Below are 57,933 nucleotides of genomic sequence, written 5' to 3' on the forward strand. Positions count from 1 at the left end.
TGTCTCTTTTGCTGTCTCGTACACAGGGTTATTGTTACCATCTTTCTAAATTCCATATATATGCGTTAGTATACTGTACTGGTGTTTTTCTTCTTGGCTTACTTCACTCTGTATAATAGGCTCCAGTTTCATCCACCTCATTAGAACTGATTCAAATGTATTCTTTTTAATTGCTGAGTAATACTCCATTGTGTACATGTACCACCGCTTTCTTATCCATTCATCTGCTGATGGACATCTAGGTTGCTTCCATGTCCTGGCTATTATAAACAGTGCTGCGATGAACATTGGGGTACACGTGTCTCTTTCCCTTCTGGTTTCCTCAGTGTGTATGCCCAGCAGTGGGATTGCTGGATCATAAGGTAGTTTTATTTCCAGTTTTTTAAGGAATCTCCACACTGTTCTCCATAGTAGCTGTACTAGTTTGCATTCCCACCAACAGTGTAAGAGGGTTCCCTTTTCTCTACACCCTCTCCAGCATTTATTGCTTGTAGACTTTTGGATCGCAGCCATTCTAACTGGCATGAAATGGTACCTCATAGTGGTTTTGATTTGCATTTCTCTGATAATGAGTGATGTTGAGCATCTTTTCATGTGTTTGTTAGCCATCTGTATGTCTTCTTTGGAGAAACGTCTGTTTAGTTCTTTGGCCCATTTTTTGATTGGGTCATTTATTTTTCTGGAGTTGAGCTGTAGGAGTTGCTTGTATATTTTTGAGATTAGTTGTTTGTCAGTTGCTTCATTTGCTATTATTTTCTCCCATTTTGAAGGCTGCCTTTTCACCTTGCTAATAGTTTCCTTTGTGTGCAGAAGCTTTTAAGTTTAATTAGGTCCCATTTGTTTATTTTTGCTTTTATTTCCAATATTCTGGGAGGTGGGTCATAGAGGATCCTGCTGTGATGTATGTCGGAGAGTGTTTTGCCTATGTTCTCCTCTAGGAGTTTTACAGTTTCTGGTCTTACGTTTAGATCTTTAATCCATTTTGAGTTTATTTTTGTGTATGGTGTTAGAAAGTGCTCTAGTTTCATTCGTTTACAAGTGGTTGACCAGTTTTCCCAGCACCACTTGTTAAAGAGATTGTCTTTAATCCATTGTATATTCTTGCCTCCTTTATCAAAGATAAGGTGTCCATATGTGTGTGGATTTATTTCTGGGCTTTCTATTTTGTTCCATTGATCTATATTTCTGTCTTTGTGCCAGTACCATACTGTCTTGATAACTGTGGCTTTGTAGTAGAGCCTGAAGTCAGGTAGGTTGATTCCTCCAGTTCCATTCTTCTTTCTCAAGATAGCTTTGGCTATTCAAGGTTTTTTGTATTTCCATACAAATTGTGAAATTATTTTTTCTAGCTCTGTGAAGAATACCACTGGTAGCTTGATAGGGATTGCATTGAATCTATAAATTGCTTTGGGTAGTATACTCATTTTCACTATATTGATTCTTCCAATCCATGAACATGGTATATTTCTCCATCTATTAGTGTCCTCTTTGATTTCTTTCACCGGTGTTTTATAGTTTTCTATATATAGGTCTTTAGTTTCTTTAGGTAGATATATTCCTAAGTATTTTATTCTTTCCATGGCAATGGTGAATGGAATTGTTTCCTTAATTTCTCTTTCTGTTTTCTCATTATTAGTGTATAGGAATGCAAGGGATTTCTGTGTGTTGATTTTATATCCTGCAACTTTACTATAATCATTGATTAGCTCTAGTAATTTTCTGGTGGAGTCTTTAGGGTTTTCTATGTAGAGGATCATGTCATCTGCAAATAGTGAGAGTTTTACTTCTTCTTTTCCAATTTGGATTCTTTTTATTGCTTTCTCTGCTCTGATTGCTGTGGCTAAAACTTCCAAAACTATGTTGAATAGTAATGGTGAAAGTGGGCACCCTTGTCTTGTTCCTGACTTTAGAGGAAATGCTTTCGATTTTTCACCATTGAGGATAATGTTTGCTGTGGGTTTGTCATATATAGCTTTTATTATGTTGAGGTATGTTCCTTCTATTCCTGCTTTCTGGAGAGTTTTTATCATAAATGGGTGTTGAATTTCGTCAAAGGCTTTCTCTGCATCTATTGAGATAATCATATGGTTTTTATTTTTCAATGTGTTAATGTGGTGTATTACATTGATTGATTTGCGGATATTGAAGAATCCTTGCATCCCTGGGATAAAGCCCACTTGGTCATGGTGTATGATCTTTCTAATGTGTTGTTGGATTCTGATTGCTAGAATTTTGTTAAGGATTTTTGCATCTATGTTCATCAGTGATATTGGCCTGTAGTTTTCTTTTTTTGTGGGATCTTTGTCAGGTTTTGGTATTAGGGTGATGGTGGCCTCGTAAAATGAGTTTGGAAGGTTGCCTTCCTCTGCAATTTTCTGGAAGAGTTTGAGCAGGATAGGTGTTAGCTCTTCTCTAAATTTTTAGTAGAATTCAGCTGTGAAGCCATCTGGACCTGGGCTTTTGTTTGCTGGAAGATTTTTGATTACAGTTTCAATTTCCGTGCTTGTGATGGGTCTGTTAAGATTTTCTATTTCTTCCTGGTCCAGTTTTGGAAAGTTGTACTTTTCTAAGAATTTGTCCATTTCTTCCACGTTGTCCATTTTATTGGCATATAATTGTTGATAGTAGTCTCTTATGATCCTTTGTATTTCTGTGTTGTCTGTTGTGATCTCTCCATTTTCATCTCTAATTTTATTGATTTGATTTTTCTCCCTTTGTTTCTTGATGAGTCTGGCTAATGGTTTGTCAATTTTATTTATCCTTTCAAAGAACCAGCTTTTGGCTTTGTTGATTTTTGCTATGGTCTCTTTTGTTTCTTTTGCATTTATTTCTGCCCTAATTTTTAAGATTTCTTTCCTTCTACTAACCCTGGGGTTCTTCATTTCTTCCTTTTCTAGATGCTTTAGGTGTAGAGTTAGGTTATTTATTTGACTTTTTTCTTGTTTCTTGAGGTATGCCTGTATTGCTATGAACTTTCCCCTTAGGACTGCTTTTACAGTGTCCCACAGGTTTTGGGTTGTGTTTTCATTTTCACTCGTTTCTATACAAATTTTGATTTCTTTTTTTATTTCATCTGTGATTTGTTGGTTATTCAGCAGCGTGTTGTTCAGCCTCCATATCTTGGAATTTTTAATAGTTTTTCTCCTGTAGTTGAGATCTAATCTTACTGCATTTTGGTCAGAAAAGATGCTTGGAATGATTTCTATGTTTTTGAATTTACCAAGGCTAGATTTATGGCCCAGGATGTGATCTATCCTGGAGAAGGTTCCATGTGTGCTTGACAAAAAGGTGAAATTCATTGTTTTGGGATGAAATGTCCTATAGATATCAATTAGGTCTAACTGGTCTATTGTATCATTTAAAGTTTGTGTTTCCTTGTTAATTTTCTGTTTAGTTGATCTATCCATAGGTGTGAATGGGGTATTAAAGTCTCCCACTATTATTGTGCTATTGTTAATTTCTCCTTTCATACTTGTTAGCATTTGTCTTACATATTGTGGTGCTCCTGTTTTGGGTGCATATATATTTATAATTGTTATATCTTCTTCTTGGATTGATCCTTTGATCATTATGTAGTGACCGTCTTTGTCTCTTTTCACAGCCTTTGTTTCAAAGTCTATTTTATCTGATATGAGTATTGCTACTCCTGCTTTCTTTTGGTCCCTATTTGCATGGAAAATCTTTTTCTAGCCCTTCACTTTCAGTCTGTATGTGTCCCCTGTTTTGAGGTGGGTCTCTTGTAGACAACATACGTAGGGGTCTTGTTTTTGTATCCATTCAGCCAGTCTTTGTCTTTTGGTTGGGGCATTCAACCCACTTATATTTAAGGTAATTACTGATAAGTATGATCCCGTTGCCATTTACTTTATTGTTTTGGGTTCGAATTTATACACCGTTTTTGTGTTTCCTGTCTAGAGAATATCCTTTAGTATTTGTTGGAGAGCTGGTTTGGTGGTGCTGAATTCTCTCAGCTTTTGCTTATCTGAAAAGCTTTTGATTTCTCCTTCATATTTGAATGAGATCCTTGCTGGGTACAATAATCTGGGCTGTAGGTTATTTTCTTTCATCATTTTAAGTATGTCTTGCCATTCCCTCCTGGCTTGAAGAATTTCTATTGAAAGATCAGCTGTTATCCTTATGGGAATTCCCTTGTGTGTTATTTGTTGTTTTTCCCTTGCTGCTTTTACTATTTGTTCTTTGTGTTTGATCTTTGTTAATTTGATTAATATGTGTCTTGGGGTGTTTTGCCTTGGGTTTATCCTGTTTGGGACTCTCTGGGTTTCTTGGACTTGGGTGATTATTTCCTTCCCCATTTTAGGGAAGTTTTCAACTATTATCTCCTCAAGTATTTTCTCATGGTCTTTCTTTTTGTCTTCTTCTTCTGGTACCCCTATGATTTGAATGTTGTAGCGTTTAATATTGTCCTGGAGGTCTCTGAGATTGTGTGTGTGTCTCATTTCTTTTAATTCGTTTTTCTTTTATCCTCTCTGATTCATTTATTTCTACCATTCTATCTTCTAATTCACTAATCCTATCTTCTGCCTCTGTTATTCTACTATTTGTTGCCTCCAGAGTGTTTTTAATTTCATTTATTGCATTATTCATAATATATTGACTCTTTTTTATTTCTTCTAAAAAAGGTCCTTGTTAAACCTTTCTTGCATCTTCTCAATCCTTGTCTCCAGGCTATTTATCTGTGATTCCATTTTGATTTCAAGATTTTGGATCAATTTCACTATCATTATTCAGAATTCTTTATCAGGTAGATTCCCTATCTCTTCCTCTTTTGTTTGGTTTGGTGGGCATTTATCCTGTTCCTTTATCTGCTGGGTATTCCTCTGTCTCTTCATCTTGTTTAAATTGCTGAGTTTGGGGTGTCCTTTCTGTATTCTGGCAGTTTGTGGAGTTCTCTTTATTGTGGTGTTTCCTCACTGTGTGTGGGTTTGTACAGGTGGCTTGTCAAGGTTTCCTGGTTAGGGAAGCTTGTGTCGGTGTTCTGGTGGGTGGAGCTGTATTTCTTCTCTCTGGAGTGCAATGAAGTGTCCAGTAATGAGTTATGAGATGTCTATGGTTTTGGGGTGACTTTGGGCAGCCTGTATCTTGGAGCTCAGGGCTGTGTTCCTTTGTTGCTGGAGAATTTGCTTGGTATGTCTTGCCCTGGAACTTGTTGGCCCTTGTGTGGTGCTTGGTTTCAGTGTAGGTGTGGAGGCGTTTGATGAGCTCCTGTTCCTTGGAGTCAGGAGTTCCCTGGAGTCAGGGTTTGGACTTAAGCCTCCTGCTTCCAGTTATCGGTCTTATTTTTACAGTAGTTTCAAAACGTCTCCTTCTATACAGCACCATTGATAAAACATCTACGTTAAAGATGAAAAGTTTCTCTCCTTTCTAAGACTTGGGTTGCTTTTCTGGGTGCCTGATGTCCTCTGCCAGCATTCAGAAGTTGTTTTGTGGAATTTACTCGGCGTTTAATGTTCTTTTGATGAATTTGTGGGGGAGAAAGTGTTCTCCCCGTCCTACTCCTCCACCATCTTAGCTCCTCCTCCTCACCTTACTTCTTGAATCTACTCCTTCCTTATGAATTCATGATTCTTGCTTGAGTACACTCTATGTACACTTGATGCATCTTGTTGAAAGAGTCTTTAGTAACATTTACAACCTTCACATTCAGTCTTTGTATACTGAAATGTCTTTTATTTGCCCTCATTCTTAAAAACTCATGCACCTAGGCAGAAGTTCTAAGTTCACAATATTTTCTTGGACTGTAAAGACTTTGCTCTGTTGTCCTCTGTCTTCTTTTATTCCTGATGAAAAGGCTGCAGTAATTATACTGCTGTTCTTTTATTGGTACTCTGGTATCTTTCTGGTTTTGGGGAGGTGGGGTAGATTTTCTCTTTACACATTGCAGTTCCATTACAACATTTCATCTATGTAAAAATATGTTTATTCTATTCTAACTTTTCAACCTATGATTCCTTCACTTCTGGAGATATCTCATCCGTACCATCCTCTCCACAACTTCATACAACTCCAGTTAGCCTATACTGGACCCTCTCATGTTGTCTTTCTTATCTCTTACCTTTTCCATTTTTATCTCATTATTTATCTGTGCTGGTTTCTGAAAGATTTAATCTGTGTTCCATTTCACTGACTCTTCTTATATTTTTGTTTAATGTATCATTTAACCCATCTGACTTTTCTTCTAAGTTTTAATTGAAATATAGTTGATATGCAATATTTCAGGTTTACACCAAAATGATTCAAATATATGTGCATATATATGTTTTCTTGTTCAGATTCTTTTCTGTTAAAGATTATTACAAGGTATTGAATACAGTTCCTTGTGCTATGCAATAGGGCCTTGTTGGTTACCTATTTTACTTATGTATTTATATATTTGTTTATTTATTTATTTATTTATTCATATGTGCTCAGTCATGTCCGACTCTCTGCAACCCCATGGACTGTAGCCCACCAGGCCTGTCTGTCCATGGGATTTCCCAGGCAAGAATACTGGAGAGGGTTGCCATTTCCTTCTCCAGGGCATCTTCCCAACCCAGGGATCGAACCTGGGTCTCCTGTATCTCCTGTATTGGCAGGTGTATTCTTTACCACTAGCACCACCTGGGAATTTATATCTGTTAATCCAAATTCCTGCTTTATCCCTCCCCCTTTGTAATCATAAGCTTGTTCTCTACGTCTATGAGTCTGTTTCTGTTTTGTAGGTAAGTTCACAGATTCCACATATAAGTGATATTGTATAGCATTTAACTTTGATTTGCTTCACTTAGTATAATAATCTCTACATCCATCCATGTTGCTGCAAATGGCATTATTTCATTCTTTTTATGACTGAGTAGTATTCTATTGGGTATCTTCTTAATCCATTCATCTGTCAATGGACACTTAGGTTGCTTTCCTATCTTGGCTGTTGTAAATAGTGCTGCTATGAATATAGGAGTGTATGTGTCCTTTCAAATTAGAGCTTTCTCTGGATATGTGCCCGGGAGTGGGATTGCTGGATCATATGGCAACTCTATTTTCAATTTTTAAGGAAACTTCACACTGTTCTCCATAGTGGCTATACCAGTTTACATCCCCATATAAGTACTGTATGTTAGGTTATTTTTCATATCTACTCGTTCAATTTCACAACCTCTTTTATTCTTATATGACACTCACTAATTTCTCTTTTATCTCTTTGTTTTTAAATATACTTATTTAAGTTTCACTCATATCCTCCTACTATGGCTTCTCCCTTGGACATGCATTCGCTAATTTGGAGCCAGTAGACAGGGGTTACAGACCAATTTTCATGAAACAAACTCTATCAAATACTGTCAGCCTTCTGTTCGACCCCACTTCACATCACAGGTTCTCCATGAGTGTGCTTCCTCTGAGTCTTGGAGCCTTTGCTGGGTAGCAGTTTATTGATGGCTTTTTCCCAAGCCCTATTGTGGGTCTGGTGCTGAATATCTGGGGGAGGGTATCTCTGAATTCCATCACTAGGTGTTCCAGAGGCCTGACAACCTGCTCAGAGATGATTCTGTTTACAGCCATAACTTACCAAGGGTAGTCAGAGAGAAGGGCAGTCTGCCAGTGGGCAGACAGTCCCTACTTAGGGTCGAGCATCAATCTCCCAGGACCTGATTTCCCCTGGGGGCTCAGGTTCTGCTCTCAGCTTAGTATGAACCCTGCATATTTCGTTTTCCAACCCCACACAGTATTAAAAGTCCTGAATCTAGGGCTGTTACCCAGGGCTCAGCTCACCACCAGGGTTTCCACCTTTGAGCCTTTGAACATATTTAAACATATTTCACCCAGAAATTCTTTGTGTTTGGAATAGAAGATTTGCTCTGTTCAACCCATCAACTTGACAGAAAGTCAAAAGCACTTTTTCAAAGGACTATTCTATTTTGTTTTAAATCTCAAAGCATCTCTGCCTTTCCCAACTTGACACTAAGTAAAGTCACGTCCATGAGTGCAGTTAAGCAAAGCTGTCCCAGGCGTCTCTGTTTCCACCAGTTCACACGGGAGTTAAGGAGCCTCCCGGAAAGATGTCAAACCTAATTTGAGAGCTATGATTGGGGCCATAAAAGAAAGCTGAAGTAAACAGTGACAGGAGCATCAGGAACTAAACTAGTATGGACTTCAGGGACACTGATTGGCCCGGCAACTCTGTTGCAAGTAGCACTGAGAAGAAAAATGATGTGCAAATGTAGAGTTATAAATCCCTTGGGCCAAGTCCACCATGCAACAAAGCCCCCCAAAAGGAGGACTTCCAAGGAGGACATGCCATTTTTCTATGAGTAAAAATGAGGTGTGGGGCTTCCCAGGTGGCTCATGAGTAAAGAACCCATGTGCCAATGAAGATGACTGCTCCCAGTGTCGGAATGAACCCCCTGGAGAAGGGAATGACAACGCATTCTAGTATTCTTATGGGCTTCCCAGGTAGCACAACTTGTAAAGAACCTGCCTGCCAATGCAGGAGACAAAAAAGATGCAGGTTTGATCCCTATGTCAGGAAGATCCCCTGGAGAAGGAAATGGCAACCCACTCCAGTGTTCTTGCCTGGAGAATCCCATGGACAGAGGAGCCTGGTGGGCTACAGTGCATGGGGTCACAAAGAGTCAGATAAAACTTAGCAACTAAACAACAACCACATAAAGAAAAAAAAAAAAAAAAAAGGTAAGCCAATGCAGAGAAAGAGGGCAGACAATAAAGCAGGCATTGCACTGGCTGCCCAGGTGTCACAGAAGCAGAGCCCACGAAGCAGTAGATATGCTGCCTGGCACCTGCTGAGCCTCCTAGGGAGAGAGTAACCAAGTTCAGAGAGGAAGGAGCCGTGGTAGGAGAGGGAGGAGCAGAGAGAAGCGGCTGTCCCCACACTGTCCAGGGAGACTTACAATAGGCGGCTGCCCCACTGCTGTGGAAATGGGAACTTCTCAACAGGACAAACTGCATCTCAGACAACAAGGGGGCTCCACTGTACCAGAGACCAGAGGGGGCCTCTTCTCACTTGTATGATGGGTTGATGTTATTGTTCACTCAGTTGTGTCCAACTCTTTGAGACCCCATGGACTGCAGTACAGCAAGCTTCCCTGTCCTCCACTTTCTCCCGGAGTTTGCTCAAACTCATTTCCATTGAGTCGGTGATTCCATCTAACCATTTCATCCTCTATTGGCTCCTTCTCCTCCTGCCTTCAATCTTTCCCAGCATCAAGGTCTTTTCCACTGAGTTGACCCTTCGCATCAAGTGGCCAAAGTATTGGAGCTTCAACTTTGGCACCAATCCTTCCACTGAATATTCAGGGTTGATGGGGGAGCTCAGCAAATGAAAGAAACAGTTGCAGACAGAAGCAAACACAAGGAGAATACTCACAGATGGCCTGAAAATGAGATACTTTCACATCATTCTGTTTCTTTATCTCAGCAGCCATGGAGATATGCTTTGTTTTTATAAACAAGGAGATGGAAACAAAGTGACATCATTAGAGGAAGGTTGCAGATTCAGGAGGAGTCAGGATCTGGATTCATGGCTACTGCAAAACTTGTGCTCCTCTCCATCATTTCCCCCACAGCAGTGACTATGTTACATTCATATGAACATTTGCCATGTATTATGACGGAGTTTAGCTTCTGAAAAATCAGCAAGTTAGGAGTGGATATTAACATCTTGCAAGCACTCCAACTTGCATTTTCAGGATGTGGATGGAAAATAGTCACCAAGATCACCATCTTGCACAGCCAGGGGTCCTCCGGCGATACACTCCGTCGCAGACCCTGGTATCCTGCACGGCAATGAGTTGCTTTACCCTGTACTTCACATTCTTTCTCCAAGGCCCACCTCCCATGACATCTTTGGTGAAGAGGACCATGTCCTAATTCCTGTACTTCCCTGGCGCCTCCCAGAGTATGAACTTGAAAATATCTTATAAATGAATAAATGATCGGGGCAATGATTGTGACATGCAGTGATTAATAAGGGGAGGGAGTTTAGAAAGTGTCTAATTTCTCCCCTAGTTATAACTTCAGTGCTGAACATTACTGAATTCTTCTGCTTATCACATGATTTTTCAAATGCTTTTGTATTTAATACATTTTGTGACTATGCACCTGATGACAAAGATAATAACTCTTCTCTCATTTCACCCTTGAAGGGTCAATTTCAATGTGCTGGGGTCTCTTTAAGTCAGCTGGTCAGTCTAGTCCTTTTCCTGTTGATCAAATCCTGATGTAAAATATTTGAGAATTTAAATGACCCATAGAGACTTGCAGGAATAACAAGACAGAGTGAGGACTAGATTGCTGAACTCCTGGTGTGGGGTTCATTTCATGCCGACAGGCCGTCTCCCAGTTCCCAACCACATGGGACTCCATGCCTCCCCACTGAAAACACATCTCTCCCTTTAACAGAGTGCAAGCATTGACGAGACTCAATTAAATTTCCCAGGCACCCACGCAACAGAAAAACCAAGTTCAGTCAGAGGGGATTTAACCTGCATTTCAGTTGCTAAAATAAGGTCAGTGCGTTTGCATCCATGAGCACCAGCATGCACACAGCAAGACAATATTTAGCTGCTGAAGGTCTGTAATATGGAAACCTTCCAGTAGCTGAGGCCACCTTTTTAAGCAACAAAAGATTGCTTTTCCTGCACTTTCCTGGAAATAGTGACAGCAGGACCAAGCCCAGGGATCATCAATCTGCCTGACAGACCCCCCCAGAGAGCTCTGAATCTTTGTGACAGTTTTCTTGGCATCCTTCCTGCAGTAGAAACCATGCTGGGAGCCGTTCAGCACTCCAGGCATCACGGGAGCCAGACAGCTGTCACCACCTCCATCCCAGTCCCAGGGTGACCCCAGTTATCACCCCATCCCATCCTCACCTGCAGGCTCAGACTCCCTGCTCAAGAGGACAGGATACCTGGCTGCAGGATGAGCCAGTCTCTGGATCTCAGCCTTCAACCCCGCCTGGGGCAATGCCATACCCGGTGAGACCAGGTCTGAGCCGTGGCTGGGACACACTGTCCCTGTGGACACAGGTGCAAGTCAGCTAGTGACCAAAAGCAACCGCTGGAGATGGTGCCACCGTGGAGAGCTTTCTGATGGTTCATCTATTTTTTTGGTCATTCGGCAACTCTTCCCTCTACACAGTTTCATTATAAGTCCACTTTTCACATGGTATTTTAGATAAAATCTTAAGTTTTCACGAAACTCTTATAATAGCATAATGCATTTCCATTCACTCATTTTCTCTATATACATGGTTGCAACTCATTTAGTGTGTTATTAAGTTTGGACAAGATGGTTGGATAGCATTATCGACTCAGTGGACATAAGTTTGAGCAAACTCCAGGAGACAGTGCAGGACAGGGAGACCTGGCATGCTGCAGTCCATGGGGGTCACAAAGAGTCAGACATGACTAAGAGACTGAACAACAACAACAAAGTCTGAACAACCAGAAATATCTGCTTTGCCCTTTTGGATTAATATTTCATAACGTGAAAGCTGAGCGCTGAAAAATTGATGCTTTTGAACTGTGTGCTAGAGAAGACTCTTGAGAGTCCCTTGAACTGCAAGGAGATCAAACCAGTCAATCCTAAAGGAAATGAGTCCTGAATATTCATTGGAAGGACTGATGCTGAAGCCGAAGCTCCAACACTTTGGTCACCTGATGTGAAGAACTGACTCATTTGAAAAGACCCTGATGCTGGGAAAGATTGAGGCAGGAGAAGGGGACAATGGAGGATGAGATGGTTGGATGGCATCACCAACACTGTGAACATGAGTTTGAGCAGGCTCTAGGAGTTGGTGGTAGAGAGGGAAGCCTGGCATGCTGCAGTCCATGGGGTGGAAAAGAGTTGGACACGACTAAGTGACTGAACTGAACTGAACATGACAACCAGAGACCATATCACTCTGTGGGGTCGAGGTCTACAGAAGGAATATTTCCATCAGTGGAAAATTTTCTAATCAGAATGACACACCAGTGTTCCACTCCGCTGCCCAAGCCTCCCCAAATTGATGATGTTTCATTTAAGGACTGGAACATGATTTTAATAGAAGCCACCTTGACTCCCAGTGGGTGCAGCTGAGTGGTGCTCACTCTCTGACTGGAGACCAGGGCATGGGGGCGGCCAGCAGGTGGGAAGAGAGGGGCCTGGTGGGCTCTGCAGGAGGAAAAGTCACAAGTCTGTGTCTCCAGAGAGGAGCAAAGAACAAGTCTCTAGCTTTGTGAGAAGCAGCGACAAGGGTCAAAAGGCCAGGGAAGCACTTTGTGAATTTCCAAACCAAGGTCAGGGTCAATGTGAACAGTGACCCAGATGGGGCATCACCAGGAATAACAATGTATAGACCTGTCCTCTGACTCACTGACATTTGGACGAGTTTGCTGTGTGTGGAGAGAGTGCTGAGGAAGCCCCATGGGGCTTCTGTCCACCAAGAGTACCCACCCCTAGCTTCCATAGACAAGCGGAGCCAGGGCACTGCTGGACAAGGACAGAATACCCACAGAGGGGACGTTGATGCAACACAGCATCTCAACTGGCACAGAACTTGAGCTTAACAAAGCAAGCAGACACACTCTGAGCACCTGTGAGACAGAAGGCTCACAAAGAAGTGGGGGATCAGGAATGAGGATGAGGAAAATGTGTGTTCGAATATGCAGGCAATTCATCTGAGATCTTATTTTTGTAAAATAGACATTAATCTTAAAATGTACCTATAGTCAGGGCTTCCCTGATAGCTCAGGTGGGAAAGAACCTGCCTGCAATGCAGGAGACCACAGTTCGATCCATAGGTCAGGAAGATCCTCTGGAGAAGAGAATGGCAACCTGCTCCAGTATTCTCGCCTGGAAACTCACATGGACAGAGGAGATTGGAGGGCTACAGTCTATGGGGTCGCAAAGAGTCAGACATGACTGAGTGGCTAACACACACATAGTTGGGTAGGTATTAGTAAATGAGCAACAGATCCTCGAGGAAAAAGAGAAGGATACAAACCAGGCAGCCAACATGGCTTCAAGGAGACAAAGGGGCAGGTGGGGAGGAGAGTGGGTGCAACCAGAGAAGCCACTGCTGTGAGAAGCCCGCACACCACAGACAGAGAGCAGCCCCCGGGCCCCGGCTAGAGACAGCCCATGCTGCAGTGAAGACTTCAGTGTAGCCATAAATAGATAAAGTTATTTTTAAAAATTCATATGTTGCCATCGTGTCCCCAGGACCTCAGCATGGACAGAGAGCCTTTAAAGAGGTGATCGAGTTAAAGTGAAGCATTAGGGTGGACCCTAATCCAACCTGATACGTGTCCTAGAAGAAGAGAGAATTTAGATGCACTTCTGAGAGATACCTAGACTGTGTGTACAGAGGAAAGGCCACATGAGGACACAGAAGGTGACCATCCACAGCCAAGGAGAGAGGCCTCAAGAGAAGCCAAACCTGCCAATGCTTGATCCTGGACATCCAGCCTCTGTGAGGACTGAGAGAAATGAGCATCTGGGTTAAGCTGCAGCCTTTAATACTCTCAATAAAACTCTTTCCAGGCTCCTATTTTAAGGAAACGAACTTTAAGGTCTTCTCCAAAATGCTTCTCAAAACTACCATGCTAGCATTATGCTTATAAAATTCTTCTTTGTTCAGTTCAGTTCAGTCGCTCAGTCGTGTCTGACTCTGCGACCCCATGAATCGCAGCATGCCAGGCCTCCCTGTCCATCACCAACTCCCGGAGTTCACCCAGACTCATGTCCATCGAGTCAGTGATGCCATCCAGCCATCTCATCCTCTGTCGTCCCCTTCTCCTCCTGCCCCCAATCCCTCCCCAGCATCAGAGTCTTTTCCAATGAGTCAACTCTTCTCATGAGGTGGCCAAAGGACTGGAGTTTCAGCTTCAACATCAGTCCTTCCAAAGAAATCCCAGGGCTGATCTCCTTCAGAATGGACTGGTTGGATCTCATTGCAGTCCAAGGGACTCTCAAGAGTCTTCTCCAACACCACAGTTCAAAGGCATCAATTCTTCGGCGCTCAGCCTTCTTCACAGTCCAACTCTCACATCCATACCTGACCACAGGAAAAACCATAGCCTTGACTAGACTAACCTTTGTTGGTAAAGTAATGTCTCTGCTTTTGAATATGCTGTCTAGGTTGGTCATAACTTTCCTTCCAAGGAGTAAGTGTCTTTTAATTTCATGGCTGCAGTCACCATCTGCAGTGATTTTGGAGCCCCAAAACATAAAGTCTGAAACTGATTCCACTGTTTCCCCATCTATTTCCCATGAAGTGGTGGGACCAGATGCCATGATCTTCGTTTTCTGAATGTTGAGCTTTAAGCCAACTTTTTCACTCTCCACTTTCACTTTCATCAAGAGGCTTTTTAGTTCCTCTTCACTTTCTGCCGTAAGGGTGGCGTCATCTGCATATCTGAGGTTATTGATATTTCTCCCGGCAATCTTGATTTCAGCTTGTGTTTCTTCCAGTCCAGCGTTTCTCATGATGCACTCTGCATATAAGTTAAATAAGCAGGGTGACAATATACAGCCTTGACGTACTCCTTTTCCTATTTGGAACCAATCTGTTGTTCCATGTCCAGTTCTAACTGTTGCTTCCTGACCTGCATACAAATTTCTCAAGAGGCAGATCAGGCGGTCTGGCATTCCCATTTCTTTCAGAATTTTCCACAGTTTATTGTGATCCATACAGTCAAAGGCTTTGGCATAGTCAATAAAGCAGAAATAGATGTTTTTCTGGAACTCTCTTGCTTTTTCGATGATCCAGCAGATGTTGGCAATTTTATCTCTGGTTCCTCTGCCTTTTCTAAAACCAGCTCGAACATCAGGAAGTTCACGGTTCATATATTGCTGAAGCCTGGCTTGGAGAATTTTGAGCATTACTTTACCAGCATGTGAGATGAGTGCAATTGTGCAGTAGTTTGAGCATTCTTTGGCATTGCCTTTCTTTGGGTTTGGAATGAAAACTGACCTTTTCCAGTCCTGTGGCCACTGCTGAGTTTTCCAAATTTGCTGGCATATTGAGTGCAGCACTTTCACAGCATCATCTTTCAGGATTTGAAAGAGCTCAACTGGAATTCCATCACCTCCACTAGCTTTGTTCGTAGTGATGCTTTCTAAGGCCCACTTAACTTCACATTCCAGGATGTCTGGCTCTAGGTCAGTGATCACACCATCGTGATTATCTGGGTCATGAAGATCTTTTTTGTACAGTTCTTCTGTATATTCTTGCCATCTCTTCTTAATATCTTCTGCTTCTGTTAAGTCCATACCATTTCTGTCCTTTATCAAGCCCATCTTTGCATGAAATGTTCCCTTGGTATCTCTAATTTTCTTGAAGAACATAAAGACATTATTTTTTTATAAATTGAAAACCTAGGTACTAAATTAATACAATGTGTCACCACCAAGACAGCCTTTATGACTACAGCAGAAGCCAAAGGAACCCAGGGGACAATGTGCTGGGACTAAATAAAATAACTTGATTTCTGCTCCCTGAAAAAAAGGACACCACATGGTATAGCTGGTTACTGAGACACTAGTGAAGCTTCTGAGAAAGTGACTTATTTCCCAATGAGAAGGTCCGGACTCATCTGACTTTACCCCTGGACCTTCTCTTTATCCTGCCTGCAGGTGGCACAACCATCTTGCAACCATGACTGCATAAGCCTCATGCAGAGAGCCAAGCAGCGAAACACCAGGCTGCCTGGCAACTCCGGGGTGCTGCTCCATCCAGGGTTGCCCCCTCGTCTGGTGAAGCCTCCATGGTAATGATTCAGCTCCCTGCAGCTGAAAACTATCCTAATTGATATAAAACAACGCCCACAAAAATGAAAAGGTCTGTTTATTTATCCTATGAATGTTTACTTGGTATCTTGGGTTGGACACAGTGTCAGGAGCTGGGCAAAGGCAGAGAACAAGATAAGGAGACGGTGGGATGAATTGAGAGAGTAGCATGGAAACATGTACACTACCGTATGTATGTAGCCAGTGGGAATTTGCTGTATGCCTCAGAGAACTCAAACCGGGGCTCTGTGACAACCTAGAGGGGTGGGATGACCTGGGAAGTGGAAGGGGGGTTCAGGATGGACAAGACATGGATATACCTGTGGCTGATTCTTGTTGATGTATGGCAGAGTCCAACACAATATTCTAAAGCAATTATCCTTCAATTAAAAGTAAATACATTAAAAAAAAAAAAAAACAAACAGGGCCGACCCCTCGAGAATTCACCAGGAGGGCAAGAGAGCCAGGTATCTAGTGATAACCTATCCAGAAGTAATCTCCTGGGGGATTAATTTCTGTATTTTTTCTTTTCCATGGGTCCTGACTATTTTAAACTTCCAGATGTGAACCTTGATCATAAGATAAAGGGCATGATGATCAAAATGACTGAAAATTATCAAAAGGGAAAAGCCTGCAAGGAGCAGAGGCCATAGCCATAAAGTGAAACGTGGCAGAGAGAGAGATGAGAGCTCCTTTCCCAGGAAGACAGGTGGGCGCTGCAGTGGCGGGTTGGGGGAAGGGAGGGTGTGGGGTCAGTGGAGGAAGCTGTCAGGCACTGAGATGGGAGGACAGATCCCGGGGTACTGGGGAGCAGGGATGGGGGTGCAGCACTGAAAGGACACAGAACCCCACCTCTCAGGGAGCAGAAGGAACCCACGATGATCAGCCCCAGCTGTATGCACTCCCCACTCAGATGCAGACTTGTGGGTCCTGCCCATCACAGAGGAGGGAGGCCCTGGGGGCAACATGCCCTGTGGGTCAACCAGCAGGTCACCAGACAGGCTGCCCCGTTTCCCCGAGTGCCATCAGAAGCCCCCCAGCTGAGTTGCTGTGACCTGTGTGTCACAGAATTGCATGGTTTGTGCCTCGAACACCTCCCCTTCGGTGGGCACGACGCCTCCTGTATGTGGGGAGGCCTTCTTGGGAAGACAGCCCCACGCTGATGGCCCAGGACATTAAGTGTCCCCTTCGAAATATGCAGAGGGCAGGGCCTGGCTGACCAGAGAGGAGGAACAGTACGGAAGAAGAAAGCCCTCACTACTGGAAGCAGGTGAGTTTGAACAATAGCGTGGGGAAACCCAGTCTCATATGGTTTATTTAACTTTGAAACAAACAGCCCTGGGGCGACGAGATCACCCATTCTCTGGCCTCTGCACTTCACTGTTGCTTGCGTGGGCATCTGACCTGTCTCTCCAACTGCTTCCTCTCCCAACCCGCTGGGACCCCCTATTCCCGCATGCACCCTGGCAGCCTGTCCCAGGGGAAAATCTGGAGACTCTCAGACAAAGATGCTGGAAGCCTGGCGACACCACAGCCGATCCTGCATGGGCACAGTGGGGAAGATGCTGAGATGGTGGTTTGGGAAATTCATATTCCATACTGGAAATTTACTCGACCCAAGTAAGAGGGCTTATTACTCAAACTCAAGAAGCCTCTGATTCCCACCCTTCCTGAAAGAGAGGTCGTCTGACAGAGAGGTCATCTGAGGAAGGGAACCTGCCCTGCTGTGTCCAGGGACAGCCACAGGGAACATGCCCGCCTATCGGACCCTCCAGGCTCTCCCCTTCTCCTGCTCATGTGTCCTCCATCATTGAATTTCTTGCCTTCCTGCCCAACCTGGTTTCTGCTTTTCATCAAAACCCTGAATTTTTGGTTTTACATCACTTGCCCCAACTCAGACTTTGCAACACCTTCAGGACACTGCTTTTAGAATTTTCATGTTGGGTTCCAAACACTCAACCAGTTATGAATCCAGCCTTACACTCAAGATATTATAGGCAAGGTCTCTGTTTCATGTGACCAAGGGCTGTTTGGGGAATAACATTTTATTATTCTTATCTCCATTATTTAAAGATCTCTTAACTATAAAAATAAATGTAAAAAGATCTCTTAAATAATGGAAATAAGAACAATAAAATGATTTTCCCCAATCCAGTCTCCATCCTGCAGCTAGAGTGACTTTTTAAAAAAAGAAAAAAGAAAAACCAATTATAACATGCTTCCAATTAAAGTAATGCTTCTCACTACTTTACGATAAAGTCCTAGGGCTTCCCTGGTGACTTAGTGGTAAAGAGTCTGCCACTGCAGGAGACATGGGTTTGATCCCTAGGTTGGGAAGATCCCCTGGAGGAGGAAATGGCAACCCACTCCAGTATTCTTGTCTGGGAAATCCCATGGACCGAGGAGCCTGGTGGACTAACAGTCTGTGGGGTCACAGAGTTGGACACAACTTAGCAACTAAGCAACTCCAATCCTAGCAGGACTTGCCCCCACGTCCACTCCCCAACTCTACCTTCTAGCCATACCCCACCTTCTAGCCATACCCCATTCCCCAGCTACACTGGCCCTTTTTTTTTTTTTTTTTAATTTTTTATTTTGTACTGAGGTATAGCCCATTAACAATGTTGTGGCAGTTTCAAGTTGACAGCAAAGGGACTTAGCCATGCATACCCATGGATCCATTCTCCTTCAAAGCCCCCTCCCATCCAGGCTGGCACATGACACTGAGTAGAGTTCTCTGTGCTGTACAGTAGGTGCTTGTTGGTGACCCACTTTGAATACAGCACACACTGGCCCTTCTTGACCTGCTACCCAACCCCTCTCCACCTTCTGCTCCTGGAGACCAGGCTCTTCTCCATCACAGCATGGAGTCTGCTGCAACTCCACGTTGACCGAGGTTATTATCTGAGTCATGGGTGACTTTGCCCTGAGACTAGTGGTTCCATGAAGTCAGCAAGTGCCTGTTTTCACCCACCAGCCTGTGTCCACAGCCTGCAATGTAACACATCCTCTACTGAAAATGCTGGTTTTAAAAAACACGTCTCTCTGGTTCGACATGCAGTAAAACACCAATTATTTCTAACAGGCTCATCAGAATGACAGCTCACATTATGTTAGAGCAATCATGTAACATCAGTAGCACACATTGTTTCATCGTGCAATTTTCTTAGAAAGATTATTGAAGCCTTCTAAAATAGCCTTTAAAAAGCCTTTAAAAGCTATGAGCTTTCATATCTTGTGGACACACTGATAAAAAGAGCAAAGAGGGGCCTTCCCTGGTAGTCCAGTGGTTAAGAATCTACCTTGCAACGCAGGGACATCAGTTCAATCCCTAGTATGGGAAGATCCCACATGCCAGAGGAGGGGGCAAAGGGAGGGAGAGGAGGCAGTTAAGCCCATGTTCCACAACTACTGAGCCTGTGCTCTATAGCTCAGGAGCTTCAACGACTGAGGCCCACCTGCCAAAGTTACTGAAGCCCGTGCACTCTAGAGCCTGTGCTCGGCAACAAGAGAAGTCACTGCAATGAGAAGCCCAAGCACCAAAACTGGAGAGTGCCCCTACTCATTGCAACCAGAGAGAAGTCCACTCACAGCAACAAAGACCCAGCACAGCCAAAAATACATACATAAATAAATACATTGGTGTGACTTAAAAAAATAGAATTGTCAGAAAAAAGAGCAAAGACTAAAAAACTGTATCTTTCCATTACAGGAAATCCTGAAGTGCTTACCTGGGCCCAGATGTCCATGATCACCTCACAGTCTCAACCCACACACTGATGGGTCAGCACCCTCTTCAGGGCGAGGGGTCACCCCTCTTCAGGGCCACAAGTGATACTTGGGCTGCAAAGTTCTTGGTCATGGGGGCTTCTCTGTGCGTTGTGGGTGTTTAGCATCATCCCTGACCTCTATCCACTAGATACCAGCACTGCCCTCCCCTCAAATCAAACAAAAGTGTTTCTAGGCATTGTCACATATCATGTGACGGGGAAGAGGTGAGACTATCTCTAGTTGAGAACTACTGTGATGACCCAGGAACACTGATGCAGACCTGATGTCAGGCACAGGCTAGAGGCTCAGTAAGCACCCCCAGGGGAGCATCTGGCTTCCAGCATAACCATCATCGTCATCCTTACTATCAACATCACCATCATCACCATTATCACCATCAGCAGCATCCACATTACCATCAGCACCATCATCACGACAACTACCGGCACCATCATCATTATCAGTAATCATCACCATCATCCCCTCCTTCACCATCATCTCCATTATCACCATCAGCAGCATTCACATTACCATCAGCACCATCATCACGACAACTACCGTCACCATCATCACTCTCAGTAATCATCACCATCATCCCCTCCATCACCATCATCTCCATTATCACCATCAGCAGCATCCACATTACCATCAGCGCCATCATCACGACAACTACCAGCACCATCATCATTATCAGTAATCATCACCATCATCCCCTCCTTCACCATCATCTCCATTATCACCATCAGCAGCATCCACATTACCATCAGCACCATCATCACGACAACTACCGTCACCATCATCACTCTCAGTAATCATCACCATCATCCCCTCCATCACCATCATCTCCATTATCACCATCAGCAGCATCCACATTACCATCAGCACCATCATCACGACAACTACCGTCACCATCATCACTCTCAGTAATCATCATCATCATCCCCTCCTTCACCATCATCCCCAGTATCATCACCATCATCCTCACCACCACCATCACCATCATGACTTCTCTGTACCTTAGTGACACAGCTCCCTGCCCCTCCTTTCATAACAAAGGATTCCATCTTCCTATCCCAGTTACTTAGGGTGCCTGGGCTTCTCAGCACTTTTGTCACACTGGCAAGAAAGCACCTTCTGAACTCTTTGTGACCCCGTGGACAGTAGCCTGCACCAGGCTCCTCTGTCCATGGGATTTTCTAGGCAAGAGTACTGGAGTGGATTGCCATTTCCTTCTCCAGGGAATCTTCCCGACCCAGGGATCAAACCCAGGTCTCCCACATTGATAGACGCATTACTGTCTGAGCCACCAGGCAAGTCCCTTTTGAACTCAAGGTTTCACTATTTCAAATCATATGCTTTAGAGGGAAAAAAATATCAGTCTATCTGAGAGCAAACAGATTCTTTGCAAACAGGGAGAATCACCTAGAGCATGAAAGGAAAAAAGTATGAGACCGAGAATTTAGAAAAAGTAGAAAGAGTGTGTTTTCTTCTGTATGACAGTGAGAAGACTCACCTCTTTCACAGGCACTGCTTCTAGGAGCCATCAATTATATGTATATATATAGATAGACGTATATATATACATCTATATATACATGTATATATATACATCTATATAGATGTATATATATGTGTGTATATATATACATGTATACATATGTATACATGTGCATATATATACATATATATACACATCTATATAGATGTATACATCTATATATGTACATATACATCTATATATGTATACATTTATATATATACATATATATGTATACATACATCCAAACACATATAAATGAAACAATAGTCTAAACAAAACTTGAAAAATCTAACAAAATTTAAATTCATATATGAAACAAAGTTTCACTTTTTTTAGTCACTTTGATGAATATTGTGTAGCACCATAGATTCTAGCATCCTTTCATCTTTACCTGTTCAATCAAAGTAAATGGAAATGATTTATGCTCACCTAGACTTTACATCTCGGAGAAGGCAATGGCAACCCACTCCAGTACTCTTGCCTGGAAAATCCCATGGATGGAGGGGCCTGGTAGGCTTCAGTCCATGGGGTCACTAGGAGTCGGACACGACTGAGCGACTTCACTTTCACTTTTCACTTTCATGCATTGGAGAAGGAAATGGCAACCCACTCCAGTGTTCTTGCCTGGAGAATCCCAGGGATAGGGGAGCCTGGTGGGCTGCCGTCTATGGGGTCACACAGAGTCGGATACGACTGAAGCGACTTAGCGGCAGCAGACTTTACATCCTGGAGAAGGCAGTGGCACCCCTCTCCAGTACTCTTGCTGGGAAAATCCCATGGACGGAGGAGCCTGGTGAGCTGCAGTTCATGGGGTCGTGAAGAGTCGGACACAACTGAGCGACTTCACTTTCACTTTTCACTTTCATGCATTGGAGAAGGAAACGGCAACCCACTCCAGTGTTCTTGCCTGGAGAATCCCAGGGATAGGGGAGCCTGGTGGGCTGCCGTCTATGGGGTCACACAGAGTTGGACACGACTGAAGTGACTTAGCAGCAGCAACAGCAGACTTTACAACTAAACATTAAATAAGTCTGGGAAATCAAATAAAAACCAAATTTTCACATTTATATTCATATTCTTTCTCTTGGGAATTTCTGAATATCTAAGTCAGAGCAGTTTTAGAAACACTTATTATAGGATTAAGTTGCTTATAGAGTCACATATTGGCACTTCACACACTGGCAGTTTTTATTGGTTTGTTTTGCTCTTTATTTGTGGAGGAGAGATTCACTTGGGTTTTTAAAGGACAAGGACTCATTTTGAATGTAAAACAACTTTTGTATTTGCAATAAGAAATAGGGAAAGATATAAGCATTCATTAAATTAAAATACAGTTGTGATCGTTTTTAGAGTCTGAGTTGGCTTTTGACAGCTATACCTCACTTGCCCAGTCACTCAAGTTAGGTGAACTTATGGTCATTCTTGATCAACCTTTAGGAAAAAAGCAGAACAACGATAGTCACTACTAGGTCCCAAGTGCTGTACTTTACTCTTTTTTAATCCTCATTTACTGAGTTCTCACAGCACTCCTAAGAGATGGGAATTCCCTTTTAGTAGATAAATCTAAATACGGAAGGCCTGGTTCAGTTCAGTTCAGTTCAGCTGCTCAGTTGTGTCAGACTCTTTGTGACCCTATGGACTGCAGCACGCCTGGCCTCCCTATCCATCACCAACTCCCGGAGTTTACTCAAATTCATTTCCATTGAGTCAGTGATGCCATCCAACCATCTCATTCTCTGTCATCGCTTTCTCCTCCCACCTTTAATCCTTCCCAGCATCAAGGTCTTTTCAAATGAGTCAGTTCTTCGAATAAGGTGGCCAAAGTATTGGAGTTTCAGCTTCAGCATCAGTCTTTCCAATGAATATTCATAACTGATTTCCTTTAGGATGGACTGGTTGGATCTCCTTGCTGACCCTAGCTTTGAAGCCAGCATGGTGCACCATAAATGTCCTCCCAAACTCTACTATTCTAACTACTGCACAACTGCACTCATCTCATGTAATGTTCAAAATTTTCCAGTCCATGGGGTTGCAAAGAGTCAGACAAGACTGAGGGACTGAACTGACTGAAGGCAATGTCCTTCCACAACTCTGGTTGCTGTGTGTTTAACAGTAACTAAAGACTCATGACTTAAATGACAGAGCAAAAAAGATTAGCACCGCCTCATCCACCCTCCTTCCATCTGCCCAGTGTCAACACAACAGAGCTTGTAGAAAACCGATCTCAGATCATGAACTCACAAATGACTTCTCTAAATTAACAATTTTGAGAGCCTGTATCTGTGGATACTTATCATACTCTTTGTTGCTGGGGTTCAGTCGCTCAGTCGTGTCCAACTCTCTGCAACCCGATGAACCACAGCCTACCAGGCTCCTCTGTCCTCCACTGTCTCCCGGAATTTGTTCAAGCTCTTGTCCATTGAGTCAGTGATGCCATCCAACCATCTCATCCTCTGCCATCTCATCATACCCTTGGTCTCATGTAATTCTCTTTCTTTCTGGCACTCACCATCTTTCTAGTAAGCAATACCCTGGTTAATTGTTCTCAAAGAGTTATCTCTCAGATAGATTTATGTCCTTCTTTCTCCCAAATCATAAGGATATAATGACCCCAAATCTTCTTTGCTTCTTAGAATTGCATTTTTTTTTCCACTGAAAACAGATATACTAAAAAACAAACAAACACACGGCTAATCCTAGGTTTGGCACACACTTCCATAAGAATAAGAACATCTCTGCTGATTCACAAAATACTGTCAGCATAAATTCTCAATTCCCTTTTAAGGGAAAATTCAAATTCCTGTTTCACCTTTGGATAGATTTTAATTTAATTTACTTCCATATTGGGACTGTTATCTTGAAGAACAACAACAAACATCAACTCCTAAGAATTAAGGGTTCTTGTTGCATTTGAAATGATAAGGAAATATGATTCCAAAATGAGCTAAAATTGGAAACTTAATTATTATTCTTAACTAGCACCTCACCCATCACTGATTGCCTCTTAAAAAAAAAAAAAAAAAGATTTTAAAAATACAACATCGCCACCTAGTGCTGTGGATAAAAATTATGAAAGTTGAAGGCTGGCAGAAATTCCACCTTAAATCCTATCTTCACTGGGAGAATCTAATAACTACATGTACACATAAATAAATAGGAGGAAATCAGCAAACGGTAATACCACGTACAGCATCAAGGTATAGGCCAGACTGAATCAACCAGTAAGTCTTTGCAGGCGACAAATGGCATTTTTGCTGATAGGTTTGCAAATTTCAAAATGTACTTATTGCCTCCCAAATAGACTTCCTGCCCACGTTCCCTCCAAAAATAGTCCAAGCTGCCTATGTTCACAGAGTAGAATATAAAACAGTAACATTGTGGAGCTTAGGAGAGCCTTGGAGGACAGCTCGCCCATTTATACTTTTATGGATGAGGACACTCAGTTCCAGCAAGACGTTGTTGCTGTCATTTAGTCACTTAGTCGTGTCCTACTCTTTGCGACTCCGTGGACTGCAGCATCCCAGGCTCCTCTGTCCTTCACTATCTCCCAGAGTTTGTTCAAACTCAAGTCCATTGAGTTGGTGATACCATCCAACCATCTCATCGTCTGTTGATTCCTTCTGCACCCCCTTCTCCTCCTGCCTTCAGTCTTTCCCAACATCAGGGTCTTTTTCAGCAGGTAAACCCACACCTTCAGCCTTGATGGTTGGGCCACTGATCCTGTCTCAGGGATGTCCATTTACTCAGCTTTCACCCTTTTTTGCCAAGATCAGTCACTGAGTCAAAATGGATGAGATTTGAATCAAGTCTTTATTTTGTTAACTGTATTATGCTAACATTGATGCCTTAGTTTTCATAATTGTTCTAACAGTAGGCAAGATGTTCACATTTAGGGGAGTGGGGTTAAAGGATATACAGAAACCCTTTTCTGCAAGCTTAAAAGTAGATCAAAATGTAAAGATTCTTTAAAAGGAAGTTTAAGCACCACTGAGTGAATAGCTGGAAGGAATGACCCTGTGCCCAGTCCAGGGTCATTCTTGCTTTGTTTATTTTAAAACCTGGTACTGTGTAGGATCCTGTGGGCACAAAAGCCTTTCTCAGTCCCCCACTTCCCCCCGACCCTGCTTTCTTGATTACAGGAAATAGGCTGCATTCAGCCTCTAGGACCTTCCCTGAGTTCCAAAGAGCCAGTTCAAACAGTTGCTAATTAGAGAAGAGAGGGGATACAGAGACAAGGGAAGAGCAGTCAAGAAACTATAGTGCAGCCTTGGGGGCAGGTCCTGGTTCCCTGTCAAGGGACACACACAACAGTACCTTAGAGCTGCTCTGCAGACACTGAAACCCCCACCAGGTGGGAGAGGTTAATTGTCTGCTGCCCACAAGCAAGGAGACGCCAGACCTGTTGGAACCAGAAGTCTGACGATGCTGACTCCCACTTACCTCACCACCCGCCAATCAGAAGAATGTCCAGAGCTGACCACCCTCTCTGAACCTTGACTATGACACCCTTCACTACCCATCCAGGGCAAGACACAGTTTTGTAGGGCTTTAGCCAGCCATGGCCCCCTTTGCCTGGCAAAGCAATAAAGTTATTCTTTTCGACTTCATCCAAAACTCTGTCTCCGAGAATTAAATCTGTATTGGGGTACAGAGACTGGATTCAGCTTCAAACCTAGCTTGAAAACTTGACTTTGAAGCATGTTGGGTGCGTTAGTTGCTCAGTAATGCCCAACTCTTCTGTGGCCCTATGGACTGTGGCCCACCAGGCTCCTTCCTCTGTCCATGAGATTTCCTGGGCAAGAATACTGGAAGAGGTAGACATTCCCTTCTCCAGGGGAATCTTTCCAACCCAGGTATCCCACATTGTGGGCAGATTCTCAGATTCCCTGAGCCACCAGGGAAGCCCTTGAACCACATAGTCCTAAAGAAAACACACTTCCAGGTACAGTCTGAGTCCTGAATTAGGAGACACTCTCACAATTTCTGCTCTCAGGCTGTTGCATCCACCAGTCATCCCATTACCATCTGCTCACATCCATCTTTCCCTTCTGTGAGTTGTGTTCTCTGCTCTCTGTTTTATTGGTCTCCTAATTTCACAATAGATTGAGGGGCCAAATCCCATTTTATGTCTTGCCATGCAGGCTACTAATGTCTTCTTTTCTTCTGCCTAATTCTAGCCAACCACAAAACAACAATTTCCTCCCAGAAGGGGAGACTAGTGCAAAGGTAATTCTCTCCTCCTGTGTCAGAGATGCAAGGAGTTAAGGGGTGTGAGTTACCCCAATTCAGACACTAACACTACAGGAAGAAGAATATTGTATTGCACACCTCAGTGTTTACCCCGGGGAGCTGACTCCTCTAAGAGGCCTTCCAGAGAGAATCACCTTCACCTAACGTTTCTTTTCATTCTTTTTTTTTTTTCGGTAGTTTCTCAGTTATGTTTCTATTAGGTAGTTAGAAAAGAAGTCCAGAATGGCGGTGGCTAAAAGGCAAGGAAGGGAAAAGCCCACGAAAACTGAACAAAGGAAGGTCCAAGGACTGGAGTGAGGACCTCAGGAAAAACAAACAGCACTCCTGGCTGGCCCAATTTACATAGGGCAGGCCCAGAGGGAGGAGAAAAAACATAAAAAGAGGAACCAAAATTGGGCCGGGACCCCTCTTCTCTTTGCGTCTTTTGGGTCGTCATGCCCTCATGCCTTGAGAATGCACTTTCCTTTACTTTCTAAATAAAACTGGTCTGTAACACAGAGCTGTAACACGGGTCCATCTGAAAGCTGTAACGCTGGTCTGTCCGAGGGCTGTAATGCTGGTCCGTCGCTTCAAATTTTTGTTTCAATGAGACAGAATCGAGGAAATTACAAACTCCCCAACATGACATTTCCATTCTAGAGTATGGAATTACCCCCTGTTATGAAACATGATGCCATTAGCACCTTATTATTCTTTTTGTTTTCTCTTCCCAGCCTTGTAAATTTTTATTTTTATGTTGTCAAGATTTAGAACTTGTTGCCTAACATTTCTGAAGGAACTCCACAACGCACCTGGGGAAGGAGGGTGAAAAGTCTCAGTGCAGAGGCAAGAGGATATAAGATTTAGGGAAGCAGATACCCACATACCAGCTTGCACACAGATTTGATTTTACCAAGCATTTTCCACTAATTGGGCTTCCCAGGTGGCTCAGTGGTAAAGAATCTGCCTGCCAAAGCAGGAGACACAAGAGACGAAGGTTCAATACTTGGGTCAGGAAGGTGCCCTGGAGAAGGAAACAGCAACCCACTCCAGTATTCTTGCCTGGGAAATCCCATGGACAGAGGAGCCTGGTGGGCTACAGTCCATGGGGTTGCAAAGAGTTGGACACAACTGAGTACACACACATTTCCCACTTATTATCTCATTTGATACAGAAAAACTTTGCAATGTATCGGACTTTTTATCCTTGTTGTTCAGATAAGAAGACAGACCTTGAGAGAATCTTCAGTGCATTTAAGAAGGTTCCTCAAAACAAAAAGCAAATTAATGTGGAGCCAGGATCAGCCTCTGTTATGACACAGTCTAGACTTTTCCTACCACTAATTTCTGTTGTTTTCTTTCTTAAAGAGGCCATCTCCATCTGCCCACAATAAGATCCAGGTGCCCACAACGCCAGCCCTCTGCTGAGTGGAAGCCGCCTCCAACCGCCCTCCACTTTCTGCAGGCCCAGTGGCCAGAGCCCCTTGGGCCACAGTGAGCATGGCTGGCCACGTGCTCAGAGATGCTACACACCTGAAAGTGAGCTGAATGAAACTAGATCTGAATCCTGGCAACAGAGATTCCTGCCCGACTAGCTTTCCAACTGATGCTGACTAAGGCTGCTGTCTCATACAAAGATGAATTGCAGGGGCTTTCCTGGCAGTCCAGTGGTTAAGACTCTGTGCTTCCAATGCGTGGGGTGCAGGTTTGATCCCTGGTCGGGAAGCTAAGATCCCACCTACTATGCAGTGCTGCAAAAAAAATAAGAATTTTTTTTAAATCATCATATAATGATTTTTTTTAAAGATGAATTGCAAATCACATCATTTTTACCAGTCAAATATATGCAGCCCCACGAGATGAAAAGCTCCACACCCACTTCATCCCCATCCTTGGACTGTGCCACTGAGTAGGTAAAAGGGGTCCTTTGGATGGAGGTGTAAATCTGTGCAATTTAAAGAAACCCATTGAAGGCACAGCACCACCCCAGCCACCAAGGAAAGAGCATCAGAATTAAGGTGTTGCCCCTGGATCTCAGATGAGAAATGAGACAGACTTTCTGGCGTCACAAGGGGGAGAACCCTGGGTTTAAAGAGAATCCTGGGTTTAAGTCCAACTACAAACCCACAGGCTCTCCTGGGCTCAACTCTGTCTCCTCCAAGGCGCCCTCTTACCCCAAGAGACTGGTGGCAAGCCTGAACGGAGACCATTTCCAAAGACAGAAGACAAAAAACACTGTTTGGGCTAAAACCGTTAACATATGCTCATCCTTACTGGAGCCTGTCTCCCCAGATCACGTATCTTGCCGTGTTTGTGTAGATACCAGTGCCAAAGCATGAGAGCAAGGAACGACTTGGAGATGCACAAAAGACAAGAGCTGCCCTTATTCCCTCCATGGCAGACGGTAAATGGCATTTCTCACCTACAATTCTTTAGGCAAGCCGAAGGCTGAGGCAATGACTGTCTCACACATCTGGCCTGCACTGCTCCGGGGCTCGCTATAAACGCCTTTCAATTTGAACGCACCAGTGAAAGCAGGTGCGCAGAAAGAGAAATGGGTGCTTTTATGGGACTTTTAAAGTGCTGTGCTCTTTGTTTCTAGAGTTATTGTCTCTGTTCCAACTCTTCCTGCAGGTTGGGCATCTTGATGTTTCATGATGAAGATCATGGTGGTTCTGGTATGAATACTAATGATGTCTGATCGAACACTGGTTCATTTTTGAGATAACCAGCTAGTGATTTTCATTTGAAAATGGGTATGCAAATAATTTTGGGCTTCCCAAGTGTCGCTAGTGGTAAAGAACCCGCCTGCCAATGCAAGAGACATAAGAGACTTGTGTTTGATCCCTGGCTCAGGAAGATCCCCTGGAGGATAGCAACTCACTCCAGTATTCTCACCTGGAGAATCCCACGGACAGAGGGGCCTGGAGGGCTACAGTCCATGGGGTCACACAGAGTCGGACACAACTGAAGTGACTTAGCACGCACTCACACATACAAATAATTGTATACATCACAGGGAAAGGAACACAATGTGTGTTTTTAATTTTTTATGTTAACAATCACTGAACAAAAGCAAAGTGAGAAGTACTTTCTCCGTGCCTTATAGATACGCAAGCTTACCTATTTGAGGACAAGTGGGAAACTATGAGCAAACTTGAAATCAGAAAACACAGGAAACTACCCATAAAATTAGCAGATGTTTTCAGGTAATTCTCAGTGATAAGGAGGGAAATTAAAGAAACAGGATTGCCTCGTGGTGGCAGAACTGAAAATTGGCAGAACCTTTCAGGAGGGTGGTTTGGCAGGATGTCTTGGTACCCTTATAACTGCTCTTCCTCTGCAGTGAGTCATGTCTGTTTGAAGAAATAATCTAGATAAATAATCCTGGATGTAGGGAAAAGCTTTAGACACAATAGTGCTCATCTCAGCATTCTTTATCCTAAGGGGAATATTAGAAATGACTGAGCAGGTATGGTAGACAGACATCATCAAAATGGTGGAATGGGTATTTTCTAAAAATCTTCTCCACAAAGGATACCAATTAAAAAAAAACACACACACTTTTTATTTTGTATTGGGGTATAGCTGATTAACAATGCTGTGATAGTTTCAGGTGAACAGCAAAAGGACTAGCCATACATGTGTATGTATCCACTCTCCCCAAACTCCCCTCCCCTCCAGACTGCCACATAACATTGAGCAGAATTCCATGTGCTATACAGTAGGTCCTTGTTGGTTACCCATTTTAAATATAAAGTATTGAACACCAATTTTAATAATTACCCACCAGTGAGAGAACCTTTGTGGAAGTGCAGAAGGGTTCCAACATGTCACTGGCACAAACATTGAGCCTTGGGCACACTAGTAAGAGGAACAGTACCACTTTACCAAGTCACCTCTTCCCCGAGGGTCACAGTTCACGGCCAGGACTGAGGTCCACGATCTTTCTCAGGAGAAAAGCGAAAGGAGATGAGTGAATGCCTTTCTTCCAGGTCAGTGCACAGCACTGCCAGGGAGGCCCGTTTCATCCGCATCCCTTGCAGAACACCGCAGCGTGTGGCATGATGGGGGTGAGGAGCGGTTGGGAGGACAGCAGCCAGAGCTCTCAGAGAGCGACAGAGGGAAGCAGACCCTGCTCTTCACCTCATCATCTCCAACAGGAAGACTCCCATGAGCCACAAGGGACACCCTGCCTGCAACCTCCCCCCACCCCCGCTGGTCCACAAGCACCTCCACGTGCCACACCCTGTGCCTGGCTCCCTGGGCGTGCCTCCAGGGGAGGAAAGTGTGAGCTTCTGCAGATGGCTGGTGAGCACATGTAGAAAGCCAGTCAGACTCTGCAAGACTGGGAGAAACACACACACGCTTGAGCAGTTGGCACCACCAGAGGGGAAGCATGAAGTTCAGTTTTGCAGGATCTAAAGATACAGGTGTGCTAAATCGTTCAGTGATGTCCAACTCTTTGCAACTCCATGGACTATAGCCCACCAGGTTCCTCTGTCCATGGGATTTCCCAGGCAAGAATCCTGGATTGGGTCGCCATTTCCTTCTCCAAGGGATCTTCCCCACCCAGAGATTGAACCCAGGTCTCCTGCATTGGCAGGCAGCTTCTTTACCACTGTGTCACCTGGAAAGCCCAAAGAACACAATTCTAAGAATTCCCTCCAAAAGGAAACAAGAAGTGTGAAGCAAGGATATCCATAGAAAAGACTGAGAAGTCTCAGAATCCTGAGCAAAACCGATGGAAGGTGTTAGTCTTCTGAAGCCAGTGAGTAAAGACTGGAGGAGGTGACTCTTCAAATGCAAAGACAGCAACGCAAGACTTTAAGGAGCATGGAAAAACAAGGAAACATGACACCACCAAAGAAACGGAGATCTGTGATTTGCCAGATAAATAATTCAAAACAGTTGTTTTAAGAAAGCTCAGGGTGCTGCAAGAAAACACAAAAAGACAGTCCAAAATCAAGGAACTGATACACACACAAAATGAGAAACTTAACTGAAAGATAGAAATTATAAAAAAGAAGTAAACAAATTCTGGAGCTTGGAAACTACAGGGAATAAAGTGAAAAATGCCCTAGGGAGCAACAGCAGACTTGACCGAGTAGAAGAAAAAGACCTTGAGAAGTCAAAAACAGGTCACTGGAAGTTTGACCTGTTTTCAGGAGAAAACAAAGGAAATAAAAGAATGGACAGAGGGGGAGAAAGTATACATGAACCATGGGAGACAATTAAAGGAAACATCTACAGTAACTGAAGTCCCAGAAAGAGAAGAGAGGAAGCGCATTTAAAATATTAATTCTTGAGAACTTCCCAAAGCTGTGGAGAGATTTGGACATTCAAGTTCATGAAATTCATAGTTCCCAAAAAAGTCTATTCCAAGATAGCACTGGATTCCCAGATGACTCAGTCGTAAAAGAATCCACCTGCCAATGCAGGAGACTCAGGTTCAATCCCTGGGTTGGGAAGATCCCTTGGAGAAGGAAATGGTAATCCACTCTAGTATTCTTGTCTGGGAAATCCCATGGACAGAGGAGCCTTGTGGGCTGTAGTTCATGGAGTCACAAAGAGTCAGACACAACTGAGCATGCATGTCGGGGGGAAGAGAGCATTAATAAAAATCAAAGAAAGAATTTTAGAAGCAGCAAAAGAAAAATTCCTCATATGTAAGGAAAATGTGATAAGGCTCCAATTAGATTTCTCAGCTGAAACTCTGCAATCTGGAGACGGCAAAATAACATACTCAAAATGAAGAAAGGGAAGACAGTCCAACCAAGAATACTTTACCCAGAAGATGTGTACTTCAGAAAAAAAGGAGAAAGAAAGACTTTCCCAGACAAACAAAAGCTGAGGGAGTTCATCACCACTGGTCCTGCTTCACAAGAAGCGTTGAAAGAGTTCTTCAAGCTGAAGTGAACAGAGGCTAATTACTAACATGAAAATGCAAAGTAAAGGTAAAGGTGAGTATACAATTAAATTCTAAAACTGCAATACCGAGTATGAAAACACAGCTGGATTAAAGGTAAAGGAATAGGCAGTGACAACGGCTGGACTAAGCAGTTCACCTGCAGATGTAGAGATGGGCTGGCAAGGAGGGATATCATGTGAAGACTGAGAGACAAAAGGCATGACAAACAAACCAGAAACCCTGATGGTATTTCAGGCATGGGGTTTGTAAGGAAGGAGACAACTGTCGCTACTCACACGACCTCTCTGACAGTCCATATGGTATAGTGTGCAAGCATTTTCAGTGAGGGTACTGTATTTACAGAGACCACTCCAGATATGAACATAGCAAGCCACTGAAACAGGAAGAAGCAACTGCTACAGATCTAACTGCAAAGTCATCCCTTGCTGCTTCCTGGAGTCTCTCATCAGTTGGACCAACCGTTGAAATGAATACGGGCAAGGCTGAGTCAAGAAATTCAAATTTTGCAACTGTAGGAACTGGTTCAGAAGACTGAGTGAACACCATCGAGTTTGTTCCAGGGCAGCCCTACTGTGACCAGACTGCCCCTTCCTCCACTGAAGCCCCCCTGCAGGGCTCAGTGACCAAGGAAGACTTGGAGAAGGAGCAAAGTGCAGTGGAGACCAAGAAGCAGCTCTCGCCCTATGCCGCAGTGGGGGGGTGGCCACTATGGGGAGAACTCTGCGTATCTGCATGGAGACACGTGTGATATGTGTGAGCTGCAGGTCCTCCATCCTATGGATGCTGCCCAGAGGTCACAGCATATAAAATCCTGCATCGAGGCCAATGAGAAGGACATGGAGATTTTGTTCACGGTGCAGAGCAGCAAGGACATGGTGTGTGGCATCTGCATGGAGGTAGTCTACAAGAAAGCCAACCCCAGCGAGTGCCACTTCGGGATTCTCTCCAACTGCAACCACACCTACTGTCTCAAGTGTATTTGCAAGTGGGGGAGTGCTAAGCAATTTGAGAGCAAGATCGTAAAGTCCTGCCCAGAAAGCTGGATCACATCTAACTTTGTCATTTCAAGTGAGTACTGGGTGGAGGAGAAAGAAGAGAAGCAGAAACTCATTCAGAAATGCAAGGAGCAACAAGGCAATGAGCAACAAGGTGGGCAGGTATTTTGATGAAGGCCCTGGGAGCTGCCCATTTGGAGCAAACTGTTTTTACAAGCATGTGTACCCTGATGTGGAGAAGGAAATGGCAACCCACTCCAGTATTCTTGCCTGGAGAATCCCAGGGACAGAGGAGCCTGGTGGGCTGCCGTCTATGGGTTCGCACAGAGTCGGACACGACTGACGCGACTTAGCAGCAGCAGCAGTACCCTGATGGCCCTAGAGAGAAGTCACAGAGACAGAAAGTAGCAACAGCAAGCAGATACCGGGCCCAGTGAAGGAACCACTTCTGGGAGCTCATCCAGGAATGAGAGAACGGCAACCCTTTTAACAATGAAGAGGAGGTTGTCACCTTTGAGCTGGGCAAGATGCTGCTTATGCTTTTAGCTGCAGGTGGGGATGATAACCTGACAGACTCTGAAGATGAGTGGGACTTGTTTCACAATGAGCTGGAGGATTTTTATGACTTGGATCTATAGCAGCTCAGCGGGGTGCATGAACCGATCTGCCGAACCTCAGATGGTAGTGGGCCTCCAGGGTGGTGGTCGAGCCCAGGGCCGCTTTCCTAGGCAGGCCTCTCAACTCCAGGTGCTGTAGTAGTCATCTTTACCCAAGGCCTGTCTTCTCAACCCCTCACCTTTCCCCCAGGAGTATGTTGTTTTCTCTGTTTAAAAAAGTTACAAAAATAAATCTGCAAGTTAGTTTTTTTGTAACATGAATTTAACTGTCTAGACAGTTAGTGTAGGTTTGTCCCGTCATATTTTCCACCAGGGCTACACAGTTCGAGGGGAGCGTTTCTGGATTTCCAGGACTCGTTGTTGAGGACCCTGGGTTCAGAAGTAACAGCACTGGCTCCTGCTTTGGGGGTCCAGGAATCGGGTTGATGGGTAAAGGATCTGAACTGTAGCAAGGAACTGCCTTCTGCTCTAAACTTGGGAGGTGGGTACTTGGTTTCCGATGAAATCTGCACATCTGTGTTTTCTATCTGGTCCCTGTCCTGCCTTCCACCCCCTACCCGCTCCCCCACCCCCGCCCCCGTGCACTCACCCTGTGGTTTTGGTCTCTTGTTTCATTGCACACAAGTAATACTACTGGGTAACCAGAACCAGGTGTGAATGTATTTGAGATTTCTACCATGTCTAGGGTGAAAGGAAAATTGTAAAAGAACACGTATGAAAGACGGGAGTGGAAGAAAATAATGCAGAGTTGGAAACTGACTCCCAAGGCTGATGGACTTGGGATGTGAGAGTGTGACTACGTGACAAGCTTCACATTCGCATAGGTGCAGTGTTTGCAGCCTTAGCGAGAAATCTCAGTTTAGTGGTTTCAGCCTCACGGGGCAAATAGATCTTAAAAAACAAAGCAGTTTATTGTTAGCTGTTAATAGAGCAGAGCTAGCTCTGTCTGTATAAACAGAGGAACGGGCTTAGCCATAGAAGTGAACACTATCTGGTATCCCATGTATTAATACAATCTAGGGCTTGGGTCCGCAGTTGTGTTTAATGTTGTATGATCTCCAAGACTTCCCAGTCCAAGCACTTTTTGACAAGCCTTTGTCCTCATTTGAGGGTTTTTGTGTTCCTTTTTTTGCGGATATTTGCCTCATTGCATCCCCAACCTTTTCTGCTAGACAGTGTGATTCAAATCTATGTTCTAAGGTGTTTCCTGTAGTGGAGTCATTGGTTGGCAGTATAGTAAGTCAGGCTTGTCCACTAAAAGGGAAAACAGAGGGTGGTAATCCACAAGATAAGCTAATGTTAGATTGTTAGGAGAATCCCTTGATCAGAAATTTTAGCTTTGCATTTTGTTGCTCTCTTTCCCAAAAATAACTTGGAGGTGCCCTGGATGTGTCCATCTACTGCTCTGATGCCTCGGATATCACTCATTCTTTTCATGTTAAGACAAAAAAAAAAAAACTGTAATTGTTGCAGAGGTCTTTGTATTTTGCAGCTACCCTTTTGTAAGGGGCACTTTTCCCAAATAAAACAATTTCTAACCCTCCCCCCGCCCCTGCCCCAAAAAGCAAAGGAACAGAGTAAAACATGCTACACTAAGTGAAAGAAAGAGGAGTGGGTAATTCAGTTTAGGACAGAGTGGACCTCAGAGCAAAGAAAGAAGATTATTAGCTTAGACAGAGGGATTACAATGGCAAAAGGGGTCAATTCTTCCAGAAAATATGACAGTATTTCAGTTCAGTTCAGTCGCTCAGTCGTGTCCGACTCTGTGACCCCAGGCTTCCCTGTCCACCACCAACACACAGAGCTTGCTCAAACTCATGTCCATCGAGTCGGTGATGCCATCCAACCATCTCATCCTCTATCGTATTCTCCTCTTCCTGCCTTTAATCTTTCTCAGCATCAGAGTCTTTTCCAATGAGTCAGTTCTTCGCATCAGGTGGCCAAAATATTGGAGTTTCAGCTTCAGCATCAGTCTTTTCAAAGAATATTCAGGACAGATTTCCTTTAGGATTGACTGGCTTGATCTCCTCCTTGCAGTCCAAGGGACTCTCAAGACTCTTCTCCAACACCACAGTTCAAAAGCAGCAATTCTTCAGCACTCAGCTTTCTTTATAGTCCAACTCTCACATCCATACATGTCTACTGGAAAAACCATGGCTTTGACTAGACGGACCTTCGTTGGCAAAGTAATGTCTCTGCTTTTTAACATGCTGTCTAGGTTGGTCATAGCTTTTCTTCCAAGGAGTAAGCATCTTTTAATTTCATGCCTGCAGTCACCATCTGCAGTGATTTTGGAGTCCAAGAAAATAAAATCTGTCTCTGTTTCCATTGTTTTCCCATCTATTTGCCATGAAGTGATGGGACCGATGCCACGATCTTTGTTTTTTGAATGTTGAGTTTTAAGCCAACTTTTTCACTCTCCTCTTTCACTTTCATCAAGAGACTCTTTAGTTCCTATTCACTTTCTGCCATAAGGGTGGTGTTATCTGCGTATCCAAGGTTACTGATATTTCTCCCAGCAATCTTGATTCCAGCTTGGGCTTCATCCAGTCCAGCATTTCACATGATGTACTCTACCCATAAGTTAAATAAGCAGGGTGACAATACACAGCCTTGACATACTCCTTTCCCAATTTGGAACCAGTCTTTTGTTCCACATCTGATTCTAACTTTTGCTTCTTGACCTGCATACAGATTTCTCAGGAGGCAGTTAAGGTGGTCTGGTATTCCCATCTCTTTCAGAATTTTCCAGTTTGTTGTGATCCACACAGTCAAAGGCTTTGGCATAGTCAATAAAGCAGAAGTAGATGTTTTTCTGGAATTCTCTTGCTTTTTCTATGATCCAAGGGATGTTGGCAATTTGATCTCTGGTTCCTCTGCCTTTTCTAAATCCAGCTCAAACATCTGGAATTTCATAGTTCACATACTGTTGAAGCCTGTCTTGGGGAATTTTGAGCATTACTTTACTAGTGTGTGAGATGAGTGCAATTGTGAGGTAGTTTGAACATTCTTAGGCATTGCTCTTCTTTAAGATTGGAATGAAAACTGACCTTTTCCAGTCCTGTGGCCACTGCTGAGTTTTCCAAATTTGCTGGCATATTGAGTGCAGCACTTTCACAGCATTATCTTTTAGGATTTGAAATAGCTCAGCTGGAATTCCATCACCTCCGCCAGCTTTGTTCAGAGTGATGCTTCCTAAGGCCCACTTGATTTCACATTCCAGGATGTCTGGCTCTGAGTGAGTGATCACACTACCATCGTTATCTGGGTCATGAAGATCTTTTTTGTACAGTTCTTCTGTGTATTCTTGCTACCTCTTTTTAATATCTTCTGCTTCTGTTAGGTCTACACCATTGCTGTCCTTTATTGAGCCCATCTTTGCATGAAATGTTCCCTTGGTATCTCTAATTTTCTTGAAGAGATCTCTAGTCTTTCCCATTCTATTGTTTTCCTCTATTTCTTTGCACTGATCACTGAGGAAGACTTTCTTATCTCTCCTTGCTATTCTTTGGAACTCTGCATTCAAATGGGTGTATCTTTCCTTTTTTCCTTTACCTTTAGCTTCTCTTCTTTTCTCAGCTATTCGTAAGGCCTCCTCAGACAACCATTTTGCCATCCTGCATTTCTTTTAGGGGGGGGTGGTTTTGATCACTGCCTCCTGTACAGTGTATGAACATCCGTCCATAGTTCTTCAAGAACTCTGTCTATCAGATCTAATCCCTTGATCTATTTGTCACTTCCACTGTATAATCATAAGGGATTTGATTTAGGTCATACCTGAATGGTCTAGTGGTTTTCCCTACTTTCTTCAATTTAAGTCTGAATTTGGCAATAAGGAGTTCATGATCTGAGCCACAGTCAGCTCCCCGTCTTGTTTTTGCTGACTGTGTGGAGCTTCTCCATCTTTGGCTGCAAAGAATATAATCCATCTGATTATATTTAATCAATCTGGTGATGTCCATGTGTAGAATCTTCTCTTGTGCTGTTGGACGAGGGTGTTTGCTATCACCAGTGTATTCTCTTGGCAAAACTCTTAGCCTTTTCCCTGCTTCATTTTGTACTCCAAGGCCAAATTTGCCTGTTACTCCAGGTATCTCTTGACTTCCTACTTTTGCATTGCAGTCCCCTATAATGAAAAAGACATCTTTTGGGGGTGTTAGCTCTAGAAGGTCTTGTAGGTCTTCATAGAACTGTTCAGTTTCAGCTTCTTCAGCATTAGTGGTTGGGGCATAGACTTGGATTACTATGATATTGAATGGTTTGCCTTGGACACAAGCAGAGATCATTCTGTTATTTTTGAAATTGCACCCAAGTACTACATTTCAGACTCTTGTTGACTATGAGGGCTACTCCATTTCTTCTAAGGGATTCTCTTCACCATGACCCATCCATCTTTGCTGGTCCTACATGGCATGGCTCATAGTTTCATTGAGTTAGACAAGGCTGTGGTCCATGTGATCAGTTTGATTAGTCTTTTGTGACTGTGGTTTTCATTCTGCTCACCCAATGACAGACAAGGATAAGAGGCTTGTGGAAGCTTCCTGATGGGGAAGACTGACTGTGGGGGAAACTGGGTCTTGTTCTGATGGGTGGAGCCATGCTCAGTAAACCTTTAATACAATTTTCTGTTGACAGGCAGGGCTCTGTTCCCTCCCTGTTGTTTGACCTGAAGCCAAATTATGGTGGAGGTAATGAGAATAGTGGTGACCTCCTTCAAAGGTTCTGTGTGTACACTGTCACCCTTAATGCCCCTAACCCTGCAGCAGGCCACCACCAACCCACACCTCTGCCAAAGACTCCTGGACACTCACAGGCAAGTCTGAGTCAGTCTCTTGTGGGATTACTGCTCCGTTCTTCTGGGACCTGGTGCACACAGGGTTTTTTTGTGCCCTCCAAGAGTCTGTTTCCCCTGTCCTGTGTAAGTTCTATAAGTTCTGTAATCAAATTCCACCAGCCTCCAGAGTCAAATTCTCGGGAGTTTTCAGTCCCTTTGCCAGATCCCCAGGTTGGGAAATCTGTTGTGGCTCCTAGAACTTTCTTAACAGTGAGAGAATTTCTTTGGTATAATTGTTCTGCAGTTTGTGGGCCGTCTGCTCGGCGACTCTATGATGGGGTTAATAGCAACCTCATCCCAAGGGCTTATGCCACAGGCTGTGTGACCCAGGTAGCTGCACCCAGAGCCCCTGCCTCTATGGCAGGCCACTGCTGACCCATACCTCCACAGAAGACTCAAACACAGATCTGCCTCAGTCTCTGTGGGGTCTCTGGGTCCTGGGATGCACAAGGGTTTGTTTGAAGCCAAACACGGCACCTTTGTGTCTGACTCTTTGCCATCCCTTGGACTGTAGCCCATCAGGTTCCTCTGCCCATGGGATTTTCCAGGCAAGAATACTGGAGTAGGTTACCATTCCCTTCTCCAGGGGATATTCCTGACCCAGGGATCAAACCCAGGTCCCCTGTATTGCAGGCAGATTCTTTACCATCTGAGCCACTAGGGAAGCCCTTGACAATATTTAATATGTGTGTATCCAAAAGAAAGCACCCAAATCCATGAGGCTAGAACTGCAAGAAGAAACAGGTGAATCCACTGTTACAGGCCAGAGAATTTAACTCCCTGCTAGCAGGCAGAAAATCAGGAAGGATCTGCACAGCACCATATATAATCTGGACCAAACTGACATTTATAAAATACCTCATCCAACAGCAGCATCATGAACATTCTTCTCAAGTTCACATGGAACATTCACCAATGCATACCACGTTCTGGGCCATAAAACCGACCTTAACAGATCTAAAAGAATATATATCATACAAAGTGTGCTCTCGGACCATAATGGAACTAAAAGTCAATGACAGAATGAAAATCCCAAAATATTTGGAAATTAAACAACACACTCCTAAATAACAGAAGAATTTCAACAGAAATTCAAATACATTTTGAACTAAATGAGACTGAAACCACAGTCTATCAAAATTTGTGGGCTGTAATGACAGAAGTGCTTAGAGGAAAACTTATAACATTGAATGCGTACATCAGCAGAGAAGGAAAATCTAAACTCAGTAATTGAAGCTTTCACCTTAGGAAACTATTCAAATCAGAAGAGATTCGATGCAAATTTATGTGGAAGAAAATAAATTTTTAAAATCAGAGCAGAAATCAATGATATTGAAAAGAAGAAAATAATGAAGATATCAATAAAAACAGAAGGTGTCTCTTTGTAAAGGTGAATAAGCTGAATAGACCTCTAGCCAAGTTAACCAAGGAAAAAGAGAAGACATAAGTTACTGGTATCAAAAATGAAAGAGATGTCATTTCTACCAATTTGATGGACATTAAAATGATAATATTATACATAACTCTGTATCCACAAATTTGGTAACTTAAATGACATAGACTGAGTTCTTAAAAGATATAATCTACCAAACTCACACAGTAAAAATAGATAATCCAAACATTTAATAAATTTTCAGCATAGAAAGCTCCAGGTCCAGATGGGTTCACTGGTAAATTCTACCAAATATTTAAGAATTTATACAAACTACTATGCGGAAAATACTGCTGCTGCTGCTGCTGCTGCCGCTACTAAGTCGCTTCAGTCGCGTCCGACTCTGTGCAACCCCATAGACAGCAGCCCACCAGGCTCCCCCGTCCCTGGGATTCTCCAATCAAGAACACTGGAGTGGGGTGCCATTACCTTCTCCATGTGGGAAATAGTACCAGGATATATTCTACAACACAGGGAATAGGGGAATACAGCCAGCATTATAAGAACTATCAATAGAACATAAACTTTAAGAACTGTGAACCACTTACTGCACACCTGTGATTTAAATAATATTGAACATCAACCATGCATCAATTTTTTAATAAATGAAACTTAAAAATCATTCCAATGGGGCGGGGGCTGTATGATACTATAACGGTCGATACATGACATTATGCACTTGTCACAAATCTATAGAATGTACAACACAGAGAGTGAACCCTGATGTAAACTCTGGACTTACGTTAATAATGTGTCAGTGCTGGGCCATCCACTTTAACAAACACACCGCACCCGTGCCCGGTGTTAACTGGGGCTCCTGAGGGACTGTGCATGGCACCTATGGGAAATAGCTCTACTTTCTGCCCGATTGTCCATAAACTTAAAACCACTCTTAAAAATAGTCTATTAATTTTTCCTTTTAAAACTGGAAAGGTGACCAAGTCCCATCTGAACAGTAACCAGATGGCCAAATACAGTATTTATTCCATAGGGCAAGGCCCACCAGGTGACACCAGCTCTCTGCAGGGTAACCAGGTAGCTTGGGCTCCAAGTGGTTTCCAGCCCCTCCCCCCACCAGGTGACAGCCCAAGAACATCCCTGCCCCCTGAAGGAGCCCCAAGTCAGCAGCATCTGCAAGCCTGGCAGCTGATGGAATTTCAGGTTCGGCTTCCTTCTAGGTAGGGGCTGGGAGGCAGTCAGTGCCAAGCCCACAGGCGGCCATGCAGGGGTTGGGATCCGAGGGGAGACCTTCCTGTGGTCCTCAGTGCCCACCGGCCTACTGGCTTCCTCCCAGCAGCTTCTCCTCCCACCCGTCTCAGCGTACCTGGCTGCTCCACTTTCTCTAAAAGGAGGAGAATGACTCATCTTCTCCTGCTCCAGTGCCTTTCACGCTCAACAGTGATGCATCCATCCTTTCGTCTTACAGAGAAAATGGCACTCAGGCATGGCAGCATCATCCCCTGACTCCTCACAGAGGAACACAGCAGCACCTCACACACCCCGGCTTTGTCCCCTGAGCTGACAGTGAGGATACTGTCCATCTTCCTACCTGCGATCAGTGACCCCCCCGGCCATTCACCCCATCAGCCAGTCTCCAGGGCCTTGTCCTCTACAGGACGATCATGTGTGGGTATATGTAATAACTGTCTCTGCTGCAATTCACCCTCTTTAATCAGACACATCTATTGGCTTTAAATTAACCACCTCCTACTTTTCTGAGATCCTTTCTACTGCTTTTGAGTAAGTTTCTGCTTCTTGTATTTTAAAGCACACTGGGATGACTGGGTGGTGCTACTGGAAAAGAATCTGTCTCCATCAATGCAAGAGATGCAGGAGATAAGGATTCGATCCTTGGGTCAGGAAGATCCCCTGGAGGACGAAATGGCAACCCACTCCAGTATTCTTGCCTGGGAAATCCCATGGACAGAGGAACCTGGCGGGCTATAGTCCATGGGATTGCAAAGAGTCAGACATCACTGAGTATTTGAGCATAGCACAGGGATGACATTCACTTGACCTTAGCTGCTACCGTATGTCCTTTTGGACCCTCATAAGTCTCTTTAAAAGTTATTTAGAGGGTCTAGATGGAGTAATAAATTCATGTTCTTGTCCACTCCCTCTGCTACCAGCCATGATACTTGAAATAGAGAGGAAATCAAAGTGAAATGACTTGTCTCAAACAACAAAACCAAAAAGGATAAACCATAAAGGAAGACATTTATAAGTCTAAGGACATTGAAATTAAAAACATCTGTTCAAAGAAAGACACCAAAACAAACTGAAGGGTAAGGCACAGATTGAAAAAATATTTTTGTAATGCACATTCCTGAGAAAAGATTTGGGTACAGAAAACATAAGAAATTCCCAGATGTTAATAAGGAAAAATAGAAATCTCCAGAGAGTAATGGGCCAAAAGATGAGGTGACACAGAAGAGGAAGCCAAACTTCCCATAAATGAAATAAACACATTCACCTCCATTCAGGCTCACGACGTTACATCCCAGGATCCCACTTCTAACAGTCCTCTGACATATATACAAAGAGACAGATGATGGTGAGTTCAGGACAACAGTATAGCAGTAAAAACCTGAAACAGTTTAAATGTCCATTACACATGAGCATCACATATATACACACGTTCATGCATGCATGCATTATACACATATGTCACAAACACACGTGTTTATGTTACATGCATGCACACATGTGCACTCACGTTACATGCATATGGACAACACATACATGAATGCACGAACACATACATACACATTCCGTTACATGTGTGTGCACCTAGTGCACACATATACATACTGCATGCACACATGCACATGTGCACACGTATGCATGCACGCATGTGCCCAGAAGCCTGTACTCTGTTCCACTCCACAATGCCCCCCTCTCGCAGCTACCAATAACTCCCTTAAAGGCAGTGGCTCATGAGCTATATTAAATGACATCCTCCCGTGTTTTTAATTGACTCAAACACTAAAAGGTAAATTAAAAATCTAAAACAATCAATATGTAACAGTGGAATGACAAGTAAATGCTCTTGTTTTATGTGAGAGCATCATGTCCTTCCTCTTTCATCCTCAGTTTAAACCCCATCTGCTCCTAAACCTGGCCAAATTGCATGACAAGTCAGGAAATAAAGCAAGTATGTTGGAACCAAAAAAGCCTCCAGCCATTTCTGTGGACAAAGTGCCAGCTTATTAGCGTTCATTTTATTTCCTGAAGTTTAATTTACTAGACTTAAAAACCTTTAGTGATAGAAAAGAGGAAATTTCGGAGGTTCTTGAAGCTTTAAAGCATGCATGTGATATTCTAGGAGATATCTGTGAAGAGAAAATTAGAAAATTAGATTGCAAAATAGAAACATTTAACCCCATCTGAGTCACCTGAGCCTCAACTGAGCCATCCCTGGTGGCTCAGATGGTAAAGAATCTGGTGTGTCAGGTGTAACTGTTGAATATAATAACCTGTGAAGTGCTAGTGAAATAACTAATTTTGGGCCAGCCAAAATAAACATTGCCATCACAGGCATTAGTTTCTGGGGGGAAAAAAAAAGCCGGCATTTTAAATGCACCTAACCAATGACCCAGTAATTATCCTTCTTAAATTCTATTTCACAGAGAAATTCATCCCTTTATAGTCATTAATTTGATGGGTCTCCATAGGTCACAGTTTAATCGACATAAGAATATTTATTCCCTATTTGCATTTAGAGAATTTCTGGAAGGGGAAGGTCACACGCAGGGCAGAGGTGTAAATAAATATCAACCAGAGGGCTGAGGACAGAGGTCCTCTGGGATCCTTTGATCCGCTCCTGCGGTTCCTGCCAGGGCAGTGCAGATTACAAGGTGAGTGATGAGTGAGAAGGGAAGCAAATTCTCAGATCTCGGTGGTTGGATTTGGCTGTCTTACCTCGTGTGGACGCCAGATGGCAGCACAACCCGCCTCTTTCTCTGTTCGGGCCACGGAGCCTACGCAGCAGTTGTGCGGGTGCAAATGAGGGGTTCCGCGCCGTCCTCGTAGGCGTGTGTGCAGCCGGCCAGGGTGAGAGGGGGTCTCCTCATTGCACACAGCTGGCCCATTCCCTCAATACCTGCAAACTCAAGTCACAACGCACTTTCAAGGTCAGAGAGGGAGCTGCGGTCTCTTTGATTTGGGGGTTTGCACCAACCCAACGGGCATCCCTGGTGGCTCTATTTGTAAAGAATTCGCCTGCAATGACGGAGACTGGGTTCAATCCCTGGGTTGGGAAGTTCCCCTGGAGGAGGAAATGGCAACCCACTCCAGTATTCCTGCCTGGAGAGTCCCATGGTCCATGGGGTCACAGAGAGTTGGACATGACTGAGCGACTAACATTTTCACTTCAGTGGGCACCCCAACCTTTCATGAGGTGACCCCAAAGCTGCTCCACTGTGCCTGGCCCAGCTGGGTCCCAGGACTGCACAGCCTGTGTGGTGTTCACAGGCCCCTTGGGACCACCCGGGCTAAGGCCCATTAGGTCTCCTTCCAGCTGTTCTGTGCAGGAGGAACAGAGGACCAGAGGCCACACCTGCAGTGCTGGGCCCTCCGCTCTTTCTGTTCACCCAGAGGGACAGCCTAAAAAACACAATTATACACGAAAAGGGAAGGAAAGCAGTGATGAGAGAGAGGGCCAAGCAGGCCAGGAGTCAGGGAATGGAAACAGAAGAGATAAACAAGCAGCACAGCGTTATCCTGAGGCACGGATGCTGTGGTTCTGAAATGAGGTGGTGAGGGGACGTGCTCTCTCTGGGTCTCTCTGTCCTTGTCTGTCTCTGTCTTTGACACACACTTCATGTAAAATGTGGGAAAGGAGAGTTGGATAAGATGAGTGCACAGATGTGAGATGGGAGTGGGGCAGATTGACAGGCAGGAACGGCTGAAGAGAAGCCCTGCCAGCCTGTCTCACCAGCAAATATGTCACTCGAGTCTCTCATCTCGTTAGGGAAGTGGAACGAACAGAAGGCCCGGCTTCTGCTGGCGGGGAAGGCGGGTGAGGGGATTGTGAGCGAGTAGTTCCACTTGATAGAACAGGTGGGGCGGGGGGGTGGGTAGGGGGTGAAGAAGAGACGCTGCAGGAGTCCACAGCCCACAGCTGGCAGACACGTGGCAGACAGGACAGGGTGTCCCGAGCAGGTCGACCTGAAGGTGGCAACGGTGAAGCATCTGAAAAGGCCAGGGACCCAGACTGAGGTTGAAGCTGCAGTTGAAACTGGGTTTCCCTGGTGGTCCAGTGGTTAAGAATGCAGCCTGCATTGCAGTTCCATCCCCGTCCAGGAAGATCCCACATCCCTCAGTGCAAATAAGCCCCTGTGCCACAATTACTGAAGCTCACATGCTCGAGAGCCTCTGCTTCATAAGAGAAGCCACTGCAATGAGAAATCCACACACCACAGCTAGAGTGTAGCCCCCTTTCATGGCAACCAGAGAGAAGCTCAAGCAGCAAGCAAGACCAGCACAGACAAATAAATAAGCCAATTTTGTTAAAAGTTGCAGAACAGAGAACATTTGGGGGAAAAAAAGGATGCAAAACAAAAGAGAAAAAACCCAGCAGCTTTGTTGACATAAATCAGTGCAGAGATCTAAAGAGCCCTGGTGATGACAGCAACCTCCAGGCCACTCACCAAGGAAATTAGATGAAGATCCAAAACATTCCCTCCCTGGAGTGAAGTGTTGACAGAAGCAGGGAAGCATGAGTTTAGCAGCCAACTCGGGAGGGGTGAGCATTGGCCTTGAAAATCTCAGTTCTGTTCCATTCTTTCCTCCCTCCCCCATTGTGGCCCTGGAGCAGGGCAGTGAGTTTCTGCCAGCCTCGCTCCTCGGGCTTAAGTGACAACACCCATCGGGTCAGAATCCACAAGGTGAACAACAGAGAGAAGGGGCGGGAAGTCCCTGCGGTGATGGGAGAGCTGAAAGGACATCACCCTCAGATGAGCAGTGGCAGAGGGGTGGGGGGTCCTGGAAAAGCTGGTTATTTGGGGAAATCAGGAGCTAGGATTACGAATATTTACGTTTAAATATAACCTGTATGCTCAGCAGAGTGAGGATGAGATAACGCCATTTGCAGCAACATGGATGGGCCTAGAGATCATCGTACTGAGTGAAGTAAGTCAGACAGGGAGAGAGAAATATGTGATGTCGTTTATATGCAGAACCTTTGAAAAGATGACACAGATGAACTTATCTATAAAATAGAAACAGACTCACAGACTTAGAGAATGAAATTATGGTTGCCGGGGGGAAGGGAGGGAAGGACGGGGGGAAGGGATAGTTAGGGAGTCTGGGATGGACACGTACACACTGCTATATTTAAAATGGATAAACCACAAGGACCTACTGTAATGCACAGGGAACTCTGCTCAATGTTATATAACAACCTAATTGGGGAAAGAATTTTAAAAAGAATAGATACATGTATATGTGTAAATATACATATATTTACCGGATATGGATACTGGATAAGAATACTGGAGTGGGTTGCCATTCCCTTCTCCAGGGGATCTTCCTGACCCAGGGATTGAACCCGGGTCTCCTGCATTGCAGGCTCAGATGGTAGCCATCTGAGCCACCAGGGAAACTCCACACATATGTGTAAATATATATGTATACATATATATGCATGATATATAGTAAATTAAAAAATAAGCATATACATACCATACTGGTATATATAAAATATGTATATTATATACATGTATAAAACTTATATGGGATAAATTAAACTTGATATTACAGGTACCGTATTTTTAAGGGAAAAAATGAATATATGGCTGGACAAAAAAAAAAGTTTCTGATTTGTGAATTCTTATGTGAAAATCTATAAACATATCTGAAAATGAAGCCCATTTGAAGCAGTCCATAGAATGTGTGCTCAAGAGCAGGCCCCTCGATGGGGCCTGGTGCGCCCCCTGATGCGCTCCTACCAGCCCAGGGGGACAGCCTCCTTCCTCCTGAGGGGCCGGGGAACCAACATTTCAGCCTCAGTTCTCATCAGCATGGCTGAAGGCTAGTCCTGCTGGTGTCGTCTCCTAGGTGCTTCTGGAATGTTCTGAGCAAGCCGGGCCTGGCAAAGAAACCTCTCAGTGGAGAACCCCAGGTGCTTGCAATAGAAGCTTACAGAACAGCTGGGGAGGGCCACACCTGAGGGGCCTCTGGCACCATCAGCATCCTCTGCATGCAGGTGGGAGGCAGCCGGCAGACCGCGATACAGCCTGTAGACGTGGCCCCTGGGGCTGCTGCCCCGGAAGACACAGACCACTGCCCGGCCTCCCCTGGCTCCTAGGGAGCAGCTGTTCAGTCTCAGGAACAGCCAGTCAGGTCTGTTCACACAGTTCCTCCCTGCTCGTGGGGCAGCAGACATCCTCCAGGGCAGTTCTGACCCCGAGTCACCAAGTTCACCAGGCCCCGAGGTGAAGACGAGAAAGTGTCCTCTGGGAGCCACCCTGGCCAGCTGTGCCTGTCAGCGAGGGCTTTGACCCTGGGCACTGGGCAGGAGGTGACCCCTGGGATGTGAAGGGGTGCCTTCTTTATTTTGCTGGCTGCCTGGGAGTTTTCATACATCCAAGCTGACAGGAAACCCTGGACATGATGTGAAGAATGGAAAAAAAAAAAAGACCATCGACAACTTAGTTTGTGGTTTCTGCAGACATTTCACTTTCCTGATTTAGTCTGAATTCAGATCTGCCCCAATGTTCGTGTCCCCGTCGAGCTAACAATATTTAAACGTCTAAATTGGCCAATAGTGTAACTGGATGAATTTTTGTCGTGTGCTCCAACCTGAGTCAGTTTCTTACCCACCTTTGAAGGTACAAGACTCATTTCTCTGATTGTTTGCCTTCTGAAGTTTGAATAGAGCATCTCTAAACAGAGTTTATGACATAATCAGCTTGAGATTAAAATGAAATAAAAATATCCATCTCATTTTTTTTTTTTTTGGTTTCACAGCCACTGCTGCTTCAAAACCCCATCGCTTTGCTGTGTTTATTGTCGTATCATTTATAATATGTCCATAAATCCAGAGCCAATTATTCCAGTTTCTCATTTGCTGCCAATAAAAAGTCCTCCACCATCTCAGCTTCTCCACTGATGGATCCTTTCCATAAGAAAATTAGAAAGCTTCCAACAATGCGTCTGATGTACAACTTCTGATTTTTTCTCCTTTCCAAATGACACAGGGGCTTCCCAGAAGGTGCTAGTGGTGAAGAACCTGCCCGCCAATGCAGGAGGTTGAGCAACTAAAAACAAACACACACCATGGACCCAGGGAAAGAGGGTTGAAGATGATGCCTGCACCCACCTGTGGGGCAGGGAAGAGCAGGGCAGGGGAGTGGTCAGAATGTACCAGTGAGGCGGAAAGCCTGTGCCCATCATCCAGCCTCACCCCTCCTCCGGAAGGGATCAATCCGAGTACCGCAGCTTGGCCGCTGTCTCTCCTGGATTCCCTGGACACAAATCCCTGGCTTCGCGAAGTGCTTTGTCCCTAAACATCTGCATGTACAGCTGCCAAGGAGGAGGTATTGTGGCCTCTGAAATGATGGTTTTTTTCCTCCTACTGTCCATTTCTTACAGCAATGTTGGGAGGTTTAACCATGATTCATCTTGGTTTCTTGTACTAGTATTATTATTGTCATTGTTGTTATCTTAGCAGAGAGTCTCCGCGCGTTTGGGCAGGAACAGGGAGCCAGTCTCTCCTGCTTCTGTGATTTGCAGAGACAGAGGGGCCAATGCTTTTCCCACTCTGCGTCCCTCCCCCGACTTCAGTCTGCCCTTCTTCCTCCTTTGTCACTATGACCCCTTCTCCCTCTAGAGAGAGTCTACTGGCAATTTTCCCTGTGGGAATCTCTGTTTGGGAGAAAGTTTCCTTTCTGGGTTTGGGGCCTTCCTGTGCCTGACCCCAACCTCTCAGCACCTCACACAGCCCTGCTGACACCCCAGGGCCCCCTCCAGCTCAGCCTGCCCCACCGGTGCCCGCCCTCCCCCCAGGGTTGTCCTGCCTTCTCTCTGCTCCCTCCGGAGGAGGACCAAGGCCCCCCCGGTCCTAGGCACAGGCGCTGGGGTGAGTAGGGATCCCTCGGCACCCAGTTCTCCTGGAGATGCTGGATGCAGGTCTCTGCCTGAGCTGTCCGGTGCCACAGGCTGCCCCACCACCCAGAGCTCTGTCTAGAACAGAATCTGCAGAAGAGAGGGGACATGCTGAGAGAATCTGGCAAGACCAGCACTGACATGAGCTCTTTCTTTGCAGCTAAGATGTGTTTATTGTTGAATATCTATGACCCGCCCCTCACATCTGTCTATGAACTTGTTGAGGAAAGCTATCCTGTTTATCCATCTTCCTACCCCCAGGGCCTGCAATGGTGTCCATTATGGAAGAGACACAATCAATCATGGTTGCACTGAATTAAAGTCATGTTTCTTGCTGGAAACTGGTTCCTACCAGGGCTAGACAACTGCTGGGAAGTAAGAGATGTGTGCAGTCCATACAGTTTTGAAGACCCAAACACATTTTCTTTTCTTGAAGGGACAGCAGGAGAATAAATAAACCAAGGAGACCTGAGGTCAAAGTGCTAAAATCTGAGCCCCTCGTTGATAAACTTCACAGATGGACACTCCCTTGTTTAGAAAAATAATTGGTGTAAAATTTTCAAAATTGCATTCTTAAAAAGTCAATGTGGGACATCCATGGTGGCACGGTGGATAAGAATCCACCTGCCAATGCAGAGGACACAGGTTCCATCCCTAGTCTGGAGGATCCCTCATGCTGTGGGGCAACTAAGTCCATGTGCCACAACTACTGGGCCTGTGCCCGGGAGCTGCAACGGCTGAGCCGACACACTGCAGCTACCAAAACCCCTGCCCCTAGAGCCCGTGCTCCACAGCAAGAGAAGCCACTTCAATGCGAAGCCCGAGCACCACAGCTGGAGAGTAGCCCCCGCTTGCCACAACCAGAAAAACACCCACACAGCAACTAACACCCAGTGCAGCCAAAATAAATGAATAAATAAAATTATTTTTTTAAAGGTCAATGTAAAAACGGTAGCAGTTGTAATCATGCATTTTGTTGATTTGCTGCCTTGTAAGATACATCCCCGTTCAGGCAATTTTCAGAGAAATTTTGCAAAGGAAATAACTTTTATTTCCCTCTTCAAATGTCAATAACACCTCCATATCCCCTGCTCACTACAAAATTGGAGTCTTATTAGCAGAGGAGGACAGGAAAGACTAGTGTGCAAAGGACAATATTTGCCATCTTTGTTATCAGAAAAAAAAAAGTGGGTGCAGTTTCCTCAAGGAGCAGCAGAGGGCAGCACTGGGCCCACATCTCACAACAGTAGGACCCTAAACAAACCTTGAGCATCTGCCTCTGACTTTGCTATTTGAGCATCACTGAATGGGCTGCCTAAGTAGACAGCAGTGACACATGTGTGATGTACCCAATAGCAACACTTCCAGAATTTAAATGTCTTGATGCCAAAATGATAAAAAAAAATCTTAGTACTACTCTCGCCTGGAAAATCCCATGGACGGAGGAGCCTGGTAGGCTGCAGTCCATGGGGTCGCTAAGAGTCGGACACGACTGAGCGACTTCACTCTCACTTTTCCTTTCATGTACTGGAGAAGGAAATTGCAACCCACTCCAGTGTTCTTGCCTAGAGTATCCCAGGGACGGAAGAGCCTGGTGGGCTGCCGTCTATGGGGTCGCACAGAGTCGGACACGACTGAAGCGACTTAGCAGCAGCAGCAGAGTATAATAACATAAAGTGTAAGGTATGTAAGAAATCAATAAGTCAAATTGTATTTAATATAAATGTTACATGATTCCAAATGAAAGTGTAAATGATGAAAGTTTAGCATTTTCTGAAAACCAAACATATCCACTGGGACTTAGAAAACAAAATCTTGGTTACCAAAAAGGAATGTGTTAGTCACTCAGTGGTGTTTGACTCTTCTGCGACCCCATGGACTGTAGCCCGCCAGGCTTTTCTGTCCATGGAATTCTTCAGGCAAGAATACTGGAGTGGGTTGCCATTCTCTTCTCCAGGGGATTGTCCAGATCCAGGGATCAAACCCAGGTCTCCTGCATTTCAGGCAGATTCTTTACCCTCTGAGCCACTGCTCATTTTATGATGGATAAGAGGTGGCCAAAATGACCTCACGGGATTTCAGAAATGAGGTCATGAAAAGCAATAGGGCTTCCTCCTACCTGCCCACCCTCCTCATCCTGAGAGCCTTAGGCCACAAGGAGAGGCCCCAAGGTCCGGCAGCAGCCCCAGCTGGGGTCTCAGCCCCCACACTGCCCAGCTGCTAACCGGAAAGGAGTCAGAACCCGCCACCCCACCCCAGTCCCTTCTCAAACTGCAGATTCATGAGCAAAATACATATTGTGTGTTGTTTGAATCCACTCAGCATTGGGGTGGGTTGTTTTACAGCAAAAACCTAAAACAGATATCAAAAGAGAAGAGCATTGTTATCTTGAAAAGAAAATGTTTGGTAAAGAGTTTTTTTCTACAACAGATGGGTCTATGGAGTTAAGCATGTTTATATTTAAATGTTAAAACATTTAGATACAACTAAAAGTGTGCTGTTCTAATTTTACAGGCATTCTCCTTAATAATTCAGATATCCATTTTACGGCAAATGGTCAGAAAGTCACAGAATTTAGAGCTGAAGTGACACTGATGGTCCCCAGCCTTTCTTACGCAGCACAGAAGCCAGGAGCCAGCGTTGTTCCTGTTTATTCTGCAGAAACTGAAACATAGAGATGGACTTTCCTGCTTGGCATGACTTCTCCATTGAGGATGAAGTATACTAAATTTGATAAGGAAATATTCTTTCTTTCCTGATACAAAAACAAAAACAACAACAACAAAAAACCACTTCTGTTTAAGAAGTTAAATTTGTCTCCAGTGTTATTAAAATTCCAATTTGTTCACCCTCCAGCAAAAGTCCTACAGGCCCCACAGATATAATTTAGGGTTCCCCAAAACCCAGATGGTAATTGCAGCCATGAAATTAAAAGACGCTTACTCCTTGGAAGGAAAGTTATGACCAACCTATACAGCACATTAAAAAGCAGAGACATTACTTTGCCAACAAAGGTCTGTCTAGTCAAGGCTATGGTTTTTCCAGTAGTCATGTATGGATGTGAGAGTTGGACTATAAAGAAAGCTGAGCGCCAAAGAATTGATGCTTTTGAACTGTGGTGTTGGAGAAGACTCTTGAGAGTCCCTTGGACTGCAAGGAGATCCAACCAGTCCGTCCTAAAGGAGATCAGTCCTTGGTGTTCATTGGAAGGACTGATGTTGAAGCTGAAACACCAGTACTTTGGCCACCTCATGCGAAGAGCTGACTCACTTGAAAAGACCCTGATGCTGGGAAAGATTGAGGGCAGGAGGAGAAGGGGATGACAGAGGATGAGATGGTTGGATGGCATCACTGACTTGATGGACATGGGTTTGGGTGGACTCCGGGAGTTGGTGATGGACAGGGAGGCCTGGCATGCTGCGGTTCATTGGGTCGCAAAGAATCAGACACAACTGAGCGACTGAACTGAACTGAAAACCCAGATGTCCCCCAAAGGCAAGAGGGCAAAGGTCCAGATGAACTGAACATTTACTTTCTGTTACCCCAAAGAAGTGTTGCCAGATGAAACACACATCACTCAGTTCAATAGAAATTTCAGGTAAACAGTTTTTTCTTTTCCGTTTTTAACTGTAGGTATGTTCCTTTTTTTTTTTTTTGCTACATTGAGAGGTTTGCAGGATCTTAATTCCCTGCTCAGAGATTGAAATAGGGCCTCTGGCAGCAAACACACCTAGTCCTAACCACTGGACCACCAGGGAACACATGTCTTGCATTTTATTGGCTGAATCTGGCAATAATACCCCACAGAGACTCTTTCAAATTCAATCAGTCCAAGGCACCCTGAATGGATATGTTTAAAATTCTTCTGGAAGAATGGGGTCAGAATATCATGCTCTGGAAGTTTTATTTTATTAGTATCATTTTTATTACTGAATAGAAATAGAGACCCCAGAATAAAAGGAGCTCAGTATTTAAGATGAAGCAACGTTTGCTACGTATCAGACTGTCACATTTTACCTAACTCTGGTGATCTGTGCACAGTGGACAGCATGCGTGAGGAAGGCTAAAGGCAAAACGTTCTCATTTTCATCAGAGACGGCTGTGGAGCTGCCATCTGACTGAGTCAGATGCAGAGATCTCAGTGTGTCCAAAAGCAGGGAGTAATCACAGCCCTACACGCACAGGACAAAACTTTAACTCACCTGCACGCGGAAAACGAAACACAGGTGTCCCGAATCCCACAGTGAGTTATCCTGTTAGGGGCTCACCTTTGGAGAAGTCAACTACTGACATTGTTATTTTCTGCTGCTTTCACCAGAGGGCTGTCCTAAGTAGCACACAGTGGTCTGAGAGGTGTGACTCACACCCCAAAGTGCGGTTGCTTCTCCTCTGTGGAACTCAAGTCCCCTGCAGAACCCTGGTGACCGGAGCATGAAAATGTGGCTCTCAGCCTCTTACTGTCTGCAGGAAACGAGCTACGAGGGAGCAAGGGTGGTTTGGCCATCTCCATTGTCTGCCTGTCAACAGACTTAAACGTCTAAAATGTACGTAGCAGAACTCTAGTGAGTAACACTGAGAGCCTGAATGAATGGAAATACACACCTATTTCCTTAGTGGAAATAATTAATAGTGCAAAGATGCCAGCTGTCCCTAAGTCACTGCCAATCAAATTTCAGAGCAAGATTTTTTGAGGTGAAATATTCTAGAAACTCTGAATTTCCTATAACCCAGTGACAGCTCCACTCCAGCAGTCAGAGCACACACCAGGTGAGGAGAGGGCGGTGGTGGAGCCAGGGGCGGGACCCAGCTCTCAGTCTGGTCTCAGGGAAATCTCAATCATTCCCAGACTGTCTCCCCCAGCATGGACTATATCTCTGTATCACATTTGCTCACAAGCTCTAGGGAAAGGCAGTTTGAGAAGCCCTACATTAAAGTCACCGTTTGACCCTTCTTGCTTTTCATCTGGCAACAACCACACCCTAACCTGCTAACCCCATCTTCAAAGTCTGCAAAGTGTCCTAAACTGCAGAGTCACCAAATCACCCCGATGGCGTCATAGGTTCAGATACAGGGAAAAGCACAATATTTTGTTCAGTCTTTTCAAAATAGCAGCACAGTCACTCCCCCATATAACTGCCTTTCATAATGCCTTAAAGGGACCACGGGGTTTAACGTGAGTTGCTACCCTCTGGGCAAACCCTGAAAACAGCACAACATGCGTAATGTGCAGGATTTCTTTTCCTCCCAGGTCCCCAGGTCTCACTCGATCCCACTCCAGGCATCCAGTGAGTGATGTCAGGTGGATGGAGAGTTCCTAGCAGTTAAGGGCTGGAGCGATGAGTGAGGCTGGAACAGTGCACAGCATTTGAGGTCTTCCAAGAAAATCAGCATAAAAGACCAGTTAGTGACTTGCTTGGCAACCAGAGAAGCTCACAGGACGCCTGGCAGCTCCTCCCGCTCAGAAGTCACTGGGCAGCTGGTGTGACTGGCGCTCAGCCCCTCGGGGACTCTCCTGGGCTCACTCTTCCCTCCCCACCCCATCCGGGGAGCTTTTCCCAAGTTCAGCGTGTACAGCAGTTTAGAACCAGCGCCAACAACTAGAGGGATATAAGAGACCCTGAAATCAGTAAAGGAAAGCAGCATTTCTCATAAATGGAGTGACTTACCTAAGCCCCACATCATCAAAGCGAGACTTCACTACTATTCCCCTCTCCCAGAAACAGAATCTGAACCTGGTTCATCAGGCATCCCCTGACCCGCACTGGTGAGGACACCCGCCTGGCAGACACCCCCTGTCCATCCCCCACAGGAAAGTGACCTTAATAACCAACCCGTTCTGTCCAGCGTAACCTCCTGCTCCCCACTCCCTTTCGCCCATAAAGTCCTCATTCTGTCCAGCTCCTGGGCCTCCTCTCTGTCTGCTGATGGGATGCTGCCTGATGCATGAATAGTTGAATAAAGCCAATAAGATCACTAACAGTTGAATTTTATTTTTTACCATTCAATATAGACAGATATCTAGACAGGTAAAGGATGGATGGATCGATCGATTGATGGATGTAGAGATGATAGATAAATAGATAGGTAGATAGACAAGCAGGATATACTTGTGAATCTTCAGATCACCACAGGCTGGGGAGGAGTAAGGAAGGGAGTGGAAGGCACTGGAGAAATGTGGGGAGGAGGTGGAAAACCACTGGGTGTGAGGCAGGTCCTGTGAACTGTTGAGCTGCCAGATTCAGCAAAAACACTGAGGTCAACTTCAATCATCAGAGGTTAAATTTTTCTTAACAACACAGCTTTCTTTAGTTAATATTAAATATCTCTCTTCTACACAATGTACAAACACAAAGGACCAATAGAATAAACCTGCAACTTGAGTTTATGAAATGAAACAGCACAAACACAGCTGGCTCTGGACCATCCATGCTGCCTTCGCCTCCTGCCCCGGCCCCTTGCAGCTCCCACTCTTGCTGCCTGGGATCTGGTGTTTATAACAGAATGTTCTCACTCTGCGGCACTTTCCTATGAGTCCGTGGACAATGTAGATTATCTTTCTGCATGTTTTCAGTCTTTGACATGAATGATGTACTTCATGTCTTCTTCTGCAACTTTTCTTCTTACTTCAACACATAACTGGGACTTATTGATGCTTCTTCTGTCTGTTGTTTGTTATTTTCAGTGATATGTAGCATCACAAATATGAATGAACCATAGTTATTTATTCTCCTGCTGACGGCCACTTAGGTCATTTCTGCGTGTTAAGCTCTTGTAAACAGTGTCGAAATAAACATTCTTCCATACACTTCTGTTAGCACATGTGTGAACATTTCTCCAGGGTATAAAAGCAGGATTGGAATTTCTAGATCTAATAACAACATAATTTTTCAATTATCTTCTTATGACAGTTCTCTTGATTGATCTCTATATCAATGAAAAGAAGATTTTTATGGAACAGAGATAAAAAAATGTCTGATTCGACATTTCATTCATTCATTACAGTGACTGTCCATCCTTGTTTTCAAGAATGAGATTGAAAATCTTGTGACTTATATAAAGTCTTCTCAGACTTGAACTATATTGAGTTTCTTAGATACAGAGTAAAACACGAAATCCTGCTACCCCTTCTTATTGTCTGACACACCCAAGCTAATCATTGTATTTCCAGCCAAGCTGTCATTCAAATATCAAGTTTACAAGGCACACTCAGAATTTATGCACCATCCTTGGTGCCCTGAGGCTGGAACTCAGACCTTGTAGTTCACTACTGGGTGACCGTGAGCTCAACTTACATTAACTTTCAAGTCACTCTGTCTATAAAAGTAAGAAATACTTAATTTAGTGATGAAAGGTCAGAGATTTGACATGCAATAGGTTTCCTGACAGAAAAGAAAAAAGAAATATGAGAATTGCATCCGATGATGAGAATAAGTAACTTTCCGTCTGGAAGGAAACTTCACCCCTCAACACACACACACTGCCTGTGGTCACAAACAGTCTCTGTTGATGGATTAGTAACTGGTCCATGCCCCTTTCTTGACCACGTGATAAATACCCAGTTTCTTTTTTTTTAATTTTACTGAAGTTTAGTTGATTTACAATGTTGTGTTAATTTCTATTGTACAGCAAAGTGATTCAGTTATACATATATATTCTTTTTCATATTCTTTTCTATTATGGCTTATCACAGGATAACATAGCTCCCTGAGTTATGCAGTGGGACTGTTAATAGATATAATAGATTGGATCTGCTAATCCCAAACTCCCGATCTACCTCCCCACACCCCTCTCCCTTGGCAACCACAGATCTGTTCTCTGTGTCTGTGAATCTGTTTCTGTTCTGAAGATAAGTTCATTTGTATCATTTTTTTTTAGATTCCACATCTAAGTGACATTATATATTTGCCTTTCTCTGTCTTAGTATGATAATATAAATATACATACATTTTCTTAGTATGATAATCTCTAGGTCCATCTGTGTTCCAGCAAATGGAATTATTTTATTCCCTTTATGGCTGAGTAATATCCCACTGGATATATGTGCTGCATCTTCTTTATCCACTCATCTGTCAGTGGATACAGGTTGCTTCCATGTCTTGGCTGTTGTAAGTAGTGTGCTGCTGTGAACATAGGGGTGCATGTGTCTTTTAAAATAATAGTTTCGTCTGAATACCCCCAGTTTCTTGAGGAAGACAGTGACTTGCAGTGGTCTCCCTTGACTTTCTTGGCTCACATAACTCGTAAAGCAGCTAGCTGAGGCACCTGTGAGACCCTCTGCCCCGCAAAAGCCATCTAGACCAGCACCTGACCTCGACTGACCTCCAGCCGGGCTCCTGCCAGTTGGCAGTTACTCTGCTGCTGCCGTCCTGACCAAAGCCCCAGTGTCCTTTTGAGGCATCTGCAAGTATGTGTCTTTTCCACACAGAAGTCATTTTTATTCAAGGAGACTTCCCCCAGCACAATCACTGGACTGCAAACAATCAAATGCCTTCCTAGCTCTAACACTCCTCCATGTGATCAGCAGCACTTCTCTATTCTATCTCTGTGTACTTCCCTTGTCTTTTTTGGGTTTAATGTATGTTTTGAATCTTACAGCCTGTTTTGATTTCTTCTATACAAAAGAAAGTATTTCATAAATTCCTAATAACTAATACATTGTCAAATAAGATTAGATGTTAAATGATTTCTGAGG

General features: G+C 44.2%; 1 pseudogene; it reads left to right on the top strand.

Moving 5' to 3' along the window:
• Positions 1–17,239: 17,239 nt before the first annotated feature.
• Positions 17,240–33,888, top strand: LOC109565552 (E3 ubiquitin-protein ligase makorin-1-like; annotated as a pseudogene).
• The last annotated feature ends 24,045 nt before the right edge of the window (positions 33,889–57,933 follow it).

The sequence above is a fragment of the Bos indicus genome, chromosome 11 (genome assembly GCF_029378745.1).
Source record: "Bos indicus isolate NIAB-ARS_2022 breed Sahiwal x Tharparkar chromosome 11, NIAB-ARS_B.indTharparkar_mat_pri_1.0, whole genome shotgun sequence".
NCBI classification, from domain to species: Eukaryota; Metazoa; Chordata; class Mammalia; order Artiodactyla; family Bovidae; genus Bos; species Bos indicus.